Source organism: Momordica charantia (assembly GCF_013281855.1).
Source record: "Momordica charantia cultivar OHB3-1 chromosome 1 unlocalized genomic scaffold, Mcharantia_2.0 BLBB01000001.1, whole genome shotgun sequence".
NCBI lineage: Eukaryota > Viridiplantae > Streptophyta > Magnoliopsida > Cucurbitales > Cucurbitaceae > Momordica > Momordica charantia.
The window spans coordinates 7,951,874-8,023,962 of record NW_028275157.1 but is presented as its reverse complement, the minus strand read 5'-3'; the positions used below and the strand labels follow the sequence as shown (position 1 = coordinate 8,023,962).

Genomic DNA, 72,089 nt, shown 5'->3' with positions numbered 1-72,089 from the left:
AATTTTTAGTTTAAAACCGTCAAATCCAACAAAAAACAACTGGTTGTGAGGTGCATCGAAGAAACATGCAAGTGGTATTGTCGCTCCTCTCGATATGGCGACGATAAATTATGGATGATTAGAAAACTTGTACTGGATCATACATGTTCGATTGACGCTGTTCATAGTCACCATAAGCAAGAAACAACAACAATGATAAGCGAATGTGTCAAGACAATGTTAAGTATGAACAACGAGAGGCAATATAGTCCACGCGACATAATCGATTATGTTCGGAAGAAACACAAAGTCAATATTAGTTATGACAAAGCCTGGAGAGGAAAAGAGAAGGTCGTTAACTCATTAAGGGGGTCACCGGAACAGTCGTTCGCTCTCATCCCGTCCTTTGCGGGCAGGCTGATCAATAAAAATCCAGGTACAGTATCCGCCTGTACTTACTTTATCTTTAGTCAGTCTATATGTGTATTTACTCTAGGTATTTCTGCAGGGACATACACAACTCACAAGCTTGATGGTGATGGGATGTTTAAATTTTTCTTTATGAGCTTGACAGCATCAATAGATGGATGGAAACACTGTCTTCCAGTTTTTTGGAGTCTTTTCGATTGCCTTCTTCCATAATGGATTCTGACACGGTATTAGTTCTCATCTTCTGCAATGCAACTATTCCCTCCATATTTTTAAAAATAGCACTTTCGAATTTCAATATTATTTTTTATTCATGTTCCACTTTTCTAAATAGATTTTACGGTTTTTTAAATCCATTTTACATTTTGATTCAATCTTAATATTTTTTATTTCAAATTATACATTCAACAAATTTTATCTTATAAATTTTGAAATTTCTAAATCTATATGTTATTTAAAATTTTTGAACTTTATAATTTCCATTCACTATCTTGTTTCTTAAATTTTAGGTGCACTAAAGATTTGTTGAAGGATAGTTTCGTCATAAATTTATAGGGGTAATGGCAGGATAAATTTTTACCTATTTTGATGGGAGGGCAAATTTGTCCACATAAAATCTCGTAGTTCAGCTCTAACTGTCATTTAGCTATTTTCCTGATATCTGATTCTTTTGGCCATTTTTCAAATGAAACTATTTAATTTAGCTATTGCTCTAGTTACCCCAAAACTCAACCTCCTCGAACATGGACCCAAAATACTTTTAAAACAAAGCCCATTTATTAAAAGACGAAAATCTTCTCGGGTTTATGGTTTTTTTAAGGGCAGGCGCTAGAAGCTAGGCAAAAACAAATAATTTTTTCTACATTTTTTTGGCCTCCCGAACTTATAAAATGCATCCCACAACTTGTCTTTGTCTATCTCTCTTCATTTGAACTAAAAGCCAATTGAAACTAAAAAGAATGAGGATGGTAAATTGTCTAGAAAATCTTTTAAAATGAAAATGACAACTCACCTTCCGAAACTTGGAAGCAAACCTAAATTTGTTCTTCCACCCTAAATCTTTCTTTCTAAACTCACTTTCTTAACCAAAATTTTCTTTTCTGATTTTCTAAAAATCTTTTCCATAAACCAAAAGGGAAATAACATAGCTTATAAAAAAAAATTCTAAATTTCATTCCAAAAAATGGGAAGGAAATATTTTTCAAACTCAATTTTCTGAACTTAAATTTCTCAACCTAACTTTTTTTTCTTTTAAAAAATATTTTCCAAAAACAAAAGAAAAATGTCTAACCTAATTTCACCTACACTACTAAGACAAAAACAAGAACTAAACATCTATTCATGCAAATTAAATAAAGAAAATAAAACATGTAAAATTAAAGGGATAGAAACTCCCATGTAGTGTAGGCTCATTCTCCGCATGTAGGCTCATTTTCTACATGTAGGCTCAAAGTCCAGCTGCAAGGGTGGTGGCATTTGGTTTTCAAGTCCTCCCGACCGTCTCATATGCTTCTAAGATCACTACTCAAATGGTTCCTTCCCAATCAACCATGGAAAATTATTATACTTAATATTCTTAGCTCTATTGGAGGATCCAACAAATTGATCCTCTATAGTGGATCTGTAATTGAAAATTTAGCATAAGAACCCAGTCAAGGCGCCAGGAGGCTCTCATCCAGCTTGTGCCTTTCTTTATGATTTTCTTGAAAAATTCATCTTTCACTACGAAAACGCACGTATTAAAATGTTCAAAAAGTAAAGACTTGAATTTAAATAAGCTTGAAAGTAATGTATAACTTCCCTCCTATAGATTTGACTTTGAAGAACTTTTGGAAGCTTCTGACTTTCAACTCATTTCCTCGAGCTCATTTAGTATCACTTCCACTGCAACCATATCATAGTTTCTCTTCTTTAAAGCCCAAATATGCTTCATCGTCTAGCTTTAGGGGCAGGTTTGATACTGTTCTACATTAGTAGTTAGAAATTGAGATTTCAGTTTCAACATAGAATCCTATCCTCGTACCTCGAGTATCTCCACAATGGTATGATATTGTCCGCTTTGGGCATAGCCCTCACGGCTTTGCTTTTGGTTTCACCCAAAAGGTCTCATACCAATGGAGGTAATTGTCCTCTCTTATATACCCATCATCATTCTCTTCTCTAGCCAATATGGGACTTTGTTTGCAATCACCTTACAAACCCAACATGTTCTCCCACAAGAAATTCAGATGATTTCCCCAATCTTGGTTGTAGGTGTTAGAATAAGGGCTAGAGTTCCATCGGTTCTCTTGTTGACCTACAAAATAAATTGAATTAGGATTAGATGGACAATACAGATATAAATGGTTATTGCCACAATATATAGAAGAAAACTGATTCTCATTAACTATGGGAAAGTTACTTCCTATTGCTTGGTTGTGCTGCAATTTAAACATCGATGAAACTGGAGCATTCCAAGCTGAAAAGGAATCAATCTCAACCACTTTTTGCTAGTTATATGCATAAAAGTAACTTCTCCTATGTTCCGGGCTCTTTTTTTATTTGTCAGTTTCTAAGTTTTTGTTCTCTTCTCAACTAACGAAATGTTCTGTCAATTTCAGGGTCAAAGGACAACATAAATAATTTCATGCCCATACACTAAAAAGCAACCTTTGAGGTTTCATGTAAATAAAAAACTTTTTAAGAACAAAAACAGCAATTACAGAAGCCAATCATAAAAATTAAGAAGTGACTAAAACAAATAGTCCCCTACAACGGTGCCAAAAACTTGTTTGGTATTTTTAATTCGGATTAAATTAGTACAATGTAAGTATACGCCTGTCACAAGTAATAATGGAATTAGTATTTAGAGTATTGATCCACAAGGACTAATGTCGTCTTTTTTTTATTAAAATGATGATGATCAGCGAATTTGCAATTGGTTTAACGGTGAGGAATAACACAAATGTGGTTGGTTTTGATATTTTAAAACTTAATGAGTAAGCTCAGGCCAATTACTTCAAATTATCTTAGAAAACAAGAAATGAGACTAGCTAGGGGCACGTAATTAACATATATTTTATTATTTATTTAAAAAATAATTATTAAATTATTTTGATTGTATGCAATATTTAATATCCATTTTTATTAAAATCCAAGGTTATAAATGTAATCTTAAATAGTATGTAGTTGACATACAAGAAGATCATGTTCAAGTTATAACCTAAATAGTCTATAGTATATGGATAAGATTGGATGTCGTATCATATTAATACTATTGATACGGCCCACTTTGTAAATGTTACAAATTATTTGATCTAAATCATTCCTATTGAGACATGTGAGTGGGGGTATCATATACAATGAATTTGTATAAGACAGAACCGCGAAACTTTTAATATTTCTTTGGGAATCCGTTAAAAGATAAGACAACTATTTCATATGATGATCATTTGTGACTCGATCTTAATCCTGAGCGTTTTATGAATTATTGCCTGTGAGGGCATGTCCTCTGATTTACATGGGTGAGACTGGCTTTTGCAGTCGATTCAATAAGCCTAATATTTTGGGGACTAGACCAAATAGGGAGCTAGGAACATAATTTCACAAAATGAAATTCACTCCTTCCCATTTTAGGGTAAGTAAATGAGTTGTTCCCTTAAGTGCTAATTCCAAGACTTAAATAATGGACCTCACCCTCTCACCGGCCTAAGAGAGACTTAGTTTATGGTTGGATTATAAACATATTGTTTATTAGAGGATCAGTGATACTTAAGGTATAAGATGTAATTACAGGGGTAAGACATACTTTTGACGGAACTGTAATTTAATTCGTGAAGGGTCGACTTGTATGTAGTGATTATATCCATGGACATAACTTGTCGTACAGTGGATAAGAATGCCTCCAGGTACATAATGGAGTAACCTTTGGTTAATGAATGAAAATTAATTATTATCGAGCTTAATTAATTAATTTTGTATCATTGGTAATTATAAATTGTAGGTCCATAAGGTCACCTTGTTAGCTCACACGAACATTAATGGATCAAGTGCCTTGAAAGAAAATTGAATTTGAAATGTTCAAATTCATATTTAATTAGTTAATGTATTTTGATATTTTAAATAATAAAGGGAATATGAATGAATGTATTTGATACATTAAATAGAAAATTATATTTTATTAAAATATACTAATAAAATATTTATTTGAATAAGATTCAAATAATATAAATTTTAATATATGAGATATTAAAAGATTTTATTTGGCTAAAGATCATGCCCTAATTAATGTATTTGATACATTTGAAGGAAAATGATATACTAATAAAATATTTATTTGAATAAGATTTAAATAATATAAAATATATTATTTTATTTAAGGATTCTATCTCTGTATTTCATATATTAAAAGAAAAAATAAATATTTCAGTAATATATGAGATATAGTAATAAGATATTTATTTGAATAGAGGTTCAAATAATATAAAATTTTAAAATATGAGATATTAAAATATATTATGTTATTTAAAGATTCTATATCAATTAATGTATTTGATAAATTATAAGGAAACAAATATTTTTATTAATATATGAGATATACCAATAAGATACTTATTTGAATGAGTATAAAATAATATCAAATTTTTTAATATATGAGATATTAAAGGATTGATCATTAACTCCTATAAATAGGAACCTTTGGTAAGCCAAAGATATACTTTTTTGTGAGAAAATTCTCTCCATAATTTTCCCAAAGCCTTGGAGGAAAAAGTTCCCCTTTCTTTCAAGGAGTTTCCCACCAACCTTGACCCGTTGTGTGGAGCATCAAATTGAGGATTCTACAAAGGTAATTTTCTCAATTTCAATTTCGAACTCATAATTTAGTTCTAAATAGAAATTCAATATCGATCTAAGATTTCTAAATTGTTTAGAAAATCAAAATTCCGCTGCAAAATGAATTGTTCATTCCTATAGTTCCCTTGTTTAAAAATCGGTTCTACTTCACAATTTTATTATGTCTAAGAGATTTTGAAGGCCTAAACTCACTCCTAATATGTTTATTAGAAAAGGGAATTTAGCTTAATAAAAACCACCTGTAACCTTAGGTCAACGTCCTATATCAGCTACTCGGATGAAACCTTTATGTCTGAAGTTTTTCTCTCCAAAGTAAAATCAAATAAGTTGTAAAAATAACTCAACTCTTTCAATATTGAAGCTTTGTTTAAATCATTAATAGGCCAAATTAAATTCTTAATTTTATAAAACAACTTTAAGTGATAAAAGAAGTGAGAAAACACATTTTGTCTTGCTGTCTTTTTAAAAACTTAGCTAATTATTCATGATCGAGCTAGGAAAAATAAATTTAGCGTTGATAAAGGAAAAATAGAATTGAACAAAGTTTAATTTCAAATACATAATTTTAGGATGAATAAAATAATAAGCTGTAGAGTTGAGGAAGAAGTAGTTTGAGTGAACATATCACATTCTCTTCCAAGGTTTGGGGAGCAATACTCATTCAATTCCACAAAAATTGTGTGATTACAAAAACCTCTCCACGTGACTAGAAGGAGGAATGAACCAAACAGAATAATTTGCTGGAAGTTTTATAAAGGCAGTTCAAACTTACATAGCAAAAGTAACAAGCAGGAAATTTTATAAAAACTAAGCAAAGCTTTAAAAGAACTAATTTAAAAACAAAAAACAAGAGTAAAAACTAAAGTGACACTAAACTTGGATGAGTAAATAATTAGTAAGTTCTCAAATGATCACTTTGGATGATGAATTGAGTGATATAGGGAACACCAACACAAAGGTTGTTGAGAAATTTGTAGTGAACCAATGCTTTAAAATCTCTGACCGTTTAGTTTTTGAATAGGCTTCTTCCCATGCATGGATGAAATGAGGTATACGTAATTTCCATCATAAATCATCTCTAAATGATATAAAAATGTGATTTGACATGTATAACCCAAGATAAAACATAATGAATGATTTTGGGTATCAAACTAAGCTCAAGCACTACTTCTAATCATAAAGTAACATAAAATAACACTATCGAGCTTCTTTTTACCCTTGTAAACAAGGGAAATCACTCGTTCATGCTCTCTTAACATTCAGCAACTTCGTCTCTTTCTCTTCTGATAAGTTTGCAGCAATAATAATGGTTAAGGTTTCTGATTTTCCTAGGTATGCTTATTCCAAATGTTGGGGCAATGCCTTCAATTACAGATTTGGTGATTCTTCAATAGATGGTTTCGGCTGCTTGGATACCCCATCCTCTAGGTCTAGTGATTAAAAAATTATCTTCAATGACCGCTCTCACTAGTTGTCACTCCCTTATTTCTTTGTTACCCATGTTGGCATTTTTTTGATTTAAAGCTTCTCCATCTTGGCTGTGCTCGTTCAACACTTTTAGCCTCAGCTCATCCACAACAGATCATTAGAGTGTACAACCAATAATTCTTCTGTATCAATAAGGTACCTTGTAGAATCAAACACAGAAAATGTAACCTCCTAATCTTGCACCATCATTGTCTGTAGGGAAAATGAACTTATCTACTAAAGCTTTCCCTGTTGCAAGAAAATGCCTTCCTAAAATAATAGGAACTTCCTTATCAGGCTCATAATCTAAATTATAAAATCAGCAGGAAAAATTAACTTATCTACTTGTCCAAGTACATCCTCTATCTTTTCCTTTGGGTGCATTGTAACTCTACCTGCAAGTTGTAGCATGACAGTTGGTCAAGCTTCTCCCATTCCTAACTCCTTATATACCGGCAATGACATCATATTGATGTTGGCACCTAGGTTACAAAGTGCTTGTCCCACATTTTGACCTCTTATGGAAACTGGAATTGTGAAACTCTCTTAGTCTTTCATTTTTCTAAAGTAGATTACTGATTAGAATGGTGTGGCACTCTTTGGTAAAGGCCACTGTCGCTTTTGATCAATGCAGCTTGGCTTTGAACAGTAGTATCATTTTTTACTATGTACGCCTTGATTAGACTCTCCAACGAATTCAATGTACTCACGAGTTGTTTAACATGTTTCTAATTATCAGATCTAAAAAATCCAGGGGAAATTTCCTTTTGGTTGAAATGCTAGAGCATTGAATGGTCCTAAATGTGCTTAGCTACATTGGTTTTCTCCCTATCTGAAGTTAGGACTATGTTGCCTCCATCCATGGTTACAAGTATTTGAATAAGTTGTTTGTAGAATTCCCAGATAAAACACGAAGATTGTATTTTCTAGACAATAATCATAGTGGTGCTCACCTCCATAGTACGAAAAAGATTTTTCCTAAACATTATTGATGTTAGCCTTAGCATTCAATGTTCCAATAGTGGACATAGTCTTCATCATCATATTTGTTAAACTTAGAATCTTGAATACATCATCATCTTGCAGTTCTTTGTAGTTGAACCTGAATCATACTACTGATGATTATTCAATGAAATTCGTTCAAGAATGTTGAAAGCATCATTATAAGACTTTGTTAATAATACACCATTTTCGGACAGATCAACCACCGATCTTGTTGCTCTTTAAGCCCATAATAATGTCTCCATTTGGACACACCTTGGCAGACCAATGTGTGGGCATTTTTGTTGGTGTGCCTTGAGGACTCGCTCACAGTTTCTCCAACAAACGGTTTAAAATAGTTAGTATCACTTTGAAACTTTGCATTTTTTGCTTGGAGGGTAGTACTTCATAAGAAAATTTTAATTTTCTGCTAGATCATTTCACATTGTTATTGACTCGGATGCAAAGAATTTAACCATGTCTGTGCGCCATCCCTCAATGAATAAGAGAATAATTTCAATCACATTACTTCTTTAGGTACACCTTGTATTTTAAATGAGTCGCTCATCTCCAAGAAATACTTTGAAGATGGATGTCTCTGGATGCATGTCCATTAAATTATCCTGCGGTCTGAAGCATCTAGAACATCACACGTTTCAGCTCAAACCTTTTAGCTTCAATTTCAGGCTCTACAATAACATAATTAAAATTGTAAAATGCTGGAGCCGCAAATTCTCTGATTGCTCTATCATTGTCATCAACTAACAAGACAACATTTAGAGGAGGGGTTGGGATTGCTCCAGCAACTTCTTCCTCATTTATTTCATCAACTACCATGTTAGGAATTTGCAGGTTTGGAGGCTGCACTACATTTCTTCTTCTGTAGCTCACTATCTTCTCTGTTCTTGTTGTCCCAGATGAAATGTTCTCTCAATCTCGTTATTTAGCAAGTATTTCAGTCCTTATAAATGGTTCATTTGCCTACAAGGTTCGCCAAGTGACAGTTAGTTTCATATTCTAAATCAAAATAATTTAGTGAAAATCAATCAGCCCCAGCAATGGCACAATTTGACGAAAATAAAAAACAAGTGCACGCATAAAATCGGTTGTAGTAATGAAAACAAGGCCATATCCATAGAGATGCTAACACTTCAAAATATTCTTAAGAATACAAAAGAACAAACATAATAATAAACTCTGAAATGGTGCTGCATTTAACAACTAATAAACAAGCAAGTAAAAACAACTTAAAAAATAAAATGTTATTAATAGACATAGGACAAATGATACGAAAACAAGAAGAATGGTAACAGTAAGGGGGAAACAAGGGGGGAGATTGATTGTGCTTTTGTTCACTGATTCCAATAAATGCTCTAGCATTGACTTCAAATTGATGCTAAAACAGACAGGTTTCCTTTCGAAACACCTAGATGACAATTGTTCACAACTTCCGTTGCTCATTGCTATAATTGAGCAGTATAAGTAGTTTATAAGCAATGTTGAGTGAATCTCATTCCTAAGTGCAAGCCGTCTGAAAATGGTCCAACAAATTCAAAGAGTTAAGGAATGCAAAACAAACTCCACCTAACAACTTTTTTTAATGTAAACTAAATTTTGAAAATTAAATTTGCTCACGTAATTATTAACCTAACTTGTTCACAACCAAAATAGTTCATACTTATAAAACTAGTAAATTTAATTAAACAACCAACATCAACATACTCACAATCAAATTAACAAGTTCGCAATTGTATACACCCTATTTGGTCTGACTCTCTTTTGTTAAATTTATTATTATTATTATTATTATTATTATTATTATTATTATTATTATTTAGTTAGCTTTTACTTTTGGATTTGGTTACAAAATCGAAGTTTATTTTACTATTGTTTTAAGGTAAAGTTTAACTTAATTATTCTGGTTAAAAAAGGGTTAATATTTGGTTTAAATAATTTGGTTGAAAATGATTTATTTTCATAAATAAAAAGGTTTTTTTAAATATAGCTGTTTGATTTTTTCCTCTACCAACGTGGCTTTCTTTCCTAGTTTTCTCTAGATTTCGTTTAACTCTTCCATATTCAATGTGGCTTTCTTTCCATGGTTTTCTCTAGATCTCGTTTGACTCTTCCCTCTTACCATTATCAATTTTGTGTATTTAAGAGGGACGTTGCACAGAGCAGAAGGGGAAAAAAAATAGACACACGGATACAAAGGGCAAGTATAGAGAAAGAGTCAGAAGAAAGCTGTGGAGAAGTGAGATTTAAAAAACCCAATTTTTTTCCCTCTTTTTCTTCATTACTCAAAACCCACTTTTCTTTTCCTTTTTCATCTCCTTCTCTCTCTAAAACTCATTATCTTCATCCATCTTCTACCCTATTCCCATTCTAACAAAGTCTTTTTCCTATTCTACTTTCTCGTCACAAAGTTCAGTATCAATCCAACAAATCGTGAACCAGCAGTACCCAATGGCGACAGTCACAAATCCGGCACGAACATACCCACTGTTATCTTTTCTTCTTTCTTTTTTTTAGAAAATATATGTTTAAATTTTTGCATATAAATAAAGATTTTGCAATAAAATCTTTAAAATAAAGAGAGATTTTTTTACTTTTCCTTTTAAAGTAATTTAAAAGGTTGTTTTTTCAAAAAAAAAAATAAGAGATTTTGCTTCAAAAATGGTTTTTCTAAATAAATTTCTTTTAAAAAAAAGAGTAAAAGATTTTTTTAAAATAATTTTGTTTTAAAAGCCAAAATGGGTTTTATTTATTTTTGTTTCTTTATGGGTGTAGAACCAAAAAATTTGGGTCAATCATAAACGGCCACGTCATTATCTATTTTATTTAGGGATTAATTATATATTAACCCTAAATTAAAATTAAAGATAATTTGACAATTAAAATATGTAATTGGGTCGTATTGGGCTTGGAATCGATTTGGTTCACAATTTTGGCCCAAAACCCAATTTACCATGAAATAAAGTGGATTAATATTTAAATTTAAATAAATCCATTTAAAGGATTGGGCTTGGCCCAAAATTACCCAAGCCCAATGGCCCACCAAAGCCTATGTAAACCTCTATAAATAGAGGGGATCTCATTCATTTTAAGGGGGTTCAGAATTTCCGAATTGGGAGAATCCACACCAAATTGAAGACTCTCTTGAAGACTTGGAAACTTTCGAATAACATATAACTTCGATCCAAATTCAAGAACATATATCTTCGCATCAAGTTCGAGAGAAAGAATCAGAGGAGAAAGATTAGAGATTTGAATCCACTATACAATTCATACAAACAATATAAAAGTTCAACTCCACGAACTATAATTTCTCCGGAAATTTCGTGTGAACAATGGGAAAATAAATAAAAATTTATTTTAAATTAGAAGAAGAAGAATTTCATTTTTTTTTATTTTTTTTATCTTAAAGGTGCAATTTAGAGTGCTTCTTAAATCTACCATTTAAAAAAAAACTTATTTTATACCTAAAGGAATAAAATCTTTTAAAATAAGTTTGTTAATTATAGTTTTTGGAAAGAATCTCAGCAAATAAATTTGTTTTAAGTAAATTTGATTTATTTTGTTAACTTTTGAAATAAAAATCTTTCTTTTAAAGAATCTCTTTAATTTCTAAATAAATAAAAAGTTGTTTTAATTTTTTTGTTTTAATTTAACAAAATTCATAATTTTTTTTTAGTTTTAAAAAATAAATTAAAAGTTTTGTTTTCGTAAAAGAAAAAAATATTTGCGTTTTAGGGTGTTTGCAAGTGGTTAGATACTTGTGTTTTAATATATATGTCTCAAAATAAAATTATTTGATTATTATTTTTGTTATCATTGTTTTTACTAAATAATTATTTTAAATAAAAGATTTCGTTTAAATTTTTTTTAAACAAAGTCTCCTACTCGGGCTTTACCCTTAGGATTATATCGGAGACTGAGTAATGTGACCTTCGTGGAATTTTGGTTCCCGTGCAGGCGCATGAAATTCTCCACTCAAATCAAGCATACTGCCAAAGCATATGGAAAATTTGAGGGTCATTATCTCTAGGATGCATTACTACATAACTTCACACCATATTCATATTACATTTTATGTGGGTTGTTATATCGTTCATGGCATATTGTTTTTTAATAAAAATTAGGGCTGATTTAAAGTTTTAATAATAAGGTTTTAAAATTAACCATTTTTAAAAATAAAAAATAAAAAAATAAAAAAAATCATTTACCTTTTATTTACTCCCATTTGTTCATTATTTATTTGTTATCGACATGCATACATCACATTTATTTTACTTTTTTTTAGTCACATATTTAGTCTACTTTAAATGAATTTAGAAGCGTTGCCCAAAGGGATTTTAAACGTCCCTGTGTAGGCCCACCAAAGACTTTCAAATTCATTCATTTTCGATCCAAAACTTAGGAGTTAAATCTTAACCCTAGAATTAAATGTCATGTATATTCATGTCTCTCTCTTAGGGTGAGCTAGAGTCTAACATTGCATTTACATGCACTAATAATTGCATGAAATATTGTTTCAAAAAATAAATAATTGCATGAAATATGTATCATATCATTAGGGCACTTTGTAGCACATTTAAATAAGTTTTTTTTCCTTTCAGGAAGGAAACTTAAACTAAAAAAAACTCTATCATAAACTTGATGAGATCTTAATCCCGTAGCGGAAACGACAATCTTGTTCTTGAATTTTCAAGAACAAAAATCACAATTCAAAAATGGAAAAATAGAGAAAAAGACTACTCACTTTTTGAAAAACTGTTCTTCAAGGAGTTACCAACGAACACTAATTTGTTTCAGCTCCACCGATCTTCCCGCTATCCTCTGGGAACGAAGATCTTGCTTGTGGGAGCAAAGATTGGAAGCCAAGGGAATTGAGAGAGAGAGCTTGAGTTGAGAGAATTGCAACAAAAACTTGTTCTGTTTTTTTTTTTTTATGCATAACCTTTCTGCAAAAACTGAATTGACGTGGGGAGTTACCCCACGTCATAACACAACCCCCCACTCCCCTACAATTAAGTAAGGGAGTGATTAATATTAATCTTAATTAATAAAAAATAATTATTAATTATATTAATATTAATAACTAATAATTAATATATATATAACTAATTAATCTTATTAATTAATTAATATTAAATTATTAATTAGTAATCTAATTAACAATTAATTATTTATTTATATATTAAAATAAATAATTAACACCTAATTATTTATTCTCAAAATAGAATCATATTCTAAAGCAATTCTCTCGTATAACCTATAGTTTTAATGTACATCTTATGCACATTATTTTTTTTAACCTATAGTTTTAATATGAATCATATTCATATTGATTTTTATTTGAATCTCATTCAAAAAATTTCTCTCATAATATATAGTTTCAATTTAGAATGAACCATATATAATGTATCAATATACATATATAATCCCTTGAGCAATTTGAACATTTCAAATTTTTCCAAAAAACTTGATCCTTATTTTACCCGTTGTGAGCTAGCAAGGGGACCTAATGGACCTGCAGATCAGAAGCTCCAATGATGCGAGATTAATCGGTCAAACTCATTGACCGAGTTAACCAACATTTGTTGACTACGGGTCACTCCACTAAAGACTCGTAGTGTACTCTTCTCACTGTAGAATATTTTTCGTGTCCAAGGATATACGACCATTAATGGCAAGTCAATCCTTCACGAGTGCTCGTAACTCAAGCAGGGTCAAATTACCATTTTACCCCTAAGTTACATCTTACTCCTTAAATACCACTGCTCCTCCAATGAACAACCCAGTTATGGTCCAACCAATAACCGAATGTCCCTCTCGAGCTAGTGAGAGGGTGAGGCCCCTTATTCAAGTCCCGGAGTCAGCATTTAAGAGAACACTCATTTACTCTCCAAAAGCCGAGGAAGAGTGAATTCCATCTCATGAAGTTATGTTCCCAACTTCTCACTCGGTCTCGTCCCCAAAATGGTAGGAATATTGAGTTGGAAACTCGGGCCACTCTCACCCATACAGATCAACGGACGAGCCCTTACAGGCAGTAGTCCATAACCCACTCAGAATTGAGAATGAGTTGCCTGGTCATCCTATGAAATATCAATCTGTTAGTCAAAAGCGTTACATCTAAAGATCGGTTATTTCGTGATCCGATCTTATAAAAACTCATTGTATAGGATACCCCCACTCGCATGTCTCCACACGAACGACCTGAACCAGGCGGTCTATAACATTTACAATGTGGGTCGTATCCATAGTGTTGCTAGGATAAGGTACCTAGCCTTATCCATACACTATAGACCTTTTTGGTTATTTCCGGGATATTATCCACTTGTATATCGAGGGTATATCAAATATATATCTAGTATATATACTGTCCCGGTTACATTATAATAACCTTGGATGTTTAGTTTATTGGATTAAGGCAATGCAATGCTATGAATTCAACAACAAGTTGATTGAATAAAACTTTATTGAATATAAATTTGTTTTTACATAAATACAAATTACGAGTTTAGGGCAACACACCCAACAAAACTAAAAGAATATATCTTGCATGCATCATTCTGCATGTCGATAGCATAAATTAAACATAAAAAAAACGAAAACATTCGTCGTTCCTATGCATCATTTCACATGTTCGTAATAATTTCAAAAAAAAAATCTCTAATTTGTGATCCAACATTTGCATCACATTGTCTCATGCATATCAATTTCTATCTTAAAAAAAGAATCAAAATCTGTGCATTCTCTACTACATCATAATTAACACAAACTTTTAGAAAAAATAGCTCAACAACCACATATTTACTATTCTTTATATACAAGGTACATAAAGCAGCATAACATGGGAGAACTTAATGCTAAGCTAAAGAAAATTAGAGACGAAATCCACGAACGTGTCATGGATGACTTGAATGCTGAGATAAAGAAAATAAGAGACGAGATTCAAGAACAGGTCATGGAGGTGTAGAATGTAGAGTTAAAGAAGATAAGACAAGACATCAATAAAATTTAGGGGCAAATTACGGAAATTTTCAATATCTTAAAGAATACTGTTACAGTTGTGGGCATTTCTCCTAACAATTTAATTGAACTTCATAATAATTCATCACCTAGGGACGACCCAACTCTCTATCAACCAATGGAGAGCTTCCCCCAGCATAATTCGTCACATGAAGCTCAGCTTTCCAAGAAAGACCAACAAGTTCCTACAATCTGTCAGGCTAAATTTACATTCCAAAATTGACAAACAATCATAGTAGTCGGAGACAACTAAAGCGAGAGAGCTTTCATTCGATCCCAATATCCTATACCGAGTTGTTATCCCAATTATCTCAAAGTCATTTATTAGCTCCGGTACCCATAGAACCATTGCAACCACCTTATCCATAAAGTGATATGACCTGCAAGTTTGCTGTAATTACCATGCAGGAGCTGTAGGTCATTCACTGAGAAGTGTACTTCACTGAAACATAAAGTGCAAGTTCTAATCAATGCAGGATGGCTTAGGTTTTCAAAGGAAGATGGTCCACACATGAAGCACTAAAACCATGAGTTCACGAGACTATGGAAACCAATGTGGATCTAATATTTTCCCATTATTAATAAAGTCTATTTCTTATTTGAAGTCATCTTTGAGATTGCTTACTAATGTTAAAACGACAATGAAGTTTTATTCATCCATGATTTAGCTAAGTACTTGTAAAAAAGAATGTGAGTGTGGAAATTGAGCTATTTTTCTTTAAAAAAAATTAAAGTCATACATTCATTCATGCATCACCCGTATCATGTCATTGGTTGAAAAACAAAAAATATATATATTTTTTCTTTGAAAATGCTCTCGATAAAAAGAAAATTACATGTTTTGGAATTTCTCAATAATAATTTTAATATGGTCTACTCTTATCATTCTTATTAGTTGAGACTTTAGCAAAAATCAAACCAACCATAGTAAGTTACTTGGAGGAAACAAAAAAAAAAGTGAAAAAATAATTAAAAAAAGTTGTGAAAAAAGAAATAAAAGATGAAAAATAAATGGAAAAAAAAAAAAGATGAAGGCCTTCAATATTCTCAATGAGATATAAACTTGATCAACATTTCACTTCTCTTTCTTAAAGGTTTTTTTTCCCAAGTTTTGTTGTCGGGCTAATTCCTTAATTCTAAGTAACTTTATTTTAGTCTTCCTATTTCTTCTCATGTGCAAACTATTAAACCACTAAATTTCCATGATGGGGCAAGCATGCCTATTGAGGTGAGAATCCAAAATTACTCACTCCCTATAAAACCGTAGCCTAGCTTGCTTTGAGCCTAATCTACCTTGAGTATAGCCTACCGATATATGGCAAATATAGTCCACATTGAGAGTTGACCGTTTACTACAAAAAATCATTTGTTCAGTCCGTCACATACAATTTTTGTGATGAATATCAATATTTATCTACTTACCATAAAAGCCTTTTGCCAAGCTTGCCACATCTAATTGTGTGGTAAATTTTCAAAATTATCCACCTAGTATTACTCCGGGAACTTTGAAGGTAATAAAATAACATTGGACTCTTATGATTTACTACTTCATGAATTGGTACTTGTAGTTGCACAAATATTTCCATATTTTGACTTCTCTTATTCATATCTAAAATTTTCTTCCCAAGTCTATCTCATCTTAATCATTTGTCTACTTCTTTCGTTTGAGTAAAAAGTGATTCCAAGACTGAGGATAGTAATTTTGAGAATTGGGAAGCTAGTGATCTAAGAAATAGTCTCAAGATATAATCTCTTTTGATGAGTTTTGCTTGGAAACAATTTTATCATGGTACTGGGGCAGTAAAGAATGGAACAACGACCAAAGTTGCGAAGGGTGACTTATGCATGATCGATGTTTTATATGTGGTTGCACCATATTTTGTTTGTAAAAAGAATATGTCTGGCAAAAAATAATAATAAAAAAGAAGGAAAAAAGAAAAAAAAAAGAAAGAGAAAGAGAAAGAGAAAAGAAAAAGTGAATTTCTAAAGCCATGACAATTATTTAGTTCAATGACTGAGGCATTTAACATAGATCGACGACATCAGTTTCGAAGGCTTCAAGATCCTTTTTACAAATCTTCAAACTGGGGCACAGTCAAGCAATGTTACATCGGGACAAATTTGTAATTGCATTATACAAAGCTTTGAGACAAAAGTCATCTTCAGACTGAGATTATGTTACATTTCTCTTCGCACAAAATCTTTCAATTTTTGAGAAATCTTCAACATTCATAAAGTGTACTCTACAACATCCATAAATAGCTACACTTTGAGAAAAAGAGAGGTCATTTGCATTCAAAAGTGAACTGAATCAACTGCACGTCAAAGCTAAGACTAAAAAGTAGATCTTTACATTCAAAGTGGACCACAACAACATTTTCATGAAAAATACCATGCGGCTAGAAAGATGATTTCATCAAATGTCTCCACCTAAGCTTAAAGAAGAAGCGAGGTAGATGAGATGAACTCTTGAGGAGTTACACAACCAATTTTCAAAGTTATTTGTTGAAAGAAATTGAATCACTGCTACTCTTCTATTCATTTGATAATAATCTCTTACCCAAAGCTTCAGTAAAAAAAAAAAAAATCAATCTCTTATAATTCCAGAGATTTGACAAAATATCCATGAACTCTTGGTTTCCTTTTCTTTAAAAAGGAAATCTGCTGACTTTTATTCTTCGTCAAACTTTATTGCAAAATCATGATTTCCATCCTCGTTTGTTCATAAAGCGATATTCATTTTCTTGTATCCATCATTCTTGTCAGTTACAAGGCCAAGGTTATGAAGCAGTATAATCAATCAAGATGAACAATGCTATGAATTACTTTTAATAATTCTCTAAACTGGCACATGAGATACATATAAAAAAGAAACACCCACCAAACCTGATAGGATTGAGAAATTATCTTGATGTATATATCTCTTATCAAGTGAAGACATTCATTAAAAAAACAAAAAAACAAAAAAGAAAAGAAAAGGAAAAAGACGAATAGTTGACAGGTTTCCTCCAATGTTGACGTTATTTTTTTTTTCATTTGATTCTTTGCTAAATATTTGCTAATAAGAAGGATGAGAGTAGACAAAGGACAATATCTTTACCAAATATGAAAAAAAATTCTCTCGACCATATTTTCACAAATCATGTATTCACATCACTTGCATATATATTCTTCAAAAAAATAAATCGTTTTCAAATCATGGTTAAATATTGAAAATATGATTATCACACATTCATTTAGCACTAGCATATGCGCTATGCATTCGGAGTTACATTCATTAGTTGTGTCCAAGTAAATATGGACATCATGCATAAATATGCATTGTGCATTCATAGTCACATTCCATTATTTGAGCTAAAACAAATATAGGTATCATGCATACATATTGCATCCATCTAGCTTTCAGTAGGCATATACATTATTGCATCATGTATTGAAGGTCAAATTTGTTGGTTAAGTTAAATAAGAAATAGATCATATGCTGTCACACATTATCAAGTGATAAAAAAATAAATGCAAAATAAAATGGAGCATCATTTGTCATTCATGACATTAGGGGAATACACATTTGTAGATGCACCCATCTATCATAAGATAGTTGCACCAGAGGTTGTCCAGTAGCTTCCCGTGGAGCCTCCTATAGATCTCTTTAGCTTTTCCTCTGCCTTTAGAGTTAGAGCTAGTTGATAGGCCGCACTCAATTGTCAGCGATAGGGTACCCAATCTTCATTAGTTATTTCTGGTAGGAGCTCTTTCGTTTACAAGGGGACGCAATTTAATATGAGTACAGCTTTCCGCCGCCTTCATTCATATCCCATACTTTATGATCTCTAGGCATTCCAGTTGTTAACTCCTCACGCCGTTGCAGCCGTTTCTAGGATCGACTGACACCTCACCTGCACAGGTACATACGTAGTGTAGTGTCAATTGCCAGGATGAATTGGTTTGGTCTGACCTTTCGCTCGGATATCAGACTCCCGCTACGATAAGTACTGGATACTTCCATTGGAAGTTCGCGTTTGCATGAACACGTGATTTTTGATAGTCTTATCGTCATGCGTCAAGTTCATATCTCATGCACTTAGCAAGTTTAAAAGAATCTCTAAATCCTACAATTAGGTAAAGAGCTTTCAAGTAAATCAAATCACTTCAGTTTTATGGGAAATTGCATTTTAATCTTTTCTGGTTAAATCGAACCCGACACAAGATCGAGGTCTGGGCCCACGAAAAGCGTATGTCCAGTGCTTTTTTATGGTTACATCGAACCTCATCAAAGATCGTGGTCGAAGCCTGTGTCAAGTCAGGTCCGTTGCCTTTTAATTTCCTGTTGGTTAAATCAAACCTGATCCAAGTTGAAGTCGAAACATGTGTTAAAGCCAGGTATGTTGCATCTATCATTCGGTTAAATCAAACCCGATCCAAGTCGAGGTCGAAGCCTATTGTTAAAGCCAGGTCCATTGCATTTATCATTTGGTTAAATCGAACCAGATCCAAGTCGAGGTCGAAGCCTGTGTTAAAATCAGGTCCCTTGCATTTTATTATTCGGTTAAATCAAACCTGATCCAAGTCGAGGTCAAAGTTTGTGTTAAAGCTAGGTCCGTTGCATTATTCTTTTGGTTAAAAATCGAACTCGATCCAAGTCGAGGTCGAAACTTGTGTTAAAGCTAGGTCCATTGCATTTTATCATTCGGTTAAATCGAACCCAATCCAAGTCGAGGTCGAAGCTTGTGTTAAAGCCAGGTCAGTTGCATTTTATCTTCGGTTAAATCGAATCCAATCCAAGTCGAGGTCGAAGTCTGTGTTAAAGCCAGGTTCGTTGCATTTTATCATTTGGTTAAATCGAATCCAATCCAAGTTGAGGTCGAAGCATGTGTTAAAGCCAGGTCCTTTGCATTTTATCTTTCGGTTAAATCGAACTTGATCCAAGTTGAGGTCGAAGCTTGTGTTAAAGCCAAGTCCGTTGTATTTCTAATTCTGTTAAATCGAATCCCATCCAAGTCGAGGTTGAAGACTGTGTTAAAGCCAGGTCCGTTGAATCTTATTAGTCGGTTAAATCGAACCTGATCCAAGTCGAGGTCGAAGCCTGTGTTAAAGCTAGGTCCATTGCATTTTATCTTTCGGTTAAATCGAATATGATCCAAGTCGAGGTCGAAGCCTATTGTTAAAGCCAGGTCTATTGCATTATATCATTCGGTCAAATCGAACCCGATCCAAGTCGAGGTCGAAACTTGTATTAAAGCTAGGTCCGTTGCATTTATCATTCGGTTAAATCGAATCCGATCCAAGACGAGGCCGAAGCCTATGTTAAAGTCATGTCCATTACATTATCTTTCGGTTAAATCGAACCTGATCTAAGATTGAGGTCAAAGCTTGTGTTAAAGCTTGGTTCGTTGCGTTTATCTTTCGGTTAAATCGAACCCGATCCAAGATCAAGGTCAAAGCCTGTGTCAAGTACAGGTCCTTTGCATGCTGAGAATTGCCTAGTGTCAAGCTGGATCCATCTCTATCTTACCTTGTCTGAATAAATTTTTCACCTTCCCAATACTTTGTCTTTTTGTCTTTGTCTACCCTTTTAGTTCTGCAAGGATACATAAAGGGGGCAAGCTGTAGAACCGGCTCTCTTTTGTTAAATTTATTATTATTATTATTATTATTATTATTTAGTTAGTTTTTATTTTTGGTTTTGGTTAGAAAATCTAAGTTTACTTTACTATTGTTTTAAGGTAAAGTTTAACTTAAGTAATCTTGTTAACAAAAGGGTTAAGATTTGGTTTAAATAATTTGGTTCGATTTGTTTTTATTATTATAAAAATGGTTTATTTTCATAAACAAAAAGATTTTTTCTTAAATATAGCTGTTTGATTTTTTTCCCCGAGAGCAAGCATAGAGGGAGAGCTAGAAGAAAGCTGTGGAGAGGTGAGATTTAAAAAACCCAATTTTTTTTCCTCTTTTCACTTCTCAAAACACATTTTTCTTTTCCTTTTTCATTTCCTTCTCCCTCTAAAACTCACTATCTTCCTCTATCTCTACCCTATTCCCACTCTAACAAAGTCTCTTTTCTCTTCTAATTTCTCTTCACAAAGTTCGGCACCAATCCGACAAACCGCAAACCAGCAATACCCAACGGTGACATTGACAAAGCTGGCACGAACACAACAAAGACAAGCGGTATAAAAAGTACCTACGGTTATCTTTTCTCCTGTTTTTTTTTTCTTTAAGAAAATATATATTTAAATTTTGGCATATAAATAAAGATTTTGCAATAAAATCTTTAAAATAAAGAGAGTTTTTTTTCTTTTCCTTTTAAAGTAATTTAAAAGGTTTTTTTTAAATAAAAGATTTTGCTTCAAATATAGTTTTTCTCAATAAATTCCTTAAAAAAATGTAAAATATTTTTTAAAATAATTTTGTTTTAAAAGTCAAGATGGGTTTTATTTCTTTTTCTTTCTTTTTTTTCCTTATTAGAAAATTAATAAAAAAAATTTTTAATTAGAAGGAGAAGAGTTTTGTTTTTTTTTTTTATTTTTTTGTTTTAAAGGTGAAATTTTGAGAGCTTTTTAAATCTATCATTTTTTTTACAAAAAAAAAACTTATTTTATAAATAAAGGAATAAAATCTTTTAAAATAAGTTTGTTAATTATAGTTTTTGGAAAGAATCTCAACAAATAAATTTGTTTCAAGTAAATTTGATTTATTTTGTTAAATTTTGAAATAAAAATCTTTTTTTTTAAAGAATCTCTTTAATTTCGAAATAAATAAAAGGTTGTTTTTATTTTTTTGTTTTAATTTAACAAAAATCGTAAGTTTTTTTTTTAATTTCAAAAAATAAATTAAAAGTTTTGTTTTTGTAAAGGAAAAAAATGTTTGCATCTTAGTGTGTTTGCATAGTGGTTTGCATAGTGTTTTCGTAAGATGTTTGAGTATCAACGCTCATGTCATAAGTTAAAGTCTCAATGTGCCCTAAAATAAAATTATTATTTATTTATTATTTTCTTTATTAAATAATTATTTCAAAAACTCCAATGACGGGAATTAGAACCTTCCAATATTCTGAGATGTTAAAATTTTTCTAATGGCCTTCGTGCCACTCATATCTATTAATTCATACCTTATTACAAAATGTGAATTAATATAATATGAGATATTTAAATAAAAGCACAAAAAATATTTTCTTTTGGACCAAATAATATAATATGATAATTTATGACAAAATATGGTACCGTTTTCAAACGGATGTTGTAGGGTGCTAACACCTTCCCTACGCTCAGTCGACTCCCAAACCAACAATCTATTTTTCGTAAACTTGTTTTTTTAAATAGGTGACCAATCACACTTCGTAGATGATTGTTGGCAACTCTAAACTATTATCTCGAAAGAGACTCTTCAGGAGATTAAGTCGGCTGTTCCGCGTCGCAATGACGTTGCGACAGCAATCAAACCAGCATGCTCCCAACTAAAATAATTCATACTAGCCAGGGAACTTAGGCTCACCAAACAAACATAACATTTTATTAATATATTTATATTATTTAGTATAATACAAAGTGTTTCAAAGTTGCCTTGGCCTACTATGGATCTGTCCTTACATCTAGAGTACAAAAGGGATTACAATTGTTAATAGGTATTAATAAAAGCCAATTGCTTGCACCCAAAAAAGTTAGTAAATAAATAAAAGTCAAATTGTTTTTAATATTTTCAAAAACTGGTCTAAACGAAAGCTATTTAAACCGAAAATATAGGTAATAAGCCCACTCTATATAAATAAATAGCTTTAAAATATTTTTTAAATTTAAAAATTTCAATTATATATGGTAATTATTTTATGTACTATCCTCTCGTTAATATACTAAATTAATACGTCAACTTGAGCTTGTTTACGGTATACATAAATCGATCAAAAAAATCGAAGTTTCGATCTCCACGCCTACATGTTAAACTAAAAATAAAGGCTCATTAATAAGGGTATATTTGGTAGAGAATTCGGGTCCTATTTCTTGTTTTCACGTCTATTGAATGAAACGAATTCAATAAATATTTGTTTGGTACCGTTGTTTTTTAAAACTGTTTTCGAATTCTATAATCAAATAATAGAAATTTTGAAAACAACTTTTTCATGTTTTTAGTGTTTTCATATTTTGGATCCAAAAGATTAAAATACAGCGTTATATTTAAAAAAATAAAAACTTTGATTAATACACTATTTCATGTTATAAACTCATTTTATTTTTGTTAAAGTTAAAACATGTAGAATATAATATATTATAAATTATATAATATTGTAAAATACTAATTCTAACCAAATTTATAACATTTATGTTAAAAAATTAATTAATAATATTTTTTATTAAACTAAATATTTAGCTGATAAGTAATGACTTACCAATATATTATAAAACATCTCCGAGTTTGTTTCTTTTAAATTGAGATTAAATTTTGAAATATTTTAAAACAAGAAACACAACCATGTTTTCCTTATATTTTTATTTTCAAATCACTAACTAAACCCACCATAAGATTTCCAAATAAAAATATTGAAGAAGGGGAACGGAAGAGAGTTTGGCTCACTCTTACATTTGCAGGCATTTCTTAATAGCCCGAAAACCAAGGCCTCTTTGGTAACATTTCTGCTTCTTATTTTTGTGACTCTTTTTTAATAAAAAGAAAATAAAATTGCATGACTCCCTATACCCATAGATTCAATAATAATAAAACGAAATATTTATTTATGTTGTAACAAATTAAAAACGGGAACAAGAAATAAGAAACTTGTTTTTGCCGTTTCCAAAATTTCTATACAATTTTGAGATTGTTTATAAAAAATGAGAAACAATAAAACATAAATATTTTGTCAAAGGTTTTAATGTCTTAATAAAATTGAAAACAAGAAACAAAAAACAACCGTTACCAAACAGGCCACAAAATCTCTTTCTGAATGGATTGAAACACAGAAATAATACCTCCCACAAGTAATCTTTATTGATATTGCTTCCTTTTTTGACTCAACTGTGCAGCAAGATAAATGTATATATTCCTTGTTTAGAAATTACAAAAGTATGTATCAATTTTATAAGTTTTTGGATAGTGCTACGTGCACTTAGCCTAGATTTTGATAGGATTTCCATCACTTCTCATTTTGGCTTTGAAGCCATGTGTCACTATCAGAGAAATATGTTCCAATTTTTTATTCCATTTTGTGGCATGAAATCTATCATTGGATAAACAATCATTCCAACCCAAGCTATTATATTGCTTGCTCTCTAATGGTCTTTTAGATCTCATCTTTCTCATATCTCAAAAAGCAAAATCTCTCTCACATAATAAAGTGGAAGTAATACGAGCTGACTAAAATGATTCCACGTGAAAGAAGATCGGACCTTTAGAGTTGGGGATTATATTTCACCTTGTGAATCATTTTTTCGATCCAGCGTAATCTAATAGTTAAGGTTGTGTAAGAGTTCTGTAATATGATCGATCAAAAGTATTTCTCTCTCATAATCATCAAGTTTAGTTTGAAAGTAACGTAAAAATGCTTTTTTTTTTTTAAGTCACAGACAATTAGAAAATACTTAGTGAAGTTCTTTTGGGCCAATTGCTTGATTGGAGTATTCTAACAGATTTTAAGATGGTAGAATCAAATGTCAAAATGATTTCTCCTTAAGCACTTTTGGTTAAAAGTGATTTCTTATAATACACTTTTTAAAGTGCTTAGGAATAAACTAATCTATTAAAAGACTTATTCTAGAACTAACCAGCACACTCAAGTTCAAATTCAAATAAAATCGTATCTTATCCACTAAACTATGTTCTAATTGACATTAACTAATACAAGCTTGCCGAACTATAAAGTCATGGTCGGGGGACGCTCAAGCTTGCCTAATAAGGTTAAAGTAATCAAGCCTATTGAGCCATGGACCTCATAGTCGATTGAGTTAAATACGGTTTAGACCATGTCGAGATGGAGGACCTCAGTTCATCCTAGAAAGCTAGGATCATGTGTTAGAATTCATATATATCCAAAGAGTTCAACAAGAACATAAATCTCACCCCTTCTAAACCAAGAAACATAAAATCTTAGGACGTGTTTGATAACGATTTTTGTTTTTAATTTTTAGTTTTTCTGTTTTCTGTTTTTACTTTATTGTTTTTAGAAAACAAAAACCATATATGTTTAGTAAATATTTTTTGTTTTTAAAAACAGAAAATCAAACATGTTTAATAACCATTTTGATTTTCTATTTTAAAAGGTTAAAAAATTGAAGGGATTAGAGAGGGAAAATCTATGCAGATTAGATGACTATATGGTGTGTGGCGGGAGTTATAAATGCCCTCTCCCATCCTTGTCCTTGCATAAATTTTTAATCTCCATCTTCACATCATTCTCTAATTTCGAGAATTGAGGTCCAGATTAAGGAATTCTCATTAAGGGACGAGGATCTTCAATGGAAAAATTACAGGTTTGGTAATTAATTTTAATTATTTTTAGAATTTAAAAAACAAAAAACATAAATAAATATAAATATATAATTTGTACCCATTGTACTGAAAAAAATTATTATTTATTAGTATAAATAATAGCATTGAAAAATATATAATATTTCATTCATAATTTAGTAAAATAATTAATAAAATATATATTAATAATTAAAAAAAATAGAATTGGAGATGGGTTGCAAAATACATTTCTTGTTCTAGTAGTGGGACCCAACACTATGAAAATTTTTCATCCCTAATGTGGAGATGTAAAAAAAAAGTTAGGAAAAAAAAACTATTTAAAGAAAAATTTTAGAGACGGTAAATTTTAAGAGAGAAAAGTTATAAAAAAAATTAATGAAAGAAAGGCTAAAAGACAAAAATAGAAAAATTTAGAGAAATGTAAAGTTCAAAGCAAATGACATGTTAGAGAGAGAGAAAAATTATAGTGAGAAAAAAATTAGAAAAAAAGTTCGAAATATATTTTTTAGAAAAAAAAAGTAAAGAAAAATTATAGTGAAAGAAAATTAAACCACAAAAAATTTAAATAGAGAAAAGCTAGACCTATATTTTTAAGAGAAAAAATTATAAAATGCTAAATTTGAGAGGGAGAAAAATTCAGAAAAATATTACACAGAAAGATGAGAGTGATATGTCAAACTAAAAAGAAAGAAATAAAAATATAGAGATGAAAATTATTTAGAGAAAGAAATGCAAACTTTTGAGAGAGAGAGAGAAATTCAAGCACGAAAAGATTTTAGAGTAAGAAAGAAATTTGTTAAAGAAAAATTTGTCAAGAGAAAAATAATTAAACATTATAAGAAAAAATGAGATTTTGAAAAAAAAAAATCAATTTTTAGAAACTCCTTTTTTTAATTTACTTAGAATTTTAAAAATAGAAAATAAAAAATTGAATGTGTTATCAAACAAGTCAATTTTTTCAAAAACAAAAAACCAAATGATAAGTGGTTTTGAGCTAGCATGTCTTGAACATTCAACTATTGAATTTGATGGCCTTGCAAATTTTCAATTAGATCCAAGTTTTCCAATGTTTTAACCTTGTGTTTTGAAGGTCTGCCTAAAGAATGTGTGCCAACAACTTGAAGGGTATACAAAATCTCAAAAATAAAGTCTAAGACCCATATGATAATCATTTCGTTCTTAGTTTCTACTTTTTAGAACATTGTACTTGTTTTCTTACTTTTTCGAGAGGTCCTTTAGTGTTCTTTCACCTTTGTCAACTTAGCTATTTTAGTACTACTCAATACTAAGACAAAAGCTTTCAGCACTCCCAGATCAAGACGTCTAATTTTAAATTGACTTAGAAAAAAAAAAGTAATAAAATATCGTACCGTCTTAAACAAGCACGGGAAAAATGTAGCTTACCACACTACGATTCAAAAAAACGAGAAGAAAACCAGTAAAAAGATGGAATATAAAGATAAAGAACATTTTTGTAAGGAACTGTAATTTTGATTTACCATGTCCAAACACCTGTAAAACTTTTTAATTAAACTTCATGTTGACCCAGAGACCATAACTTTTATACACAAAAATAGAAAGAAAGAAGAAAAGAACATGTGATCGTCTAACAGGGTTAAACTTTCAAGCCACAAAAAACCATTGAAGTTATTGGTACAAAGAAGCAAAGAACATTTAGAACTTAAGCTATTAAGCATAATAAAGTAGAATATTTAGACCCAAAAAAGATGGGGTAAACTGTCATATGGTTCATGTTACCTATCTTACCTCTACACAAATTTGAGACACTAAATTTCTAACAAAATAGATAGAATTTACAATAAGGGGTGCATGGAACATATTTCGAATCATACAAAGATCAGACACGTAACCTTTTTACATCATTTTCAGGGACGCTGGCATCGCTCCCATTACCCCTCACAGATGTTGATTGCCCCTGAACCTGAATCAAACAATACCATACATTAGTCGGTCTGTTTGTCGTTAAACTACCATTAAATTCAAGTTAATAGATTATAATATATTTACCTTTTTTCTTAAAAATTCTCAATACATCCCCTCACTAGTCGGTTAAAAAATTAGTGCAGGACACAATAAATAACTATCAATAATATTGAATAACACTACAAGAAATTGAACATAAAATTTCATGCTCATACTATGTTTAAACTATCACTAAATCTAAAAACTCAAGCCTATAGATTATAGTATATTCAGGCTATGTTTGGGAGTGATTTTGACTGTCATCTTCTAAAATCACTCGTATATTATTACCAAAGGTTAGGGCATGCTTAAAAATAATTTTGATATTATCAAAATCACTCTCTTTCTATTTAAATTTGTAACAATAATATACTAGAGATTTTGGAAAGTAATTTTACTTGTACCAAAATCACTCCCAAATATCCGCTCAACATATTCTTAATATTTCTCATATATTTCGACTTCAAACATCAATCTCACGCTCATATTCTACAAATATTGATAGTTTTATCTGATAAGCAGAGCTGTTAATATTGAAAGCTTAATCACATTATCACAAGTCAAGGATGCTGAGTCTTGAGGAGCATTAGAGAGCATTTTGAGCACTTGCAAGTAGAGCCAAACCATACTTTGGGAAGGCTGATCTAGTTAAGGTCATCAAGATGAGAAAACAGTTTAGGGACTGAAGTTCAAAGCAGTTATCTGTAATTTTAATAACCTCACCAAACTCGAGCAAAATGTGAAACAAGTTCGGACTTTTAGTAATAGAATAAGCATTAACTGCACCAAGCCACTTGTGAGCAACCCGGCTTGCTTGTTACAGTACATTTGCTTTTTTTACATATAAATGCAAGGACGAAAGAAAGTATCTTATCTGACAAATTTCTAAAGAAATGGCAACAGCAAACACCAAAAAATAAGGTTAAATTACAAGTTTGGTCCTTGAACTTTCAAAGTTGTATTTAATAGTCCCTGAACTTTAAAAAGTGCTTAATAGGTATCTAAACTTTTAATATTATATCTAATAGATCCCTGAACTTTAAAAAGTGTCCAATTAAGTCATTGAACTTTCAATTTTATCTCCAATAAATCCTTGAACTTTTGAAAGTGTCTCATAAATTAGGAATTTATTAGACATAAAATTGAGAGTTCAAGACTTGAGAACTTATTAGACATAACATTGAAAAATTAAGAAGCTATTAAATACTTTTTAGTTTTAAAGCGGAAAGACTTATTAGACACATTTTAAAGTTAAAAATTCTATTTGACATATCCTCCAGGAAGGTCATGAACCAAGCTTATAATTTAACCAGAAAATAATAATGCAACCTGAAAGTAGTAATGCAGGGAAAACTGTATTCTCCTTGGGAATTTTTGGGCTTTAAGAGTTAAAATCAAAGGATTCATAGATAGTCATTGAGATTTAAGACTACCTATGCAATATTATGTTAAGTGAATCTTTTGAATACTATGCAATATTATATCGCAAGAATGGAAAGACCAGTTAAAATAAAGCTTACAGGCTCATCAGGAACAATTGCATATCTCTCTGTTGGGGACACCCAAGTTTTTCCTGCACAAGAAATAACATGAGAGAAGAACGTTAAAATTTTACAATCAACATACTTTTAAGATTCACTCATTAAATATAGGCAGTAGTAAGTAGAATAAAGCAAGCACCTGAAGATGAATCTAAATTCGAGGATTCGATCTGTTGACCACAACCATCCACACTTAAAGCTGCCAGGATTGTCGGTGCGTTCCTTCAATTAAAGAATAAATACCAATGGAAAATAATGTACAAAACACAAAGATAAGGCATCCTCCTAAAGTATTAAAGAGCGATTAAAATATAGAAAACTTTAGCCTTTGTGATTTCATTTTCATTTTTACTCTTCCTAGAAAATACAAGAGTTTCTCCCAATACCTCATTTGTGCAGAAGAATTTTCCTACCAACAGAGATTTCCAACCAAAGAGTTAAGCCACCATATCAAGCAACTCACGAGACTCACACCAACTGATCCTTAAAAGCCAAAAAATGGAACTCGAGTACGGTAAAAAGAAACAGCGGCACGAATTCTTGGTCTTTCCGTGGAGTCAATCACAAGTATTTTCCCCTAGTACTACGGACTAAGGAAAGTAATTTTATTATATTAGGATTTTTAGAATCGCCATGAATTCGCACGATTTTTGGATTGGTGATAGAGAAATAAAGGCGTCATCCAGCTTGAAGGAACATGAAAAGTCGATTGATTGTGCTGAGCAATTGCATGAAAAGTTGGAATCTAATTAGCAAAAAACCAAAGGGAAATAACATGACGGGGAGGAATAAAGTAAGAAGATAATATAAGGGGGAATTTATTTGGATTTCCAAGCATTTGAATAGAGGAGAAAATTGTAGAGAATCTAATTCTTCCCGATTTCAATAACTACCTTACTGAACTAATTCTTTCCATGGAGATATATTATAGTAGATTGATGATACAGCTGCCAGAGTTGTAGTGGTGAAAAAAATGAATCAAGATTTAGAAGTTATATAAAAGAAGCTATCACAAGTACGAGAAAGAATGAATACAAATACATTGCTGTTGACCTAAGAATCTTTTACAAGTTATAACTCATCATGGAAAGCCCATAGTTACAAAAGAAATCTTTGTGATTTGCACTCCATCAAGAAGCCAAGTGATGTATACTATTGACAAAAGAATCAGTTGAACAATTTTCATCCTCAAAAATTCTGAAGTTCCTCTCTTTCCAAATAAGCCAAAATTGGCTCACATAGCACACAACTAAAGAGTCAACGGTCTCCTTTTGAAATTCAGCCCCTGGAGCCCTTCCAAGAGCCAGTCATCCACTCTGTTTGGGAGGCATAAAAACAGTCCCATCTAAGCTCAAAATAAAACACCAACCATTGTAGGCAACAGGGCAGTGGAGGAATAAGTGGTCTAGGGACTACTCATCACTTAGCAGAAAGGCTTCTACCATTAAGGAAACCAAGCAGCAACTCGCAGAAGTCCTCCCTGCCCCTAAACACCAACCATTGTAGGCAACAGGGCAGTGGAGGAATAAGTGGTCTAGGGACTACTCATCACTTAGCAGAAAGGCTTCTACCATTAAGGAAACCAAGCAGCAACTCGCAGAAGTCCTCCCTGCCCCTAAACACCAACCATTGTAGGCAACAGGGCAGTGGAGGAATAAGTGGTCTAGGGACTACTCATCACTTAGCAGAAAGGCTTCTACCATTAAGGAAACCAAGCAGCAACTCGCAGAAGTCCTCCCTGCCCCTAAAATCTCTCCTTGCTGAGGCCACTCAATTTTTTTACCTCCTACATTTAGGACTTTCGCAATTTCTATATAATGGCCCCTTTTGTTTGATGTTTCTTGTCTCCGAAGCCATTGTTGCAGTGGGTTTTCTTCAAGAACTTCTGTTTTTGTGGGGCTGAAATGTGATCAACTAGATTATCGACTTTCCACACTATCGCCGCTTCTTTTGTCGTTATGTGAAAATATCTACGTGTGAGCATATGTTATATTTGCTATCCTTCCTCTGCTTCTCTTGTCAAACTCTATAGAGAAGGTCTTGTTTTCGATTCTTGACGATAGAAGGGCGACCCCATCTGAAAAATGGATGTGAGTGTTATAGGACTCTAAATGAAACATGGTTGGAGAAGGTGAGGTACATCCACCGGAGGAACAATCAAGGCTAGGGAACCATACCCAAAGATAGTTGGAATTTCTTGCTCAGCAGATGCCATATCGCAAATCAAGAATGACCTACTTTGAATATTCTCCCTGTGATTTTTCAATGAAAATTCTTGCAGTTTCTTACCTAAAATAAATAAAAAAAAAATACAGAGGATTAAAAGGTGGTTACCAAGTACTGCCTACAGCTTAAAGATGCCAATCTTTGACAAAAATGACCCTAGTTGGTATTATTTACTGTAGTGTAATGGTATCATTTGACTGTCAGAGAAAGAAAGCTGAAGGCTAGCTTCTGGCAGAGATAAACTTTAGCATGATAGGAGCCGAATGGAAGAAGCCTTCTTGTAGTTTTGAGACAAGAATACTATGGAGCAGTTTTAACTAATGCAAGAAGGAATTTTATGGAGGACAAATCTCAACACTGATGAGAAAGAAAATGAGGGAGACTGCCATCGACTAGAAATTATTGTGGGAGTTTTAGGGGAGATTCCAAAACGTATTATAGAGCCAATTTAAGAATGGACTCAAGAATGAAGCAGTGGGCAAACTGGGAATGATGTATGAAGTGGGTTCGGACAAGACAATAACTTCGCCTTCAAAACCTCACAAGTCGAACCCACCCAGCATGCTCAACACACAGCGAACATCCAAGAATCCTACTTTGTAGATTAAGTCAATGATTCCACCAACTATCCGCATGGCCAATGGAATTGACAAACGGATGTTTAGTTCCTTCCTAATAAGAAAACTTGGCATGATCAAGGATTCGATTGGAATTGAACTATGAAAGATACCACTGCTTGGAGTCTCACCCATTTGGGTCATCTCAAACTTGCTAATGATGACTCTATGTCTGTGCCATAGGGCAAAAGGTTTTTGCTAATAGGATTCCCACACCCATTAAATCCATCATACACATGTTTAGGCACCAAGTGAGGCCTTCCTCCATGAAACCCCTCCCACAGAAAACATCATCAATCTTTCTGAAGTCTTTGCGACAAAAACCGGAAATATGAACAGGGTTAGAAAATAAATGTGAATGCTACTCAGTGCAGATTAGAGAATGGTTACAACAACCTCCTTTGAGGAAAAAAGTCATTTTCCAATTGGAGAGCATCTATTGGTCTTTCTTAATAACAGGGTCCCATAAGACGACAGATCTCAGGTTGTTACCTAAAAGAAGACCAGAATAAGATATGGGAAAATGGGACCACGAGCATCCAACAAAAAGTGAGCTAATTTTCTATTGCAGCTTTTGATGCCAGCAAGGGGCATTTCGGTGACTACAAATAGATGTATAATCACCCTAATATATTCTTTAACTTCATAAAATTAAAAAAATTAGACTGAATGTGTTGATGTCAAAATTGAAGATATCCATTAAAATTTTGATAATTTAAGTTCTAGAAAAATACTGCAGTAGAAAGAATACTGCATATTAGTCCAAACAGCTATATGTGTTACCGGTCAATTGACTCCCCATGTCCAAGCTGCCCATTTGTACCTCTACCCCAAGAAAACACATTTTGCCTATCAGTAACAGCCAGTGTGTGCCTCCATCCACATGAGATCTGAACTACATTCTGTGAAGAGAGCAAGGACAAAAATTGAGTAATGAGCTAATCATGTCTCCTATGTGATAGGAGTTGGAAAATAAAAATAAAAATCTTCACAGAACAAAATATCTGAAATTCTTAACAAAATCTTAGAAAATAAGCAACAAGTATGTGCCTGATCCTGGGGGAACTTTATTTGCATAGGGGAGCAATGATCAACATTATCACCAACTCCAACCTGACCAAACTGTACATGACAGAAAAATAGAGATCAATGCCAACTAGATGAAGGGAACAAAATAACTAACAAGTTCACTGCTAGGAATATAGCCTCTGCAGGAATGCATCTCCATATCCAATATAAAAATTGTCTTACATGGATTTATTTAGAATCGTTAAGTTTATTCTTCCTTAATTTATTGAACAAATTCCTCATGATGCATTACATTATCCATTAATATTTTTAACAAGAAAATAAGATTTCCAATTGAACCATAAAGTTTTGAGAGAATAATTACAAAAACTCTTGGAAAGAAAAAAGAGAGACAACAAGTATAATTTCCTAGTGGTGTTAGGGTTCGTCACACCACCAAGGGTCGGTCATATATTTAGAAAATGTTGTCAGAACTATCTTATTCTTTTCTATCCAAAGCACACAAAACACAACATAAAAATGATTGACCCTTATGCTTGATCCTTAATTCATTTTCACAAAAGCCAAGAATCAACCAGCTAAACCCAATTAATTTTGTAATGGAAAGTGGTAGCAAGTTAGTACTTTTAATCTAAAGGGGTGCAACACGAGGACTTCCCAAGTGGTCACCCAACTTAGTAGGAAGTTAGTACTGAAATGATGAAAGTAAATATGATACCCAAGCAAGCACTTTCAGAGACCTGGACTCACCCAAAATAACTTCACACCACTCTGTGGGTCTCCCATCCCCCAAACTCCCTCTATTTGTAACACATTCCACTGACCAACTCCTATTAACACAAATACACCCTCCTAATATCCTAATAATATTCCAAACTCCCTCTATTTAAAGTAATTTCGTTCAGCTTGTGGAAAAGGGATTTTGTAGGGAATCTATTTCCACTCTCGAGATCCCACATAATTCTATCTTTTCCCCCATTTTTATGAAAAGCGGCTAACTTTTCCATTAGAGACAGCAAGCTATGAAGTTCAGAATCTCGAAAACCTCTTCTAAAGCCTAAATCTCAATCACACGGCATGACATTCCAGCAATCTGCAATTGAAGCATCTTTCTTCCTTGATATGGAGAATAAATTCAGGAATTGGTTCTCCAAGGTTGAAGATCCCAACCATTTGTCTTTCCATAAGCTTGTTCTCTACCCATTTTTTACTTTATATCAATAAATTCCAAAATCCATTTCGTCGTCCAGTAGCGACGACCGTGAGACAAAATTGATAAGGAAGTATGCAATGTTCACCCAAGGTCTCTCAAAAGCTTTCCCTTTAGGAGGAAGGGGGGTCTCCTCAATAGAGCACTCTCTTCTTGACGAAACCTCCAAAGCCATTTATGAAGTAGGGTGTCGTTCCTTTGTTTCAAACAACCTATGCCCAAGCTGCCAAAAGTTTTAGGCAAAGAAGAAATTCCCCATTGAACTAGGTGTCTTGAGGATGACAAACACCACTGCTCCAAAAGAAGTTTCTCACAATATTTCCCATCTCTTTCATAACCTTTGTAGGGGCCTTGAAGATTGAAAAGGCATAAATAGGAAGACTGTTAAAGACTTAAAGGGCTAAGGTTAGCCTCCCCCATTAGACAGCAGCAAAATTTTCCATCCATCAAGCTTCTCCATAAATTTGTCAACGATCAGGTCCCAGAAAAAGGCCTTGCAGCAGTCTCTTTAGCTATCAAAACGGAATCCATGATTTTCCTTTTATGAAACAAAGGCACAGATTGGTTAGGAGTCACAGTATAGAGGACGATTGTCTTAAGCCTAGTTGCCAAAACTTTCACAATGATCTTATAGACAATCGAGACCAAGCTTATGTTGCAGAAATCAGCTACTTTGATTACTCTCACCGTCTTAGGAATCAAACATATATAGGTTTTATTGACACGTGAGTTTAGGATCCTATTCTCAAAAAAGTCGTGGAACACTTTAAGGAAGTTCCCTTTAATAATGTTCAAAGTCTTTTTTAATAAACTCTCCAGTAAACCCGTAGGACCCAGGGGCTTTACTAGCTCCTAGATCATCAACTGCTCTTTTAATCATCTCTTTGATCAAATGGGATGGGATTCCATTCCATGCCTTTAATGCTCAAGTTAGGCTCAAACCTCTTGGAATAAAGCTTTTGAAAGAATTGTATGAATTCTTCAATAATCTTCCCTTATCTGTTCACCTCCTCCCTTCATTGTTTAAAATTTCCGTGATTGAAAACTCTTCTTCCTCTTGGAATTTTCATACTTGTGGAAGAAGCTAGTATTCTTGTTGCCTTCAGCAAGCCACCTCAATTTGCATTTCTGCCTCTACATCCTGTCTTCCTTTTTAAAACGTCGGCTACCTGTGTTTTGAATGCCTCTTTCTGAAATTTCCTCCACGGTCAGGCCACCTAGTTACTCCTCATCAAGGTCTTTATTGCATTTGCTATCTAGGTTTTCTGTGGTGTAATGCAGCAAAACACCTCTTTGTTCCACTGTTTTAATCTACTTTTTAAGATCTTGAGCTTGTGAATCAGAGGAAAGTGAGGCTAACCATCAGAATGATTACTTTTCCACAAATCCTCAAGAAACGTTAGGAATGAAGGATCTGAAGCCACACAAGCCACACATTTTCAAATTTGAAAAGCATATGCTTCTATCTAAAAGAACCAGTTTCCAAAAGCAATGGAAAATAGTCTGACGGAATTTTGTAGAGTCTGGAGGCTCTGGTGGAGAAAAATTTTGTATTCCATTCCTAGCTAACCAGAAACCTATCAATCTGAGAGGAATCCAGTCTCCCTTCGCCATTGGACCAAGTATACTCCCTAGGGGTGTTCAAAATACCCGGTGACCCGACGAACCCAACAACCCAACCCAAACCGTAAGGGTTGGGTTGGGTTAGAAATTTTTTCGGGTTGGGTTGGGTTCAATTTTTAAAGAGAGTTGAATAGGTTTTTTGGTTGGTTCAACCCGAACCAAACCGAACTATATTAAATTAAAAAAAAAAAATATATATATATATATAACCTATTTAGGGTTTGGTTTCTATCCTCTTCAACCTCATTCCCCCTCTCTACGCCGCCTCCACCCTCCCCCCCCCCCTTGTCTCTCATCTCTCTCCCTCCCTCTGTCTCTCTCTCTCCCCCTCCCCTTTCTCCCTCATCTCACTCCCTCCCTCTGTCTAACCCTCCCCCCTCCCCCCTTGTCTCTCATCTCTCTCCCTCCCCCTGTCTCTCTCTCTCCCACTCCCCTTTCTCCCTCATCTCACTCCCTCCCTCTGTCTAACGCTCCCCCTCCCCACTGTCTCTCTCGTTTCTCCCTTTCCATCCACGTTGAACAACGATCCGTGAAACTTGCTGAACAATGGTCCATGGAGGCTCGAATATGCACCGTAAGAAATCAGAAATGCCATGGCAACCATGTATTCTCTTGTCCTCCCCCTTGATTCCTCTCTTCCCCTCAGATTTATCTCCTTCCTCTTGCCCTCTGTCTCTCTCAAATTTTCAATGATTTTGATTGTGAGGGAATGTTGTTAGTTTTTTTCCTTGTGTTTGCACTGGATAGTCCTGTTCTTTCCATAGAAGTTGAAACTAAGAGCAACCTAGTAACCCGACCCAACCCAACCCGAAAATTTAGAGTAGGGTTGGGTTGGGTTGGCCATCATATTTGGTTTCAGCAGTTTTCTAATCTGATCAACCCGAAAATTCGGCTTGGTCCAAAGAAAACCCCTAACCTGACCCAACCCAACCCGTGAACACCCCTAATACTCCCCATTTAAGAGCTTGAGATCATTGATAAGATTGCTAAAATTTCACATGCTTTTGGTTATGTGCCCTCCTCTTCTCAAACGGCCACCTTGTGATGTTAAAATCTCCACCTATACACCAGCAACAAGAGCAGAAACCTCCAATAGCATCAAGTTCATCCTAGAAGGCCCCTCTCTCCTTAGAGTCGCTAGGGCTCACAAATATCTCATTTAAAGATCAACCATTTTTTCCTTTTGAACCATCACTTATCTCCAGCTTCATCGGCAATTCAAATTGGAGCTGCTATCTGTCTATTGTCTATGAAAGCTGATTGAGAGTTTGAGATCATCGCAGAAGAAATGCTTCAAGTCTAACTTTTCAAAATGCCCATAGTTAAGTTTATGTGTCTATCATTTGAGATTTTAACAACATTAGACTGCTTGGGGATGAGGACGGACAGCGTAGATCTCATTCCAGTAATCCATTAATCAACAGACTACTTGCAACGATTATAAATTTATAATGAATTACAAGTGAATTCCCCAACAGACAAACCTTATTCCATCCCCATCCATAAAGTTTTCCATCAGTCGTAAGAGCCATTGTATGCCTCCAACCACCAGATATCTGAAATTTTTAAGACAACAGTGCCTCAAATTACAATTCTGAAAAAATAAATTTGAAAATTTTTTGTTAACAAGAAATGAACTTCTCATTGATGAATGAAAATGAACATAAAATGTTCAAAGATACAAACTCCAAAAGAGTGGGAAGACATAAAAATGTAAATACAAATAAAAGAAAGGCGAAACGAGAAAAAACTAATAAAAAGAGGGAAAATGCATCTAAATGACATGTACAAATTAATGGTTCTTAATGAGGTCAAATGTCAACCAACTGTATGAAGCAAGCATACGATACATCACAGCAAAAGGATCCTCCAAAAGCAATCAACCCCAAGAATTTTCATTCAGCACCATTATTTCCAGCAAATAATGGTCAGAATGCACTAATATGCCCCTATCTACCTCGAAAACCTCCTGCCTACCCCTTTGCTAAACATAAAAGAGGAAGCTAGCAAGCATCCCTGCTTTTTTGAAGCATATCTTATTAATTTAATTATTCAAAAACTTCACAATACACCCCTCTTATGTGGGACCTATATCATCTCAATTAAGAAAAGAGTTCAAACGCTTGAGCTATCAATTTCAAGGGAGAAGGAGAATTTAAATATTGATCCACTACTGGAACTATCAATTGTTAAATGAGGATACAGGAACTAGATTTGAACTCAAAAACTTTGTGCTCTAGTCCCTTCTAAGAATTATTCTCTTCAAAGGTCAATCTTCAGATGAGTGAGATTACACATGCATACACAGAGGCCACTAACATCTAGATTAATAACTGCAGAAAAGCCACCTGAGAAATGTAATCTCTATGTAATGCTTCTAGCCTGTGAGGCACAAGGCGATCCTCGTAATCTCCATGTCCTAGTTGCCCATATTTGCTCCATCCATAAGTGTATAATCCACCCGAAGAGGAAACTGATATTGTATGCCGCCACCCACAAGCAACCATCACCATCTTGTCACCCTGCCAATGTAAATTTTACAAGATAATCCAAGAGGTAGATAGAAGAACAAAGCAACAAAAATCATGAATGACTAAATCCAAACATGGAGTGAATTTTAAGGGTTATTTTCAACATCTAATCCACCTTCATTTTTATGCTTTTTAAAATAATGGATTCATGAATACGATGTATTTGCGTTAGGCAGACTGGTTTGCAAAAAACAGTAAGTCAGATCAATTAAAACTTTCCTTTATTATTTCTTTGATTTTGAATTCAATATTCATATGAACGCACAGAGTGATGCTTTTTCAAAAGTACAATCTTGCTGTTCCTCATAAATATAGTCCATCTCTATGCATTCCCTAATTCTCTCTAGCATCTTCTCTCTCCTCTCTAACCACCCCTCTCTCCACAAACCTCCTCAAAAAATTGTTTGCAGATCCAAAATCCAGCAGTGCCTTAAATGCCCCCTTAAGCTATTATCATTAGACGAGAACTTCTAAAACGAAATTTGATTTCATTTTCAGCCAACAAAGATCAAAATGTTGTATGAGTAAATACACATCTTAACCACAAAATTAATTAGATTATTAAGTACACCAAGAAAATTGGTCATCTCTTTGATTGCAGAATCCATGCTCCACATGCTAAATTATATGGCTCACTAGTACATTCAAATGAGCCAAATTGATGTAGAAAAAGAAAAATTACCTCAATAATGCATTTTTGGGTAAATTCTTATAGAAGTCCTAGTATTATGATGTACAATATTGATATGTTGGTAGGCATTGTTAGTTCTTAGGCTGTTAAATTGATTTTTGGTATTTACTGCTTTACCTTAGGTTAAATTGGTTAATAGTTGATAAGGTTTAGGTTCTCTTTTCTACCTATTCAACTTCTCCATAAGCATTTTCTTGAGATTTTATCACCTTCACATTTTTTTTAATGTTCGATAACTTCTGGTTGGTTGAATTTTTTTTTCCCACTAGCCTCTTTGTGCTTTTTATGCTTTGCTCCCTTGTTTGTATCATCTTTCTAATAAGAGCTTGCATTCGGTGGCCTCTGTTTTTCTATTTGAAATTTGAGATTATAAAGGTCTGGCATACCAACTAACTCAAAGTAACTAAAGCACTAAATTAAAAACTACATAACAAATAAACCAAACCAATATCCAAGTTTAAAAGAAAATTACAAAGATTATCCTTATCCCACTACATCATGTGTCCAAAACTAAGAAAATATCAAGACTAAATTTGCGCTCTAATTCATGTGTCCAACCAGCTTGAGAAAAATTTTAATTGGTTTTAACTACATTGGAATTTTTATCTCATAATCATGTAGGAAAATTATGGTTATAAAGTAAGAAAATTAAATTCAACCAGTATTCAAACAACCCAATTAATAATATGGCAAGAGCACATATCTCACGTAAAGAAAGTCAATTCTGAGAATAAGTAATCAAATCATCACAAAAAAAGGTAATCAATTCTTTTGATTGAATACATGGAACAAACTATGATGCCTCCAACAGTTCAGTCTACCTTTATAACAAATCATCCCAACCACTGTCCAGTTAGGCCATATTCCATATTCTAATATGAAAATGTTCGCATCATTATGATAGATAGCTCAAACTTAGAATCGCAACTCTTGTATTGCATGTTTCGTGGGCTATGTGTTAATCCCAAAGCGTTAATAAAAAAAAAGACCTTTAGTCGCCTGCTAAATATTATAAATCTTTCACTTAATGCATCATTAATCCAAAGGCTTGGTTGGAACCTTACATCATTATTAATTGCGACAAAGAGATAAAGAATGCTATAATTGTCAACATACATCAATAGAAGAAACTTTCTGGGGCACCAATCGATCATTTCTGTCGCCTAATCCCAAGTTTCCATACCGGCCCCAGCCCCATCCAAAGAGCTCTCCATCTTCTGTGACAGCAGCAGTATGTTCAGCACCTGCAGCTACCATTTTTATTGATATTCCCTACAACAGAGATTTGTTACAATGTCTACTTTAGAAAAAATTAACATTACAAAGTAAAATATTTCTTCAAATTCTATTTCATAAACAAATTTGACATTATAAAGGCATTGGATTAGATCACAGTTTGATACACTCATTAAATAAAAACTATCAATGAAAATCTCACTCGTACAACAACACAGCAAGAGCCTAAAGTATTGCAGATGATCATATAATGCATGCAGAAAGTGATGCCTTGATGTGTGAGGTTGCAAGTTACGCCTATGAATATAATCATAAAAACGAATTTTAGCATCGGTTCATAATTATAGTTTCTCCTTTTTTTTTTTTGAGAATTTTATAATTCTAGTTGGACAAAATGTTCGTTTTATAAATATTTAAATTAAGTCCTGTCCAGCTAATCCTGGCTAACTAAAAGTCTATAACAAAACAAATAACAGAATTGTGAATTTTTAATTAAGTCCACATCAATTCCATCCTCTTAAAAGAAATCCATCCTCTCGTTGTTAATTATCCTTTTCTTTTATTAGAAACAAAATGTTAAAGTCCAATCTAAAATATTAATGTCATTTTAGAGGTTGAGATCAGATGGTGATAGGCCACCAGTTATCTGTGTATCAGAGAGAGAGAAGGGAGAAGTACTTTAGTTTGGGGCTCACTTGCAACTAGATGACGGGACTTAGTGGAGTATGGAATTTAAGTAGATGGGAGGGGATCTAAGGGGTATATGCCTTTATCAGTAGTGAGAGAGAGGAATGTGAGAGCAGGGGAACTCTATAATCTTCTCCAAGGTTTTTATTTTTTTGGAGGTGAAGAAACTTCTTTTATTAATAAAAAGAAGGAATACAAAAGAGAGTACAAGAGATCCTCAAAAAATAAATAAAAATAGAACAACAATAACTCTATTAACGAAGGCTTGTACCTTCTGTTATGAATAAATAAAGATCAATAAGCTATCCTCTGTTGATAGAAGATGTCAACAAATTGAGTAGAACTAATTACTAACTAATTTCAAGATCATCCAAAATCCTACTACATTAAATTATATCTAAAATTAATTTTTATTGATTTCATATTTACCATTGGCGAGTAGCATTTTTATATTTGCAGAATTCTATTTCAAAAAACAGAAAACTACTTTTCACATCGTGAACTAAAATCCCATGGAGTCCAAACCAAAAGGTTGGTAGTAAAAAATGCTATTGACGAGAGAGTAATAGTAATAATACATAAAAGGTGCATCAATTTGTAACTCCTTTTAAAGTGTTTGCAAGAACTTAATCCTTCCAAAATTTTCAATGTGGTCGAGGTTCAATGATTCTTTTTCCAATTAAGGAATTCAGATTAAAATTTTTGTCCAAATACTACGATAGGATTGGTCCATAGGGTAATAAAGGGATATTATTAGGGTATTGAGGGTACCTTGATAATTAGATAGGAAAGTAGTTAGGGAGAGTGTTATAAATAGAGTGTGGGTGTAATGATGAAGGTATCCAATGAGTGAGTATGGTTTTGGCTTGAATGATATCTTAAGAGGGAGGGTCCAAGTACCTCTAATACTTTTTTTTTGTGAAAAAAACAATTTCATTGATGAATAAAATTACAAACAACCTCAAATGATGGATACAAAAACCTCAATAGAGGGTTACATGAAGCACTTCCAGTTAGCTACGAGGGAAGTGTAGCTATAGTGGTGGAACATAGGGGAAGATTTACACCATGTAATGACTGTATAGACTATAGCGTCAAAATAACTGTAAAAAGGGAGAGTTTTGTCATTAAAGGTGCTCTGATTTCGTTCTCTCCAAGTAATCCAAAAGAATGCGCGCATAAAGTTCTGCCAAAGGAGCGCTTTCCTTGGTAGCTATTGTAGTTCGTTTATCTTTTATCTTTCAATATATTCAGTGATTTAAAAAGCTCGAGGCGCACAAAAGCTCAATAGACCTCTGGAGCTTAAGCACGAGGCGCAAAAAAAAGTACGGGCTTTTTTACGCGAGGCGCACTATATATAAAAACAAATAAAAATATATATATACACATATAAAACATATAAAAGCCAAATAAGATAAGAAACATCATAAATCTTAGCATAAAGAATCAATTGTCCACAAAAACATGAAAATGATCCTAAAGATCAAACTCATCATCACTAAATAGTCCTTCAATTTCACCATTTTCATTCTCCTCATCATTAGACTTGTAGCCATCTGCATCTTCCTCCTCGGTGTAATCTTCATCATCAATCAATTGTATGGGTGTGGGCCGTGTAGATTGAGAAGAACTTGAAGCTCCAGTCGTAGTCCTACTTCTTGACCTTGACGTACTTGCTCTAGAATGATAGGCAGGTTCTTCTTTCCCGCAGCTCTCGAAACATCACCCCATGTTAAGGAGTCATCACCAAACACAAGATCATTATCCTCTTCAGAATCACTATCCATTCTCCCTATCAACCACTCATTACTATCATCGATATCCTTTAAAGAGATAGGGTCGATTGTGTTCCGCATGTTACGTCGTCGTTTCAATGCTCTATATACTTTATGAAAACCAAATCATTTAGACAACGTTGTGCAAGTTTATTCCTTCTTTTACTATGAAGCTGCAAAGTATAAAAGAAAAAAGTTCTATAACAATACATCTAAGTTTCTAAACAAGAAGTTAAAAACATATTTCTCAGTGTCATAAAAAACTAACCTGTTCAAAAACACTCCAATTCCGTTCACATCCAGATGCACTACAAGTAAAATTCTCATAGCAAACTTCCTCAAATTTGGAGTTGATACTCCAAAATCATCCCACCATTCCACTATTAAATTGAAGTATTGAAGTAAACTATGTTAATAACTTTCAACCGAGTAATGAACCAAACATCATAAATTAGTACCATTAAATATTACCGGAAGATCTTTTATTTCTTTGTCTAACCGCCATGGGTTGTCCGAATATCCCTTCAGCGTTCTTGTACTTGGTCAACTCCTGAATTATCTTGTCTTGTATTTCTGGAGAAGGGACCATTCTTGTGACACATGCATACATCCCATTAACAACTTCATCATCTTCTGTAATATTCGGATTTGAATAGAAGAATTCTGGATTTAAATAATATCCTGCTACATGCAAAGGACGGTGCAACTGAAGATCCCATCTCTGATCGATGATTTGAAAAACGTCCTTGTATTTGTCTTTCCTTACCATTAAAAGATTTAGCAATGGCCTCCTTAGCTCTATCCATGGCCTCATAAATATATCTTATAGGAGGCTTCTTCTCACCATCCACCAATCTAAGCACTCGAACTAAAGGGCCCGATACTTTAAGAGCAAATACAATTGTATTCCAGAATGATGCCATCAATAGTCTAAACAACTCGCTTGCCTTGTTGTTCCTTGCTCCATTTGCTATTTTTCCATTCATCAGAAGTAAGCATCTTCCTCAAGTTATTCTTCTGACGATGTATGCTTGATAATGTTATGCAAGGCTTGGCAAAGCGAGTCTTAGCTGGCCTAACTAACTTCTTCTCATTCGTAAATTGTCTCATCATATTTAACAATCATGGGCGAACATAAATAAAATTACTGATCTCCATGCATCTTTTCAATGTGTTACGGATATTTGGGATCTTCAATATGTCCTCCAACATCGAGTCCAAGCAATGATCAGCACATGGTGACCGAAATAAATTTGGTCGTTTTGCTTCTAATAATCTCCCTAGTAACAAAATAAAATAAGAAGAGAACATATTATATTAGTCAGCCTAATGTTTAACTTAACATAACACTAATTTGAAGAGGAGCAAGGAATTTGATTTCTTACCCGCCATTACATTTGCTGAAGCACTATCAGTAACGACATGTGCGACATCGGCTTCTCCAATGCACTCGATAAAATCATCGAGTAGCTCAAACATTTTCTTTCCATTCTTGACATAAGATGAAGCATCAATGGACTCAATAAACATTGTGCCTTTAGAACTATTAACTAAGAAGTTAATTAATGTCCTCAGTCCATCTATCGGCCATGATAGTACATCCAAGCCTGGCCCACTCTTCCTTGTGACTCTTCATCAATTCATGTGTTGCTTCTAACTCCTTTTTCAACAATGGCACTCTAAGCTCGTAATAAGATGGTGCTTTTAGCCCAGGGTCGAATTGTCCTATTTCTTCAATCATAGGAGCAAAGCTTTCGTAATTGCAAGCATTCAAAGGAATACCGGAGTCATAAAACCATCGCGCAATTCTTTGTACTGTGCGCTCCCTCATTTCCTTCTTGTAAGTTTCATTGAGTGTTGTTTGTTTCCCTTTCCCATTCTTTCGATTCAGAACTACTGACTCTGGATTAGGGGTGAAAAATGCATCAATCGGACCCTTCTGTCTTGGCTTCTTCGAGTCTAAACTTGGCCGTTGACTAGAAGGCCTCTTACTCGAACTAGTAATAGTCAAATCATCCTTGTCTTCATCATACATACCGAAATCTTGGTCATCAATATCAGGTATAAGATTTCTTTGTTCTTTGATCTCCTTCTTCTTGGACATGTGCTCCTTAATTTCTTCCTTCGCATGATCCGGACATTCCTTGCATGCGGTTGTATTTCTATAACCTCCAATAAGGTGTTGTTTCACCCTATAAACTCCTCCTTTGGTTATTTTTGAACAAAAACTACAAATAAATGTAGCAATGTCTTGAGAATTTGCCAAAGTAGCATACTTCCATGCCGGATCTTTTCTTGAGCCTTCATTAGACATCTAAATTGTAATCGATAGTTAAAATTAAAAATAAATGAAATTTTAGTGTTGTCTTAGAGTGAGAAAATTAGGGAAAAAAAAGGAAGAGCTTACTGTCCAAATAAATTTGAAGAGGAGATGAAGTTGCTTGGTTGAGGACTCGGGTCAATATAATATGTTGGAAAGTTGGACCGTTGAAGAATGAAGAAATTAGAATAGAAATATAGAGGGAAAGAGATGGACTCTTCTGTTGGAGAATTCAAAAATTAGAAATACAGATTAGATAGATAAAAGAATAGAAACAGAGAGATAGAGAGCTTACAAATGAAGAGGGAGAGTTGTTGAGAGTCACGACCACCGGCCATGGGAGATGCAGAGAGAGTCGAAATTAAGGGAGATGCAAAGAGACTCGAAAACGAAGTAGAAAGAGAGATGCACAGAGAGCTGAAATTGAGGGCAAAAAATAGGCACCGTATCGTGACTCTTGAGTTTTTTTTCGTGCATGGGAAGGAAAAGGAATACCGAATACAATAGGAGAAGAAGATGATGACGTGGGAAAGGGAAATTAAACAGACAATCGGTCTGCTGAGATTCTTTCCATTATTAAAAAAATAAAAATAAAAAAATCAAACAAATTGAAAAAGTCGTGCGGCGCATTCAGCGTTGTAATTCTATTTAAAAAAACAGACCCTAAACGCAAGGGTTTCTGCGTTTAGGGTATGGATCTTTATATTTTTTTTTAAACAAAAGCCCATGAAGCCCGCGCTTCATGGGCTTCGATATTTATCAAGAGGTACGCGCGCCTCATTTGTATCGCCTCGCCTGCGCAATAGTTGCGCTTAGCGCCTAGGCGCTCACCTAGGCGCGCTTTTTCAATCATTGAATATATTTCAGGTTCTAACAGTGCTCTAATGATAGGATTGGTCCGTAAGGTAATAAAGGGATATTATTAGGGTATTGAGGGTACCTTGGTAATTAGATAGGAAAGTAGTTAGGGAGAGTGCTATAAATAGAGTGTGGGTGTAAGGATGAAGGTATCCAATGAGTGAGTACGGCTTTGGCTTGAGTGATATTTCAAGAGGGAGGGTCCAAGTACCTCTAATACTTGGTAGCTATTGTAGTTCGTTTATCTTTTATCTTTCAATATATTTCGGGTTCTAAGAGAGGTATCAGAGCAACTCGTTTCTGGCCCTGAATTCTACACCTGAAGAGGTTCTTCAATTGATGGATAAGATGATGGAATGGATGGACTTGAGGATCCAATCCATGACTAATAAGATGGAACAAGAAAGTATGGTGATCCGATCCTTGCTTCGTAAGGAAAACAATGAGACACTAGAGAAAACAGAGGAAGAGATTATATCAGTGAAGATGACACGACCATATGGGGATGAGAAGACGATGATTAGAGAAGAAAAGTTGAAGAGCAAGCAAAAATCTGTTCACAGGGAAGAGAGGTTGGAACAACCAAAGGAAAATCAAATTAGAAGGGAAAGACCACATCGATTTGTGCTCGAAACTTCATATGTTCCCTCAATGATTGAACTCGTCGAAGGCCGTCGAAATTCGGAGATCAGGCACGAGAAGACTAGAAAGGCTAGAGTTCAGAAAAACCAAGGGCCATTATCGATTTTATGGCGAAAGATGAAGGCTCGAAAGAGTCGAAGACATTGTAGAAGATGGAGCATCAACAACTGCAAAGCTCGTGAGAAGGTGAATAATCATGAAAGAAAGGAAAAGAAAGTGAGAAAAATGGCCGACAAAGGCCATCGCCGGCGACCATGGCAGATGCGGTCGGAGAAGGAGACTTGGTGGAGGCATCGATGGAAGCTTCTTGAAAGTGAAACCCTTCAACGAGGTGGGTCACAAAAGAAAGGAAGGAGAAGGAACCCTAATGGTCACATTAAGGGAGAAGGTTCCGGAAAAGTTGGCCCTAGAAGCCCAAGAAGAGAATGGAGTAATTGGGCTGAGTTTCTTCAATTCGATAAAGTTCATGAGGCCCATTTCTTTAGAAAAACAAAAATAGTGAATGTTTTGATGTGTGGGTTTTGGGCCAGGTTGTCCCCTAGGTCTAACCCAAAAACTGACCTAAGTGGGCATCCTCTACCCACGTTCAGAGAAACCCTAGCCGTCGCACTCCTCCTGTCTGTATACACGCCGCCTGCACGATGCCGCCGTCACCGACGGGCCGAAACTGGCATCTTGCGAAGTGCTTTCCCCCTTCCCAGCTCGCATCTTCGACACTAACGTCGTCGACCAAGGTCCAGAACAAATCGTCGTCAACCAACGACCACCGCTGTCCGTCACCAACCTTCGGCCATCGCTGTCCATCGCCCACCGCAGCGGCTACCGTTGCTGACTGCTACCTATCACCGATCGTCAACCATCACCTGCACCAAGTAGCAACCACACCATTTTGTGCATGCTGCTACCTTCCACTGACGTCCTATGACCACCCCACCACAACAGCCGATTCAATTTGACTTTGCAAGGCTAGGTTTCAAATTCTTGTGCGGGTTATTAAAAATAAAAAATATATATATAAAAAAGTTTTTGTTTAGTCACACCTTGAGGACAAGGTGTGTTTTAAGGGGTGGGTAATGATAGGATTGGTCCGTAGGGTAATAAAGGGATATTATTAGGGTATTGAGAGTACCTTAGTAATTAGATAGGAAAGTAGTTAGGGAGAGTGTTATAAATAGAGTGTGGGTGTAAGGATGAAGGTATCCAATGAGTGAGTATGGTTTTGGCTTGAGTGATATCTCAAGAGGGACTGTCCAAGTACCTCTAATACTTGGTAGCTATTGTAGTTTGTTTATCTTTTATCTTTCAATATATTTCGGGTTCTAACATACTATTTCTCTTATCTCATTATCAATTGATATATTTCGAGCTAATATATCTTGAACTAGAGAGAGAGAGAGAGAGAGAAAGGAACAACAACAACAAATGGGCCAGTAGATTAGTTCAGAATCAGGCCACAAAGTTTATCTATTCTAGCCAAGGTTGAGATGCCTTCCAATTGGAAAGTTGAAAATTAAAAAGTACAAGCAAGCATGAAGTATCACAGGAGTATCTATTTGACATAGCAATAAAAACAATGCTACCTGGAATGCTTGGATTTTCTGTGGCACAAGAGAGTCTTCAATGGTACCAAGACCAAGTTGACCATTTTGATTCCTTCCCCAACTTCAATCATATAAAATTGAAAACACAGAGTAAATGCATATTTTAAAGTAATAAAATCAAACGTATACAGATAAGTAATTCATATAAAGAGTAAAATTTTTTAAAGTAAAAAGAAACCAAGTTTTCATTCAGAAAAATAAAAGAATATACAAAGGCATAAAACAAAGCCCAACAAAACAAGGTCAAAACTACAGAAAGTGGCACAATCCAAAAGAATAACACCTAATTAATAATTACAAAAAACATTAAGGAACAGATGCCTACGAGAAGTGTTAAGTCTAATGACATCTCAAATCTCCAAGGACCTCTCACCCCTTCTAAAGATTTGGTTATTTATCTTAAGCCAGATGCTCCACAACTAATATAAATAGTAAATAAATCCAATGCAGACCACACCGCAACTTGACCTTGACAAAGCTCCAAAATGTCCTCCCCTATAGCAGAAAAGGACGGTTTTTTTCTTTTTTGTGATGAAAAAAAATCATCAAGACAAGTAAAAGAATTCACAATACCATATCTACTCACTAAACTACACTTCATAGATTTTTTAAACCAAGCAGTGATTTAAAAAGCTCGAGGCGCACAAAAGCTCAATAGACCTCTGGAGCTTAATCGCGAAGCGCAAAAAAAAGCGCGGGCTTTTTTACGCGAGGCGCACTATATATAAAAACAAATAAAAATATATATATACACATATAAAAACCAAACAAGATTAGAAAACATCAAAGATCTTAGCATAAAGAATCAATTGTCCACAAAAACATGAAAATGATCCTAAACTAGTATAAGTATGATAGTTCAAAATGAAAATCTAATGATCAAACTCATCATCACTAAATAGTCCTTCAATTTCATCATTTTCATTCTCTTCATCATTAGACCTGTAGCCATCTGCATCTTCATCCTCGGTGTAATTTTCATCATCAATCAATTGTATGGGTGTGGGTCGTGTGGATTGAGAAGCACTTGAAGCTCCAGTCGTAGTCCTACTTCTTGACCTTGACGTACTTGCTCTAGAATGATAGGCATGTTCTTCTACTCCAGCAGCTCTCGAAACATCACCCCATGTTAAGGAGTCATCACCAAAGACAAGATCATTATCCTCTTCAGAATCACTATCCATTCTCCCTGTCAACCACTCATTACTATCATCGATATCCTTTAAAGAGATAGGGTCGATTGTGTTCCGCATGTTATGTCGTCGTTTCAATGCTCTATTATACTTTATGAAAACCAAATCATTTAGACGACGTTGTGCAAGTTTATTCCTTCTTTTACTATGAAGCTGCAAAGTATAAAAGAAAAAGGTTCTATAACAATACTTCTAAGTTTCTAATCAAGAAGTTAAAAGCATATTTCTCAGTGTCATAAAGAACTAACCGGTTCAAAAACACTCCAATTTCGTTCACATCCAGATGCACTACAAGTAAGACCTAGAATTCTCATAGCAAACTTCCTCAAGTTTGGAGTTGATACTCCAAAATCATCCCACCATTCCACTATTAAATTGAAGTATTGAAGTAAACTATGTTAATAACTTTCAACCGAGTAATGAACCAAACATCATAAATTAGTACCATTAAATATTACCTGAAGATCTGTTATTTCTTTGTCTAACCGCCATGGGTTGTCCGAATATCCCTTCAGCGTTCTTGTACTTGGTCAACTCCTGAATTATCTTGTCTTGTATTTCTGGAGAAGGGACCATTCTTGTGACACATGCATACATCCCGTTAACAACTTCATCATCTTCTGTAATGTTCGGATTTGAATAGAAGAATTCTGGATTTAAATAATATCCTGCTGCATGCAAAGGACGGTGCAACTGAAGATCCCATCTCTGATCGATGATTTGAAAAACGTCCTTGTATTTGTCTTCCTTACCATTAAAAGATTTAGCAATGACCTCCTTAGCTCTATCCATGGCCTCATAAATATATCCCATAGGAGGCTTCTTCTCACCATCCACCAATCTAAGCACTCGAACTAAAGGGTCTGATACTTTAAGAACAAATACAATTGTATTCCAGAATGATGCCATCAATATTGTCTGAACAACTCACTTGCCTTGTTGTTCCTTGCTCCATTTGCTCCATTCATCAGAAGTAAACATCTTCCTCAAGTTATTCTTCGGACGATGTATGCTTGATAATGTTATGCAAGCTGTGGCAAATCGAGTCTTAGCTGGCCTAACTAACTCCTTCTGATTCGTAAATTGCCTCATCATATTTAACAATCCTGGGCGAACATAAATGAAATTACTGATCTCCATGCCTCTATTCAATGTGCTACAGATATTTGGGATCTTGAATATGTCCTCCAACATCAAGTCCAAGCAATGAGCAGCACATGGTGACCAGGTGACCAAAATAAATTTGGTCGTTTTGCTTCTAATAATCTCCCTAGTAACAAAATAAAATAAGGAGATAACATATTATATTAGTTAGCCTACTTGAAATGTTTAACTTAACATAATACTAATTCGAAGAGGAGCAAGAATTTGATTTCTTACCCGCCATTACATTTGTTGAAGCACTATCAGTAACGACATGTGCAACATTTGCTTCTCCAATGCGCTCGATAAAATTATCGAGTAACTCAAACATTTTCTTTCCATTCTTGACATAAGATGAAGCATCAATGGACTCAATAAACATTGTACCTTTAGGACTATTAACTAAAAAGTTAATTAATGTCCACTCTCTCCTATCGGTCCATCCATCGGCCATGATAGTACATCCAACCTTGGCCCATTCTTCCTTGTGACTCTTCATCAATTCATGTGTTGCTTCTAACTCTTTTTTCAACAATGACACTCTAAGCTCATAATAAGATGGTATTTTTAGTCCAGGGCCGAATTGTCCTATTGCTTCAACCATAGGCGCAAAGCTTTCATAATTGCAAGCATTCAAAGGAATACCGGAATCATAAAACCACCACGCTATTCTTTGTACTGTGCGCTCCCTCATTTCCTTTTTGTAAGCTTCATTAAGTGTCGTTTGTTTGCCTTTCTCATTTTTTCGATTCAGAACTACTGACTTTGGATTAGGAGTAAAAAATGCATCAATTGGACCCCTCTGTCTTGGCTTCTTAGGGTCTAAACTTGGCCTTTGACTATAAGGTCTCTTACTCGAACTAGTTAGGACCAAATCATCCTCGTCCTCATCATCCATACCGAAATCTTCGTCATCAATATCAGGTATAAGATTTCTTTGTTCTTTGATCTCCTTTTTTTTGGACATGTGCTCCTTAATTTCTTCCTTCACATGGTCCGGACATTTCTTGCATGATGTTGTATTTCTATAACCTCCAACAAAATGTTGTTTCACCCTATAAACACCTCCTTTTGTTATTTTTGAACAAAAACTACAAATAAATGTAGTCATATCATGGGGATTTGCCAAAGCAGCATACTTCCATGCCGGATCTTTTCTTGAGCCTTCGTTAGACATCCTAAATTTTAATCGATATTTAAAAATAAATGAAATTCTAGTGCTGTTTTAGGGAAAGAAAATGAGACGAAAAAAAAAAAGAGAGAGAAAGAGAGAGAGCTTACTGTCCACAGTCCAAGTAAATTTGAAGACTCGGATCAATATAATATGTTGGAAAGTTGGACCATTGAAGAATTAAGAAATCAAAATAGAAATATAGAACCTAGAGGGAAAGAGATGACTGTTCTGTACTTCTGTTGGAGAAGAAAAAAATCAGAAATACAGAGAGATAGGAATAGAAACAGAGAAAAAGAGAGCTTACTGTTACTGCTTACAAACGATGAAACAAAGAGGGAGAGATGCTGAGAGTCACAATCGCTTACAAAAGATGAAAGTTGAAACAAAGAGGGATAGATGCAGAGAGTCCAATTGTGGAAATTTAAAAGACTAGAGAAATGCAGAGAGAGAGAGTCGAAATTGAATGGGAAAAGAGGAAGGAATACGAAAAAATTGTGACTATTGAACTCTTTTTGTGCATGGGAAGGAATACGAATAGGAAAAGGTTAAGATGATAATGACGTGGGAGGAAGAAATAAATCTGTTGAGATTCTTTCCATTATTAAAAAAAAAATCTCAAAAGTCAAATAGACGTGGGGTGCGGTGCGACAGTTTCAATTTTGTTTAAAAAAAACAAACCCTAAACGCAAAAACCCTTGTGTTTAGGGTCTGTTGATTAAATTTTTTTTTTTAAACAAAAGCCCATGAAGCCCGCGCTTCATGGGCTTCGACATTTCATATGAGGCGCGAGCTTTTCGCGCGCCTCATTCAGATCGCCTCGCGGAGCGCCTAGGCACGCTTTTTAAATCACTGAAACCAAGATAACTTTTTTCGATAAAATTTTTAAACAAATAATTAAGAGCAGAAAAGAAGCCTGATGACTCCATGAGGGAGGAAAGTGGTTCTATTGGTCAACCATGTAACAGAATGACGCATACCGCCACCCACCACTACCACTACCAAAAGAGACGAACCATTGCTCCAAATAACCCATCAAAAAGGTTGAGTTACACAAAAATTATAACCTTGAGATAATAAATAAAATAAAGTTGATAAGGATTGGGAAATCTACCGACCTCTGCACCTCGCCTTCCATAGTTACTGCCAAGCAGTGGCTATCTCCACAAGCAATTTGTCTTATCCTAAGACCATGCAACGCTTTAATTGGCTTTGGTGTGAACAAGTCACTAGAATTACCATGACCTAACCTCCCAAAGTCACCCCTGGAAATCAAGTTAAATAAAATAGTAGATCAAGTTAAATAAAATAGTAGATAAGATACGTCCCAGCGATATTATTAAAAAAAATTAATAATATTTTTCTTTAACCAAAAAATATTATTAAAAAAATTTCAACTTGACCAACTTAAATAAGAACCCCAACTCAAAGTACACCCCACAAAACCAAATTCAAAACATTGTCGGGAAACAGTATAAAATTAGTGATGTTTATCTAGTTAAAATGCTTATGAAGACCCAGTCAAAGTGATTCTTTATGGGTTTAAAACTATTTCAATCATTAGAATTATAGATGGTTCGTGGATATATGTCTCCAAAAGCCTCTGAGTCTTTTCTTCAATGATTAAACTTGATCTTGACAATGGAGTTAAATCAAACTAATAAGCAAATAGGATGTTTTAAAAAGAGCAATCACTTACCATCCCCAACTATAAACTTCTGTACGTGCTTCAGAATAAGCTATCGTATGATCAGCTCCGCAAATAACAGACACTATTTCATGGCCATCCAATGCACTCAATTGTGTCGGGGAAAGACGATCTTCAGCATCTCCATGACCTAATTGACCATCCTCTCCACGACCCCAAGAACAAACAACATTTCCAGCTGCACACCATCCAAAGAATGGTTAAATGTGGCTCAAAAAGAATCTATAGGAAACCAAGACATTGCCTAGCTAGATGGTATGAAAGTACAAAAAAAAGGGGGTTATCTTTGTAAATTAGTTCTAGTTTTTCTTTTTATATGAAACAGAAAATATGTATTAGAGGCAGCAAAAAAACAGCCTAAGGACAGGGATGAGCGGCCCCCCTAAAAGAGTAAGTGAATTACAGGCTATAGCTCTCCAATCTTGGTTGATCGTCGTTAGACTATAGTTACAAAAGAATTTCCTATGGTTTAAACACCATAGGAGGTAGGAGGTAGGAATTTATACACTATTAAAACAACATTGTGAGTGGATAGTCATGTGTGACATGTAGAATCAACGTGCAAAAAAAAAAACAGACTCAAGAAAAAATAAATGAAACAATGTAGAAAGGTGCCTCAATTATACTTGAAAAACAATCAATCCTTAGTTTACAAAATCAAACCGCTAGATCAACAGACATTGAAATGAACTTAAGTCTTCCCTCTAGCACTACAAAATGCAGATTGAGGCAGACAGGCAATATAATCACTCAGAAAAATATAGCTTCCTAGCTCAAATTATGGGACGTGAATTCGTCTACGGCAAAACAAACAGTAAGTTTCTCATCAGTTTTTAATCTCACAGCCACCCCTCAGAGTCACAGCAAAGGATAGGCAATAAAGTTCTTACCTTTCCTATTCTTTCTTAATTTACTATTCCTCTCATGTTGTAAATTTTCTTTTCAAGTAACATCCTTTGAGAAAATTGCTCCTAATGGAATTACTTCTTTTTTTATATATATAAGAGACAATTAGCATTTCATATCAAAATGGAGGATACACAAATAGGCAAGGAGGTAAAGGGCAGCATCTCCAAAAAGACCAAAAGGAGTAATCTATAAACAGACCCCAATCTTCAAATGACTTTCTAGATTTCTAATCCTTCTTCAAGAGGAATTTCTTCTACCATTAATGATGAGCAGAACATTTCGGAGAAAAATTAACAAGAGAGAGAAAGAGAGACGAGAGAGAGAACCCCATTGGTTCATTCCATAAATTATGGAATTATCAATGGAACAAAAATATGAGGCTACAAAAGGTTTGTTGACTTAATAAGTCATATACTTCGAGAGTTTCTGCATCGAATAACTGGTGGAAGTAGTTCATAATCAGCAATCAGAAATCTATTGGAGCTTTAACGACAAAACATTTTGTCATTTACCATATTGAGAACACAGCAACACATTGCACAAGTTTCAGGACTATTTTTATCAAAAATTCATCAAAGTCAACTTCATCAGCACCGTACAAAGATCACCAAAACAATAAAGCAAGGAGATGGATAAGAGAAAGAGCGAAGCAGCTTACAAAGAAGAGCAATCGAATGGCTAGCACCCGCTGAGATGAAAAGCACACGACGAACCGGAGAAGTCGCATCCTTCACACCCTCCTCAGTCATTTTCTCTCCTTTCCCAGGATCAGAATATTGCCCGCGTTGCCTTTATTCCGTGCCCAAAAATCCCGAAATTCTTTGGCGATGCTTCAAAAGGGGAAAGTACGGAACAAGGACATCAAAAGAGATGAAAAGAAGAAATGGGGCAGAAGGGAAATTAGATTTTGGATAAACAGTGGAAAACCCAGCTGGGTTTTGGTTCCCTAAATTCAAAATTCACAGGAGAAAACAAGAAAATCCAAAACTGGGGGAGTAAAAGAGGGAGAAAAGTATTTATAGTGATGGAGACAGGGCACGTTATTCGCAGGGGAAGCTGTAGCAAACCTACCACCACCCACTGCCTACTGACTAACATTTAAACTGTACCTCACATTCGCAGTGGCAGAGATTGAGAAATAATTGAAGGAAATGAAGTGGGAATGGGAAAAGGGACTGGACAAGAGCATATGGGCGTTGGCCTCCATGAACAAAGCCGTATTGATTGCAGTGGGTCCGATCCCAGCGGTATTTTTCGCTCTCCCTCCACAGGCCACAGCCTCTCTTTTTCCACTCTCCTTGCGGCTGCATTTCGTCAATTTCAGGACAATTTTTTGCTTTTTCTGGACTCTTCTTTGGACGGGATTAGAAGCTTCATCTGTCGTCTTCTGTCGTCTTTTAGATTAAATTATAACTTTGGTAGTTAATGGTCTTTTCCTCTTCTTTTTTTTTTCCTTTTTTTCTTCCTTTTTTTTCTGAGTGTTTTCAAATATTAACGGATTTCAAAAGTATCATTTTAAATTAGGTCCGTTTAATTTAGAAGAATGATAATCAATGAATGAAAATAAAAACTTTCATTTCCTTTTAAGTTATCAATGTGATTTATCCTTCAAGTACGAACGAATTTTGGTAGACTTCTTTCATCTAGGGAAATTGCAATCGGTAGTACAAAATTGTTATGAAATATGTCACCTGTTTTTTTTAAAATCTTCAAATATAGTATAAATTTTCATATTACAGATATATTATATTATAGATGTATATTAGTTGGGTAAAGTCGTCATTTTTTAAATTAGATCTATATTTTTTTTAAATGTTATATTTCAAAAAACTAAATATGGTTGCTATTTTAGTAAATGAGACACTCATGATGGTTGCAACAAAAATGAAAAGTTTGATGTATGTTTGGTATCCCCTCTTCAATTCCCAATGATCATGATCTTTACCTATTATTTGTTCAATTCCGTTCATCTGATACTTAGTTAACTCTTTGATCCTTACATTCTTGATGTTATTTAGAGTGTGTTTGAGAGTAATGGTATGATGAGTGATTTTGAAAAATAAAAATTAGGTATAATTGATTTTTCAATCACCATCAAAGTGATTCCTTAAAAATCAATTTAAAATGATTTTAAACGTTCAAAAAATCAATTTTTAAATTTGCGATCAATAGGGAAGTGATTTTGACAAAATCACTTGTGATTTTAGTCATTACTAAGGGTGTGTTTGTAAAAATCTCTTATGTAATTGCCAAAATCACTTCTTTTCTATTGATCATATTTCAAAGTTTAAAATCAATCTGAATTGATTTTTAAAATATCACCCTTTCAAAATCAAAAATAACTCCCACTCAAGGGAATCTTATTCCTCCCCAGTGACCTAATCAATCTCATTCTAATTCTTCTGGTTTCATATATTTTTAAAAGTTATTTTACAACTTTTATCTTTTTTTTTTATCTCATTGTAGTATTGAGACTCATAATTTTTTATTAACTAGTATTTTAGCATGTGTTTCGCACGTTATATTTTAAGTTTTTCAATCCAACCAAGTTATATAAAATTCAAAAATATGTTCAGCGAGTAGTGTATACAAAATGTTGGGGCTTTTTTTACTAACTACTATATATGTATTATATTTATATATATATATATATATATATATCACTATTATATTCAAAAGAGCCTGAAATTCATAATACATACGAAGTAAAGTTAAAGGAAAAATGTAAGCTAGACAATCAATCTCCAAATTGTCGAATTAGACTTTGCAAAATTATATATAAAAACAATAAAAAAATAAATTATATGGAAGGAAGATGACAAAATTTAGTTTGTAGTTTTAATATGTTGTCATTATTGAAAATATATCTATATATATTACACAATCTTTTGTAGTTTTAATCTTTTTTTTTCCTTGAATTCTTATAATTAAAAGATTTTATATATAAAAGTTTATAATTAAAAATTTTGGAGGTAAGAATGTAAAGAGAGGTTAATCCATAAGTTTTTATATTTATTTTATTTTTCAATTGAGATATTTAATATTGTTTATGTAGATGTGTGAAGTTGACTTTATTTTTAGGATAAATTTTATTAAATAAATAAACATAAATACTTTATGCAATTAAGATGATTATGTATATCAAGTTAGAAGAAACATTATTATTACTAATCAATAAAGAAATAACACTAAACAGAGAATGAAAATTTTGTTTATAAACAAAATAAATAAAGAGATAGAGTTTTTATACAGTTGTAGAAGCGAAAGAATGTTGTAAACTAATAAAACTATCCAAATTCTAAAACTTTTGAAATCTTATTATTAATTATATTGAAAGTGTCATCATAAATTTATAATTAATTTTTAGAAATAAATTTTATTTTAAGTTTTAACATTCTATTTTCATTTGTCAATTTTATGAACTCATTTAAATTATAATTTTAAATATTTTGATACTTGTTTTAAATAAATATTAAATATTAAATTATTGTGGAATTTGTGCGAGTATCTTAGAGAATTTAACTTTTCAAAAAATATGATATTAAAGGATTTTATTTATATGTGAGTGGATGAGATTTTCACATTCATGATATTTTATGTGAGGATATGATATAGTTTAATGTTAAATGTATATATACTGTGGATTAATAAACCTTAAAAATAAAAATATTGTAAGAGATAAAAAGGGAAAAATAAATTAGAAGAATGAGGAAAAAAAGTAAACCTCAAAATGTTGTTGAAAATGAGTAATGTGAGTCCTTTTACATAATGATAAAAGGAAGTTGTTCCAAGACTTTTAAAATCCTACAAACTTTTAAATATTACACAATTAAACACTATTAAATGATAATGAGAAATTTTTTTGTATTATGCACCTTTTAGAAGCAAAATTACATGAATTGAAATAGAATTAAAGGACTATATATATATATAAGAAAATCAAAACAAAACCTACGAAATTAAAATAGAATTTCAAAGAGCAAAACAAATATAAAAAAATATCAAAACAAAACCTATGCTAATCTAATAAATTAATGGTACATACGAGATTGAATAAAAAATTGAAATAGAAAAAATATAATTTCAAACGGCAAAACAAAATTAAAACTGACATCTTTTTATTAAAATAGAAAAGAAAATTAAAAAAATCAGAAAATCAAAACAAATCCATGAAATTAAAATAGAATTTCAAACAGGAAAAGGAAAAAATATAATAAAAAGAAATCAAAACAAAACCTACCAATAAATTAAGGGCATATATGGTATTGAATAAAAATTGAAGGGTAATATTGCTAAAATAATTCTTTTATATCCGAACTAATATAAATATATTATAGATATAGATATACTGATTAAAGAAACTTAAAAATAAAAAAATATAAGGAACAAAAATAAAGATTATATATATATATATATATGATGAAACTTTAGACATGCACAGCGGAAGCTAGGAATCATAATACACTTATTAAAGCAATTTAACTAAAATAAGCATGCTGGAAAATATGATGAAAAAGGCTAAAGAGGAAGTGATAAACTTTATACTTTTGAAAACCTCCACTATAACTTCTTCTCCTAACTCAATGGGACCACCAACGGCAAATCCGTGCTATCCTCGGGTTGATGAATATGGTTGTGGGATCGAATTATGAGTGAAAGCAAAGGGAAAGCACTAATGGCTAGGAGAAAACGGTAGAAATTTGAGTGTCAAAATTTTGCACTTGTGCAAGGAAGTATTAGCCTTCTCCAAGTGATCTTTATAACCTATATAAAGACCAAATGCATGTCTTGCATGCCTTTCACTTCAAACCCCACTAGCATGTAAAAGATAGGTGTCATTGCCTTGAAAAAATACTTAAAAAACCACTAGTTAGTGGAAAAATCCAACTCAACTTTGAAGTTGGATTTTTCCACTAACTTGATTTTTTAAATAAAACTTTTATAAAACTAATTTTTTATAGAAACCAAAAATGAAATATGAATTTTCTATTAAAACAAAAACCAAGCCAAATTAATATGTCATATTAATTGGTCTTTGACATGTAAGCTTGATTAATCACATTAATCAAATTACAACTCTTTTTCATGCTTTAAACTTATTTAAAACAAATTTAAATGAGTCATACTCTCCAATATAATTAATTCTCAATTAATTATTAAATTATATATTATATATCATATAAAATACAATATTCCCTAAAAACCGAATTTGAACACTTTAAATTCTTGCTTCACTTAGTTCATCAATTTTATCCTTTATGAGCTAGCATGGAGACCCATGAACCTACAGATCATGGGCTCCAACGATTTGAGACTAACCGATCAATCTCTTTAACTTAGTTAATCAACATTCGTTAACTAACAGGACTGTCCACTATAGCCTATAGATTCACTCCCCTCACTGTAGGTATATTTGTGTCCATTCGATATAACTGTCATCGGTAAGTTGATCCTTCACAGGTCGTTCGTAACCTCAGCTAGGTCAAAAATATCATTTTACCCCTGAGTTACATCTTTTCTTCTTATGTACCACTATCCCTCTAATGAACAATTGATTTAGGATCAAATCACTAAATCCAATTCCTCTTGGGCCAATGAGAGAATGCCCCTTGTTCAAGACCCGGGATCAGCCCTTAAGGGAGCAATCTCTATACTATCCCTAAATCAGGTAGGAGTGAATTCCGTCTTGCTAATTCTATGTCCCCAGCTATTTACTCAGTCTTATCCCTGAAATGGGAGGCATATTGAGCAGCGCTGATGAGTTTACTCTCACCTATGCAGATCAAGGAAGAATCCTGAATAAAAAAGAGTTCATAGATGGTTCAGGATTTAGATCAAGTTATCTAGGTCATCGATAAACGAAATTAATCAGTGTTATCCGTAAACAGTGTTAATACGTAATAATAATTATTTCAGGGTCAGTCTTACACAATCTCATTGTGTAGAACACCCCCTATCACGTGTTTCTACATGAACGAATCAGGATCACTTCGTTTATGACACCTTACAACATTTGTAACAATCATAAAGCAGGCCGTATTCAATAGTATCTCTAGAAAAAAGTACCCAACTTGATCCATGTAATATAGATTGTTTAGGCTATTTACTTGAATTTGATCTAGTTTATGTCTCCACATAAAGTCCAAGTACTCATTATAATAGCCAAGGGTTCGTAGTTTATTGGATTTAGAGTTATTAAAAAACAAATTCACTTTCATTTAACAACACTTGTTTGAATAACCTCACATTAATCTTCACTGTTTACAAACTACGAGTTTTAGAACAAAATACCCAACAATAATATATATTCTCACCAATATTCAAGGATGCTAAACATGAACATTATGTTTAACCTTAAAAATCAAAATATTGTGAGAGAAAAAAAATTAGGGGAAAAAAAGAAGAATAAGAAACTAAACCTCACAATGTTGAAAATGAGTAAAGAAAGTCTTTTTATCTAATGATAAAAGGAACAGGTTGCAAAACTATTAAAATTTTACCACCTTTTAATATTATATAATTAAACACTATTAAATGATGATGAAAAAAACTTTTTACATTCTTAACACTTATGTAAAATAAAGTGGAATTTTAAAAGGAAAAAAAATCAAAACAAAACCTACAATATTAAAATAGAATTTCAAAAGGCAAAAACAACCGATCAGAGTCCTTGGCTTTTGATTGGAGACTTTAATGCCATTGCTTCGTTGACGAAAAGGCTGGTGGAGCTCCCTTCAATCCAGTGGATGCTACTCTTTTTTTAACTGCTATTGATCATTGCTAACTTATCGATTTGGGTAGTTTGGGCCTAAGTTTACTTGGAAGGGTCCTTTGATTGCTGGGTTTGACCGTGTCTTCGAACGACTTGACCAAGCTTTGGCTAATTCGCATTGGCAGTTGGCCTTTCCTGATACGTCAGTTCGGTGTTGCCGAGGGTGCTCTCAGATCACCACCCTATTATTTTGAATTCTGCCCCTTCTTGTGACTCCTCAGTGGTTTCTCGTCCTTTCTGTTTCTTGGCGGCCTGGAACTTGCATCAAAACTTCATTTCGTTTCTTCGGGATTCTTGGAGCCCTTTTGACCCTCTCCCTTTATGTCTTGCTGACTTTAAAGAGAAAATTTTAGTTTAGCACAAGGAAGTTTTTGGCAGTCTTCGAAAGCGTAAGAGTCTCATCTTTCGTCGGCTTGTAGGTATTTAACGGACTCTGCAGCTTTGTAATAACCCCTTTCTTCAGAGACTTGAGAATGATCTGACCTTGGATCTAGATAATATCCTCCATCAGGAAGAGCTATCTTGGATTCAGCGTGCTCTTTGTGATTGGGTTCGTTTTGGAGATCATAATACTACCTACTTTCATACGAGGGCTATTATCATGCGGAAAATGTGTTCGAATTGACGTTCTTAAGGGGCCAAATGATGAATGGATATCTGATGTTATACGGTTGAAAGGTATAACTTTTAGCCATTTTCAGTCGATTTATGGGATTGTGGAACCAATTGAGCGTTTGAACACTTTATCTACCTTCCTGCCTCTTCCATTAACAGTCGAAAGGGATTTAACTCGTGTTTTGTCGAGTGGGGAAGTCCGGAAGGCCATTTTCGCTATGGGTGTTTTCAAATCTCCTGGGCCCGATGGTTTCCAGGCAATTTTTTACCAGAAGAATTGGTCTATCATCTCTTCGTCGGTTATCACCTTTACAAAAGATATTTTGGAAGGCCCTAGATCCATTGCTTCTGTTAATAACACTCTCTTGGTTCTTATTCCAAAGGTGGACCAGCCTGAGACTATTAAACAATTTAGACCTATCAATTTATGCAACGTTTCATATAAGCTGATTACCAAAATTATTGCTTCTTGTCTTCGAGGTTTTCTATCAGACATAATCTCTCCGTACCAATCGAGCTTTGTCCCCGGTCGTCGTATCCAAGATAACGTTGTGATTGCGCAGGAATTGATCCATACCCTAGATCGTTTGAAGCGTGCTAAGAAATTTATGGTGGTTAAAAGTTGATCTTGAAAAAGCTTATGATATGCTCTCTTGGGATTTCTTGAATGAGACCCTCATTTTGGCAGATATCCCGACCGGTTAATCTCTACCATTATGGCTTGTGTGTCGTCAGCCTCCAGGCAAATTCTTTGGAATGGGGAGATAACCAAGGGTTCGTGATTATGTTTCTAACGCTGGAGATTGGATATGGGGTTCCTTTTCAGATTTGTTGGACCCTCCGATTATTGACCGCATAGCTAGTATTTGTCCTCCTTCTGCCTCTACAAGAACTAATGATTCTCTTGTTTGGCTTGGGGCCTTGGATGAAGATTATTCGATTTCTTCGACCTATTCCCAGCTCATTTCTACCAGAGCAACGAGCCATTCCCCGCTGGTTTGGAATCGAATCTGGAAGTGGGAGGGACCTAGCAGAATCTGTTTCTTTCTTTGGCTAGCAACTCACAATCATCTTCTCACAAATGAGGAAAGGGTCCATCGTCACCTATCCGAGTCTGATGTTTGCCCTCATTGCCCTAATTTATAGAAGTCATCGTTGCATATTCTCTATGACTGCACCCGTGCTCGTGATTTGTGGTATGCCTGATCCCCTCGGGTCCCCCATCTTGTTTCTTTGCTGGTAACATTGTCCAGTGGATTCAATTTAATTTGTCGTTTCCTTTGGATTTGCATTGGTCGTCTATTTTTGCAACAAGGTGTTGGTTGCTTTGGAATTGGCGCAATAAATTTATCTTTCATCCAGATTTCTCCTTCCGACCACGCCCGCTCTGATAATTCGTGATACTACCAGTAATTTTGTGAATTCATGGAACTGTGCTACCCCTTTTCTTTCGAAGTCTTCTCGTCGATGGTCTGTTATTAGCTGGGAGGCCCCCCGACTAATGGTTGGAAGCTTAATATTGATGGATCCGCTCTTGGGAATCCAGGCCCTGCTAGTGCATACGGCCTCATTCGAGATCTAAATGGACAGTGGATAGTGGGTTTTGTGCATAATCTAGGTCATGGTACATCGATTACAGCCGAATTGTGGGGTGTCTTTTCTGGTTTGAAGATTGCCTAGAATGCTGGTTGTAGGAATCTCTTAGTTTAGGTGGACTCTGAAATGGTGTGCAATATCCTGTCTAAGGGATATCATTACTCGCCTTTGCTTCATCCGTTGGTGTTGAATATTAACGATCTTTTGTCGAGGGATTGGTTTGTCGACTTTTTTCACATCTATCGTGAAGCCAATTCACGCGCGGACTGGTTTGCCCGTCAGGCTTCTTCGGCTACTGTGGGTTGTCATGTTTGTGAGCGGCCGCCACCGGGTCTCTCTCCCTTGTTGATTGTTGATGTTATGGGGCTCTCTATGCCCCGCCTTGTTCCTCTTTTAGTTTCTTGGGCTTTTTGCCTCCTTCTGTTAGAAAAAAAGGCAAAAAAACAAAAACAAAAAACAAAAAATAATAAAAAAATCAAATCAAAACTACGGATAAGTTATAAACATGTTTAGTATTACTTCAAAAAGAAACGTCAAAAAATCAATATTGTGAGAGAGAAAAAATGGGGAAAAAAGAAGAAGAATAAGAAGAAAAAAAATAAGCCTCGTAAAGTTGTTGGAAATGAGTGAAGAGAGCCTTTTTATATAGAATCATAAAGAGGTTACAAAACTTTTACAATTTGATGATGGAAAAAACTCTTTACATTCTTAACACTTATGCAAAAATAAGTGGAATTAAAATAGAATGTTAAAAAGCAAAAAAAAAAAAAAATCAAAGTCAACGCATAACCAACCATGGAAAAGAATTTCAAAAGACAAAAAAAAAAAATTCAAAACAACCGAGGAAATGGAATATATTTCAAAAGGAAAAGAAAAAGTATAATAAAAACTTAAAACTTAAAGCATAAATGGAGGACATGTAAGTATTAAGAAAAAAAATAAAGGAAAATAAAAAAAATGTTTCTTTCACTTTTTAATATATTATGACATGATTATGAATATGAATATAGATATAGAATATAGATATAAATATAGATATAGATTATTTTATTATTTTACAATTTCTTTATTTATTTACCTTACTAATAATTTTTCTTATATTAAAAAAAATTATACCAACTTTTCGTACTTAATGTAATTTTATTATACAACTTTCTATTTAATTTATCAATTATTTAATTTTAATTTGTTGTTATTGATTAATACCATTAAAATTGTTAAAAATATTATTATTAATTATTTTTAGTACAAAACGTGGGGTGGGGGATTGAACCTACGATCTCTTAGTTGGAGATATATGTCAATTATCGTTGAGTTGTGATTGCTTGGACCATTATTATTAAATATTATAATAATGTAATTTAGTTATATTTTATATTAGTGATCGTGGGAGAGTGTCCGTCGGCCCTTGGATAAATACCATATATTATATTTACTTTAAAACAAGAAATGATATTTGGTCAATAAGGTCCGTTTTCTAACGTTCCCTGATTATTGTTCCTGAGGCATATTTGGTAACTAATTCCGTTTTTCATTTCTAAATTTAGAAAAACGTTTCAAAAAAGGATCAAATTTTAAATACTATAAAAAGTAGTTTCGTTTTTTCCCTTTTTGTTTCTTATTTTTTGTCTAGGCACTGCTAAATAATATACCTTGTGCTTCTTTGTGTGAAATTGAACTGAACTCTTGTGATGGATGCATGCACCTAAATTACTATGATAATTCTCAAAATGGAGAATTATATCTTTCATTAATCCTCAATAATGAAACTGTGCATACAAGGCTTATAGTAGTAGACTAAAAGGTTACAACTTAACAAAATAATAACTAACTAATAACAGAATACATAATATATCACACATTCCCCCTCAAACGAAAGCCTATTGAGGCATGAGTTTGGATTTAAGAAACATTAACCGGTCAGAAGTGAGGGGTTTTGTGAAAAGGTCATAAAGCTGAGACTCAGAAGGAACAAACTGTAGAGAAATATCCCGCCGGACAATACGCTCACATATAAAATGAAAATCAATCTCGATGTGCTTCGTTCGCCCATGAAAAACTGGATTCTTAGCTAGATTGATAGCTGACAAGTTATCACACCATAGAATAGGAGGCTTCCACCCGAAAAGATGAAGATCACGAAGTAATTGCCTTAACCAAAATAGTTCAGCAGCGGTGATAGCTAAGGAGCGATACTCAGCTTCAGTTGAACTCCGTGAAACTGTGGACTGTTTCTTGGTACCCCAAGATATGGGATTTGGACCAAGAAAAATGATAAATCCAGAAGTAGAGCGAGGATCACCAGGATCATTGGTCCAATCAGAGTCAGAAAAGGCATTAAGACTCAAGAAATCAGAGGAACACCTTTTAAAAAACAAACCAGAGGAAAGTGAACCATTAATGTAACGAAGCACACGCTTGACAGCAGTCAAATGCAGATATGTAGAAGAATGCATAAATTGTGACAGCTTGCTGACAGAAAAGGCTATATCCGGTCTAGTAAAGGTAAGATAGTGTAAAGCACCTATGATAGACTGATAGTGAGATGCATCTTCAGATGAACAAGTAGCAGAATCATCAGTAGACATACGCAAGACAATGGGAGTTGAACAAGGTTTGGCCGAAGACATGCCAAAACGATGTAGAAGGTCTCTTGCATACTTAGTCTGATTAATAGTGATTCTATGAGAGGATCTAGTTATTTCTAGTCCCAAAAATACTTCAAAGCTCCAAGATCAGTCATGTCAAAAACAGAGCGCAGCTGAAGAATAAGTGCCTCAATATATGAAAAAGAACTCCCAGTGACAATAATATCATCAACATATAATAGAAGATATGTAATGGAATCACTAGTACGCCGAACAAAAAGTGAAGTATCAGCAGCAGAAGCAATAAATCCGAGAGTCAAAAGATGAGTAGTGAAACACTCAAACCATGCTCTAGGAGCTTGCTTAAGTCCATAAAGTGACTTCAAAAGTTTACATACATGATGAGGGTGATTTGGATTAATGAACCCTTGTGGTTGCTGCATATATACCTCCTTAGTAAGCTCACCATGAAGAAAAGCGTTCTTCACATCAAGTTGTCGGAGAGACCAGTTAAACTGAGCAGCAAGAGAAAATATAACCCGGACAGTAGGCTTCTTTACCACAAGACTGAAGGTTTCATCATAATCAATACCTTCTGCCTGATGATACCCTTTTGCAACAAGTCACGCTTTGTGCCTAGCAATACTACCATCAGGATGACGTTTATCCGATAGACCCATTTGCAACCGATTGCACTTTTACCAAGTGGTAAAGGGGTTAGTTTCCAAGTACCCTGTTTGATCAAAGCACTATATTCATCAAGCATCGCACGTTGCCAAACAGAACTTGTGGATGCCTTTGAGAAAGAGGAGGGCTCTAGAGAGTCATTATAAAGAGGAGTAGAAGTAAAGAACTCTCTTCTTGACAATGTCAGATTTACCCCTTGTTTGCATAGGGTGACTATTTTGTACCAATGGTTGCGGAGGCATAGAAACGAATGAGGTGTGTTCTGTAGCAAAAGAAGTGTTATGAACAGAAGTTGGGTGCAGAGAATTAATTGGAGTAGCTGAAAAAACACTACTATCCGTAGCCTCATGGGACAAGTCAATAGTAGCATTGCCATTTATAGCAATATTGTGACTGTCAACAGCGGCACCCATATCAATAGGTAGACTATTTGCAGCAGCAGATTGCGAATAACAAGGAGCAATTTCAGCAGGCACATTGGTATGTGCATCAGTAGTACAAGCAGGGGCCATTGTAATGTCAACATCATTAGTACTTTCAGAAGCAACATAAACAATAGGACTTGAGGCATTAGTAGTAGCAGGCAAAGTAGAGGGAAAAGAAGACAAAAAAAGTTGTAGTAACGATGAAATAGAAGAAGAAGTGGAAGTATTAGAAGAAGAAGACACTGAAGAAAGAGAAGGAGAGGAAGTAAAATTTGGAAAAGGAAAAGATGATTCATCAAAAAGAACATGAGGGGATGTATAAATTTTTCCATTGCTCATGTCATAGCACAAATACCCTTTATATTCCAATGGATAATCGAGAAACACACACCTAGATGTCTTAGATTGGAGTTTGTGAGAGTTATAGGGTTTAAGAAGAGGATAACAGGCACAACCAAAAGTCTTAATGTGAGAATAATCAGGCAAACGATGAAATAAGCACTCAAAAGGAGACTTATTACCAAGAACAACGGAAGAAAGGCGATTTATGAGGAAAACAGCTGTGGAAAATGCATAAGGCTAGAATCGAAGTGGTAAAGAAGATTTAGACATCAAGGTTAAAGCAATTTCAATTATGGAACGATGCTTACATTCAGCTATGCCATTTTGCTCGGGAGTATATGCACAAGATTTTTGATGGAGGATGCCATGAGAGGTAAAGAGAGAGCTAAACTGTTTGTTTACAAATTCTCCCCCACCATCACTACGGAAAATCTTGATTTTGGTAGAGAATAGATTCTCAACTAACAATTTAAAATTAACAAAGGCAGAAAAAACATCAGATTTACGAGAGAGGGGAAAAACCAAGTATATCGAGACATATCGTCAATAAAAGAAACATAATATTTGTGTCCATTGATAGAAGGTTCAGGAGAGGGTCCCCATACATCAGAGTGAATTATTTCAAGTGGATACAAAGAAATTGAAACAGAACGAGGAAATGGTACTTTTTTCATTTTACCATACAGACAGTGTTCACACAAACATGAATTGGATTTGGAAGTAGGTAAATGTAACAATCGAAGAACAGAGTTAAGAACATCAAGACTAAGGTGTCCTAAACGATTATGCCAAAGGGAAGATGAGGATTTTGTACCGACATGAGCAATGGAACCTCGGGTTGCCAAGGAAGCAGAATGAGAAGAAGAAGAATCAGCGAAAGGAGATATTGGATATAAACCACTGACGCTAGGTCCTTGGAAGAGGATTCGACCCGAAGATTTGTCCTGAATCACGAAGTGAGTAGAATCAAATATAATCAGACAATTGTTATCGACACAAAGTTGATGAACTGATAACAAGTTAGCAGCTATATGAGGAACACAGAAAAGATTTGACAAGTGAAGAGAAGTAGAAGAAGTTTTAAGAACTCCATAACCTGAATGTGATATTGGAAGGGATTGCCCGCTGCCTACCGAAACCTGGTCATCACCATTATACTCTGATGCTATGGATAAGTTGCTCAAGTTTGAAGTAACGTGAGCATTACAACCCGAATCAGTAATCCATGGTGCAGGTGCAGACGGCAAAGAGAAATTTGACTGAAATTGCTGATTTTGAACAGCAACCATCACAGCTAGTTGCATAGGCAGATGACGGTCCTGGAAATTGTAATTCATGCGATTAAAACAATCTATCACAGTATGCCCAGGGCGATTACAAATTTGACAGTGAATTCGTCCATTAGAAGGTGTATTTGAGGAGAAAAGACCGCTGGAGGTACATCCGCGACTTTGTGTGGGAGAATACACACGACCGCGATCGTGATTTGAGCGTCCTCGACCAGTTCCGCCTCCAAACTTTCCTCGAGAAAATTGAGGAGAAAAATTGCGTTGCATATGATGTGCTTGAGAAGTTGCAATCATAGCAGTAGGAGAGGGAGACGATTCATCACGTTTCCCTTGTTTCTCGATAGCAGACTCCTCAGAAATCAACAGAACGTAGAGTTCTTCAAAAGTAACTGGTTGCGAACGAGTGCGCATTGAAGTCCGGAAAGTGTTGTACTCAATTGGAAGGCCATTTAGGGCATATATTAACAGATCTTCTTCATTGATTGTAATGGAAACGTTCGCCAGTTTATCCTTGATCTCCTTGCTGCGTATAATATAATCACTGATGGATTCACTTGATTTCTTCGAAATAGATTGCAAATCAGTCTTCAGATTTACCACATTCGTTCGACCGCTTGAAGAATAGTGTTTTTCCATAACATTCCAGACTTCTTGTGAAGTAATGCTGCTACATACGCTAGGGCTCTGATACCATATGATAATTCTCAAAATGGAGAATTATACCTTTCATTAATCCTCAATAATGAAAATACATACAAGGCTTATGAGCAGTAGACTAAAAGGTTACAACTTAACAAAATAATAACTAACTAATAACATAATACAATATATCACACAATTAAATTATTTTATGTAAGTTCGATTAATCTTTTTTCTTCTCTATATATTATATATATATAGTTTTAATTTATTATTTATTAGCTATTTTATTTTCTTAAACAAAATGAGTTTCTAATTTTAAAATTAAAAATATTTTGAAATTTTATTCTTTATTTAAAGCTAATAATTTATATGTTTATATATAAAAAAGTTATATATTCTAAATTATATTTTCTTTAATAAATTATATTCTTGAGTATATGTTATATATTTTTATATTCTATTCATTAAATTTTATTTATTTAAAAATAAAAATAAACTAACCTAAGTTAAAGGTATAAATTCTGGGTCAAGTGTTTCAGAAAAATAAATAAATAAACTCTCGATCAAAAGATTGTAGGTTCAAATTCCAACCTCCGCATGTTGAACTAAAAAAAATTGAAACAAAAAATGAAAAATAGTTACCAAACATACTTTTGTTTCTATTTTTTTTTTCAAGAAACAAGAAATATTATATTGTTACCAAACATATTCATGTTTTTAGTTCTTAAAAAAAATTTTAGAAACAATAAATAGAAAATAGAAAACGGAAAACGAGAAACACAAAATAAGAAATGAGAACTTTACCAAACGGGTCCTTAGTTTTCACCTTGCTTGATGTGACCCGCCCTTCTAGCCACAAATCACAATCTCGAATCACTTTTTCCAAAAAAAAAAAAGAAAAAAATTAAAAAAATTAATTTTTCATTTAAATTAAATAATATAGATTTATTTATTAATTTTTTTTTTGAGAAAATAAAACTTCATTAATTAAACAAAGAATCACGAGGGTTACAAGATACACGTGACTCCCTTGTGTGATAGCTCTCAAAATCCAGATGGGAAAAGAATGAAGCCAAAGAATATCTTCCCTCGACTTCCAAGCATCAGTTGCAAGCTTGTGGGCAATTTGTGCAAAAAGTCGATGTGGGTGAAATTTCTTGCAAGCTCTTGAATGTCCCGCACCCATGTTCCAGCCACAAGGAGTGAAATTTGATCTCCTCGAACCAGATCGATTGCTTGACGAGAGTCGTATTCCACCAACACCGAACGAAGATTCAACTGCTGCGCCAGCCGAAGACATTCCTGAATCGCTAAAAGCTCTGCAATTAGAACATGGTCAGGGGGGAGCAACGCTAAAACTGGCAAGGTAGCCTCACAATGTGCCCTGCATAACAGGGTCAGGGTGGCAAGCGACAGTGACGATACCATGTGCCAAGAATGTCCTTAACGACCCGTTAGAGCCCATACGCAGATGGGGTCAACCACACCTTGAAGTTGCTGGGGAACAGCGAGGGTGAGAACATAGAAGACTGATATCAATTTGAAATCTTTTTCAATATAGCTCCGCTCCCGGGATGGATGCAAGAAAAATGGATAGCGATCAATAGATATGAAGGGGAGGGAGCCTGGTCTTGACTCTTTTGTGTGGTATTCATTCTCGTTAGGCTCTTGGAATCACATCCAGCCATGGTTGGAACAGCTCGCAAAATTTCCACGGTTGCCGCCGGCTAGCTAATAGGGTGAGCAGCGTAAAATTAGGTTCACTAACTTGACCGTTGGAGGACTGAAGGGTAAAATTAGGTTCTAATATGTATCTATTCAGGTATGCTTTACTTAGAAATAGTGTTCAAAAGCCTAGTTCTTATCTAATTCATGCATAACTGTTTCATCATGGTTTAAACATGTAAATATAAGCTTTTGGTAGCAATTGAAGTTGAAAATATAACAAAATTTACGTTTTTGTACAGAAAAGTTATGCTAGTCGTCAGGTGCCTCCCTTAATGTCCAAAAATGAAATGCACGTTTTAGCCCATTTTGACGCATTATCATGAACCGCACATGTCATACATGCAAGGAAGGGTGGTTTATTAGCCAAAAAAAATAAGTCAAAGGTGTTACAAAGCATTGGTTGGCTTTACTCTTCTCAAATGCTCAACAATCTTCTCAAGGCCTATAAATTCTTGCACCCTCTCCACTCTTTTCATCATCACAATTTGAAGCTTGTTTAGTTCTACATTTAGTTTTAAACTTGTTCTTCCTTTAGAAATTAGTTCCTTTAGGTTTTGTTTAGTTTTTCATTCAATTTCCAGCCTTACATTTATTTACTTGTAAACTGAAACTTTATTTATAAAATTCCAACATTGTTCTCTCTCTTCATCTCGTTTAGTTTTCACTCCCCTGAACTCGAAAGAGACAGGAAAAATTCATTCGGATTACAACTTTTTTTAATTTGACAGCTTGTTTCTCATTTTATTCTTCTTTAAATATGTCTTCTATTTACAACTTTATTGAATTGTGTTTTTACATTATAAATATGAGCTAAATTCAATTTTCTTAGCCTGATTATGGATAATTAGTTAACCTTTTGAAATGGGACAATAAGGCCAAAAGGTTTTCCATAACTTCTTTATTAATTAAGTTGTTTTCAAAAGCTAATGATTTAATTTGGCCAATTAATGAGTTAGTATATTCAATATTGAAAAGGTTGAACATTTTCTTACAACTTAGTTTATTTAATCGAGGAGAGAAAAACTTTAGACATAAAGATTCCATTCAAGTAGCCTAGACATAAGACCTTGATCGTGGGTTGCAATTGATTTTGAAGAACTAAGGCCTCTCCTATAATAGACATAATAGTTTGGGACTTAATACTTCGAGATCACTTAGACATAAGTAGGTTAAGAAGTAGAATTGTGCATTGCATAATTAGGGGCGTCTTGCGCCTAGATGTTGTTCCCCATTGTATTTTTAGTTAATTCGAAGTAAACTGTATGAGCTTATTATTTTAGTAAACCAAAACCAAACCCACATTATTCTCCATATCTTTATCCATCAACTCAATTGTTCAACCAACTGTTCACCAACACTTTACTTTTTTAAAGAAAAATACTTAGTCTATGTGAAGACGAACTTGGAAGTATTTCCTAATTACTACTTGTAACAGGTGTGCGCATGCACTCGATAATTTTTTTTGCTATCAAGAAGAACCGATTTACCACCAAATAAGTTTTTGGCCTCACTGCCAAAGACTATATTTTTAT

The 72,089-nt window shown here is 34.0% G+C and overlaps 3 protein-coding genes and 2 pseudogenes across 6 annotated transcripts; all 5 read right to left on the bottom strand.

The window, feature by feature from the left end:
- Nucleotides 1-26,836: 26,836 nt before the first annotated feature.
- Nucleotides 26,837-55,129, bottom strand: UVR8 (Regulator of chromosome condensation (RCC1) family protein). 3 transcript variants are annotated; one of them, XM_022293712.2, is made up of 13 exons: nt 54,983-55,129; nt 54,532-54,703; nt 52,956-53,142; nt 52,375-52,521; nt 47,729-47,810; nt 39,747-39,902; nt 37,757-37,930; nt 36,893-36,964; nt 32,597-32,668; nt 32,330-32,448; nt 28,843-28,925; nt 28,683-28,735; nt 26,837-27,121 (listed from the first exon to the last, which is right to left on the bottom strand). In XM_022293712.2, exons 2-13 carry the CDS (start codon nt 54,620-54,622, stop codon nt 27,038-27,040), a joined length of 1,320 nt encoding a protein of 439 aa, XP_022149404.1. In that variant the 5' UTR covers nt 54,623-54,703; nt 54,983-55,129; the 3' UTR covers nt 26,837-27,037. The 3 variants fall into 3 exon arrangements, with proteins under 3 accessions (XP_022149404.1, XP_022149403.1, XP_087980530.1); XM_022293711.2 differs by lacking the exon at nt 54,983-55,129 and having other exon boundaries at nt 54,532-54,967; XM_088124404.1 differs by lacking the exons at nt 36,893-36,964; nt 54,983-55,129 and having other exon boundaries at nt 54,532-54,968.
- Nucleotides 41,951-47,722, bottom strand: LOC148213211 (uncharacterized; annotated as a pseudogene). The gene is made up of 4 exons (XR_015790956.1): nt 43,714-47,722; nt 42,800-43,608; nt 42,597-42,708; nt 41,951-42,501 (listed from the first exon to the last, which is right to left on the bottom strand). The product of XR_015790956.1 is annotated as an uncharacterized LOC148213211 (transcript).
- LOC148213210 (uncharacterized) lies at nt 47,837-50,189 on the bottom strand. The gene is made up of 3 exons (XM_088124395.1): nt 49,401-50,189; nt 49,191-49,309; nt 47,837-49,095 (listed from the first exon to the last, which is right to left on the bottom strand). Exons 1-3 carry the CDS (start codon nt 49,849-49,851, stop codon nt 48,622-48,624), a joined length of 1,044 nt encoding a protein of 347 aa, XP_087980521.1. The 5' UTR covers nt 49,852-50,189; the 3' UTR covers nt 47,837-48,621.
- On the bottom strand, nt 49,910-52,368 carry LOC148213209 (uncharacterized; annotated as a pseudogene).
- A 10,431-nt stretch (nt 55,130-65,560) lies between the features above and the next one.
- LOC148213208 (uncharacterized) lies at nt 65,561-68,823 on the bottom strand. Its single transcript, XM_088123595.1, has 4 exons — nt 67,583-68,823; nt 66,356-66,665; nt 66,177-66,240; nt 65,561-66,054 (listed from the first exon to the last, which is right to left on the bottom strand). Exons 1-4 carry the CDS (start codon nt 68,821-68,823, stop codon nt 65,561-65,563), a joined length of 2,109 nt encoding a protein of 702 aa, XP_087979721.1.
- Nucleotides 68,824-72,089: the final 3,266 nt, after the last annotated feature.

What these genes read in the sequence shown, in the direction of transcription:
- LOC148213210 (XM_088124395.1), bottom strand. Translation starts at nt 49,851, where the DNA reads ATGGCATCATTCTGGAATACAATTGTATTTGTTCTTAAAGTATCAGAC. An exon ending in AAGAAATAACAGATCTTCAG is followed by an intron (nt 49,310 to 49,400) that starts GTAATATTTAAT and finishes TCAATTTAATAG; the next exon opens with TGGAATGGTGGGATGATTTT. An exon ending in ATTGGAGTGTTTTTGAACCG is followed by an intron (nt 49,096 to 49,190) that starts GTTAGTTCTTTA and finishes TATACTTTGCAG; the next exon opens with CTTCATAGTAAAAGAAGGAA.
- UVR8 (XM_022293712.2), bottom strand. Translation starts at nt 54,622, where the DNA reads ATGACTGAGGAGGGTGTGAAGGATGCGACTTCTCCGGTTCGTCGTGTG. An exon ending in GAAGTTTATAGTTGGGGATG is followed by an intron (nt 52,522 to 52,955) that starts GTAAGTGATTGC and finishes CTTGATTTCCAG; the next exon opens with GGGTGACTTTGGGAGGTTAG. An exon ending in AGAAAATCCAAGCATTCCAG is followed by an intron (nt 39,903 to 47,728) that starts GTAGCATTGTTT and finishes TCTCTGTTGTAG; the next exon opens with GGAATATCAATAAAAATGGT.
- LOC148213208 (XM_088123595.1), bottom strand. Translation starts at nt 68,823, where the DNA reads ATGGAAAAACACTATTCTTCAAGCGGTCGAACGAATGTGGTAAATCTG. An exon ending in TGTTTGTGTGAACACTGTCT is followed by an intron (nt 66,666 to 67,582) that starts GTATGGTAAAAT and finishes TGCTTCTGAAAG; the next exon opens with TACTAATGATGTTGACATTA. An exon ending in TAGTGCTTTGATCAAACAGG is followed by an intron (nt 66,055 to 66,176) that starts GTACTTGGAAAC and finishes TTGTTGCAAAAG; the next exon opens with GGTATCATCAGGCAGAAGGT.